Here is a 72,089-nt window from a genome sequence, read left to right as displayed (position 1 = left end):
CACTGCGCCAACGCTACGATAGTGATGTGATGAATCGCCGCGACCTATCAATGGGACAGAATATGCGTAATTGCACGGTCGTAACTAGAATAAATCCAGAATCGGAATAGATTGTTTAGCAAATGCAATGGACTGAGAACTGAAATAGAATGTTAATTAGAAGCGATTGTGAAGTGAAAGAAGAATTCCACCGCAATTCCTCGGCATAGGTTTTATTGATCGCCCATTACTTTATAAAGCAGCCTACGGAGCATAGCTCAGCCAAGAAAACGTCAAACACAATGGCAAAAATTATTCCGGGACCTCGTCCTAGAATTCTTCCGACACTTCAAGCGCTAGGGCGCATCTTCAGGAGAGAGGCAACCCCCCACGTTTAACTTCCTCATTCGCAGCTCGGTCTGTTGGGTGAACCCAAGACACCATATATAAGGGCTCAAAACATATTTAAAATGAAAAAAAAAATGTATCATCAAGTGAACAGCTCACAGCGTTGTGGTCATTCTGTGCCTGTATGCCTACGTAAAGGCTCAGCACTTTCTGTCTTCAGAACGACAGGATGTGCAGAGCCCAGAACAACAGAAGGTGCGAGATCACACCTTGCCAGATTCATAAATTTGTTGGTCACAAATCATACAGAGATGCTTGACATCGTCTTGAAGCTAGTTTTGGATGCATCAAAACCAACGAAATACCGAAATACGCGCACTTACTGGTTTTTCGCACTCACAGAGTGCTACTCAACATGGGTCTATCTAATGGGTACGCTCATTAGCGAGCATACATGTGCACAGTTGTCTGTTGTGAAAAGCAATAAAAAAATGGAAAATGCTGCAGAATACCGCCTCTCTTTTTGTACGTGCTTACCCCAGCATAACGCGTCTGATTTTACTGCCACTTCATATATCCGTTGCACCGCTGTCAAAGCAAGCGCGATCCTCTCTCTCCTCTTTCACTCCCACCTTCATTTCCTAACAGAGCTGTTGGGGTGTCTACTGAGTAGTGAGACAGTTATTGCACCTTTGCGTTCTTCAAAACCAATATTGAAGTACACAGCACGCAGTAAGCCTGCTCTTCCTGGAAATAAATGGGCTAAGCAATCAGGCTTGGCGCTCGACTGTTTTGTGCATTCAAAACAAGAAATGTTTACAGCGAGCATGTCTTCACTAGTTTCGCATAGTTTTCAGTCTTCTTTCTTCATTATGAACTAGCGTGCAATGTCCATCTGTCTAGTGCGAATGCCGCGCAAAACTGTTCCGAATAACTTTAAGCGTCTTGAAGTCTCAGTGACTTCCATTCTTCTAAAGGGGATTTTACAGAGTGTAGCTTGTTTTCTGCGTTTTGTTCCACATAGCCTGCCCTTTAAAATTAAATACATTGTGCAGTTATTTTGTGAATTCTCTTGAGGCGATGCTTCTTTCCACGAATACACTTATTGACCTTGTGCAGTACATGCGGCAGCTCTAGCAGAATCTTGCCGTCAGTTGATCACTCGTTATATCCTACACCACGTCTCTCCCATTTCTGATTTCCCACCAATAAGACGAATGAAACGTCAGCGCTCACAATAACGAAAGCAGAAGGCATATGGAATGCCCATCACCTGCAAAAGCTCCCTCTCGGCCCGACCTTGCCGTGATTTCCAATCAACAGTCATTGGTTCGCTGCCGGTGGCGTGTTTGGACCTATGTGACGAAAGCACAACCAAGGTTATTTATCCAGTGGTGCTTCTTTTTCTTTGAGCAAAAAAAGAGACAGCGAGCAATCTCCTACAAAACCCGCCTGACTTCAGAAGAAACGGGCGCCGATATAAACCACCGATTTTTATTTATTTATTTGTAACATTCTTTTATACACAGACGGTTTAGGATGACAGAGCAAAAGGCAAATGCTCTCTGCCTGACGAGGGCCCTGTCACCCGTACAGTGCACAGAAATGTACAAAAGATTACAACTTTATACAAGTGCTAATGCAATAAGAAAAATAACATCCAACATAAAGTTAGTTGGTTTTCAATACATGTATGTTTAAAGCTTTGAGTTGGACAGTATGCACGTTTTGAAGGCATTTTTGAACGTTTTGAGTGCTCCACATTGCGGGGATATGTCTAGAAGAGATTTTTGAGAAGATGGCTCAGAAAAATTTCACAATCGAGCATTACAGTCAACTCCTGTTCTATCACAAAAGAACTTCCAATAATCCCTGTCCTTCTCAACGTCTCCTCACCCCTGGATAAAAGGGATGGATGAGAATTCCGCGGATTACTGAGAGAATGGGGCTCCGAGAGAAGTGGTACTTCTGACTATACACACTTTCAGCTTTCGTGAGTAGCAAGAAGCGTATTACCCAATATGCATTACAACACGTATGGACGTTATTCGGACATTGAGGACATGCAAATGAAGTTCACCGAAGTTCAGTGGCCATTGGGTTATTTCACTGAAGCAGGGCTTTGCTCCACAGACTAGAACTTCATTCAAAGACCAGGCTAAAGCGTTATAAAGCGCAGTCATATACTACGAACCAGCTCAAGCAATGAATGCGTGAGCTTGACTGGAGACAGCTGCATATTCCTGCAGTGCATAGCGGCGTGACAACCAGTGATGCCTCAGGCGGCATAGGCAAGATTATGCTTGTGCTCCTTGCATCATTGTTGCAGGATTCGGGTTGCTTTTTTTTCGGGCGGTTCATAAGGGACTGTTGCATCCATCGCACTACATTCTCGGAAGCGAGGGGAAGTTCGCAACTGCGTTTCCTTATGGCTTACTTAGCATCGAAAGGGAACCGAAAGGTCAAGTTTGCTCAGCCTTTCAAGTCTCGCCACGTATTTGGCCACTGAGATTGTCATTTAACCTTCAGTAACGCGAGAAAAAAATCCAATGGGCAGCAGCAATCCTCGGGACGTCCCCTGGACGTCCAGTCCAGTTTCAGTGTTCAGTGGGAAGGTGCTCCAAATTTCGTTTGTCGTTTGCGTCATGTTCGGCATTTTTCAAAACTTGTTCAAAAAGGGGCGAACTTCCACTTTTTTGTTTTGTTTCTCGCAGTATACGTGCATTCTGAATCGGATTCCTGCTAAGCTCTACTGAAGAGTTAACTCCGGCCATAATTCTCGCATTTTCTTCGACCATGCCTCCTCATTCGCAGCACATTTGATGCACAAAGTGCATTTGAATGAATTAGAACATTTCTGCCACGCAGAGACCAGAAGGGGCTTGCATAAAGGTCTTAATTGGGGACCTTTATGGGAAAGCATTTTCATGACTTTAAAATTTATCCCTTAAAAAATTCGAAAACGGTTAGAATATTGGACAGTTCTGCGAACACAGTTGGAATTTTTCTCGATATTAGTAAGACGCGTTTACTCTAATTAAATCTTTTACTTGGTGCCGAGGCTTCACACACCCTTTCGCAACTTTTTCCCAAGGTTTCTTTTAACTTCCCTTAAAAACTTCCGCATTAAGACATTTTTCATCAGAACTAAATTTTCACACATTTTTCACGCCCTCTTTTTCAAACCCTCTAAAAAACAGTACTTTAAGAAAGCTAGAAGTGCCGTTGAGTATCAAAGTTCAGGATAAGTTAATTTGTCTATACTGTTCAGGAAACCAGCTTCAACAAGTGGACACAGGCTGTGAAGAAAGCAGGAGGGTACACTCACATAAACTGCACAGAATAAGGGCTGAACTGTGCGGAAAATCATTCCTGGGTCGACAGAGTGGGACAGAGTGCAGGACAAGAATGGGCCACAGTCATCGCGCGAAGCGAAGGCAGAGGCATAGGATGCCTACAAAGAACAAAACTTAATATCCAAGCCTAAAATATACTCTAGATTACACTGTAATGGTTTTACAAACACCTAGGCTAAGATCGCCTTGACATCTCTTCTTCACTTCGGCATTCAGCCATTATTTCGTCACTCACGCTTTCTTGTCAAGGACATTAGCCTGCACTGGATGCTGCCCGGTATACGTCGCCCATGTCGAACCCCTCGGGCCACCCCGCCCCAAAAAGAAACATGGATGTATGCACAGGCATCTTTTATGTCTGGAGTCGGTCATCTCGGTTACTCACCACCTCGGCTCGGTCACTGCGCCAGAATCGCAACCATTGGAGCCAGAGAGGAGGACTTGAATCCGAGGCTCTTTCTTGGCAGGGCCCGATGCCGGACATGTTACTCGTGGTGCGCTCCATGCATGTTGACGGGGGCATCGTGGCACCGATGGCGTAGCAGCGATGACTGTAAGTTAAAGTAGTCTGAAATTAGAAGCTCTATGTTCTTTACACGCTTTCATTAAAAACGCTTATCAAAAACGCAATTTAAATTGTAACTTGTGGAATTTAGCTTGCCAAGACTAAACATGGACTATGAAGCACACCGTAGTTAAGGGTTACAGTCTTATTTTAGTCTTATGGAAGTAACGTCCCAAAAAGACTCAGACTACGAGGGACGCCGTAATAAAGGGTTCCGGAAATTTCAACCAACTAAGGTTCTTTAACGTACACTGAGACCGCACAATATACGAAACTCTAGCGTTTCTTCTTCATCGCTGTGCGACCGCCTCGGCAGGAATCAAACCTGCGTCCTTCAGATCAACAGTTGAACACCGTAACTACTGAGCCATCGCGGAGGCTTGATCAGGATAGAGCGAAACGCAGAGCCTAGCAGCGGTTAAGCAACGCTGCACTGCCATGGCACGTAGCTGTTACAAACACAGCCACTGGCGGAGCTTATCAGACACATCTTCCGTATCCTAAACTGCCGTAAGTCTTTTTGCACAGACAGTTCAGGCGGCTGTCGGTCTCTCGCTTAATGAACTGATCCGCTGCGACACGGTGGCCAGGTGGCAATTGCATTTATTTAGTGACGTGAACCGTTTTTAGGGGGGGACCTGGACGGGCGGACGGAAGATGGCTTTAATAGTGAACGGGAGCTCGAATGCTACGGCGTTAAACTCTCTTAACCGAAATATTTGATTCTGGAGTAATAGAGTGGTAACCATTCTGTGAGCGCTTTTTTTTTACAACTTTTCAATGTGCTGTGTACAACGAAGTGCCTGTTCACCTTCCGACTCCTTCTACAGCCAGCTATAACAACGTGCTCACTACGTTACGATTAAAATACCTACTACCCCTATTATTACATTACATATGAACCTGAGTTATTCTACACACATTCAATTATTTGGTTCTCACTTAAAAGGCGCCTGTGAAAGACGGCCTCTAAGACACCCTGGAACCTTCTTGATTTTAGTGTCAAGCTTTCTCAAAGCACGCACAGTGCTCCAGGACTTCCCTAGTTGTTTGAAAGCCACTCTTGGATGGGTAAAGAAATGTTTTAATCTACCAGCAGCCCATAGAACAGTTAAGGAATATCACCACCATATTAGATTCTCCTTTTGGTGCAAAAGCCACCTGTTTGCATTCGATTTTATGCTTCCTTCGAATGTAAACATCTAACGTCAGGTAAGGGCAAGGTAACTTCTCATTTGAATATATTGCCTGGGGCAAGTAAAACGCTCTGGCGGGCAGAAAACACTTGGCTCACGAACTTACCGACTTCCCAGCAGCCGCAAGGATAGAAGGAGCGCTTAAAGCTCAGAGCAGTCAAGCCGACGGCTCAACCACAGGTCCGATGTGCTGAAGCAAAGTAGAGAAGTTCAGAATTAGTTGGTGGTGTTCAGGGCACCAGCTTCAACGAGTCGGCACAGACAGGGCATAAAGCAGGAGGGTACACTCACAAAATGTAAGCTGATTGAGAGCTGAATTGTGCGGAAAATCATTCCTGAGTCGACAGAAGTAGCGGAGTCTACTCTGCCTGACTAGAATGGGCCACAGTCATAATGCGAAACGAAGCAGGGGCGTAGGGTGCCCACAAAGAACAAAGCCTAATATCAAACACTTAAGTATACTCTAGAGTACACTGTAACGCTTTTTCAAACACCAAAGTGAAGATCCCCTCGATAACTCTTCTTCATTTCGGCATCCACATAATATTTCGTCATTCATGCTTTCTTGTCAAGGCCATTAGCCTGCTCTGGATGCTGCCAGCTATATATCGCCTACGTCGAACCCTTCGGGCTGCCCCGCCCCAAAAAGAAGCAGAGATGTATGCACAAGCGCCATTTATGTCTGGAGTCGGTCGTCTCGGTTACTCACCACCTAGGCTCGGTCACTGCGCCAGAATCGCGACCATTGGAGCCAGAGAGGAGGACTTGACTCCGAGGCTCTTTCTTGGCAGGGCCCGATGCCGGACATGTTACTCGTGGTGCGCTCTATGCATCTAGACTGGGGCATCGTTGCACTCATTGCGTAGTAGCGAGGACTGCAAGTTAAAGTAGTCTCCAATTAGAAGATCTATGTTCGTTACGCGCTGCAATTTTTGTAATCAAAAATGAGGCGAAATCGCTTCAACAAAGGGCCATTGAAGATTTAAAATGCAATTTAAATTGTAAATTGTGGAATTTAGCTTGCCGACACTAAACATTGACTATGAAGCACACCGTAGTTAAGGGCTACGGTCTCATTTTAGTCTTATGGGAGTAACGTCCCAAAAAGACTCAGACTACGAGGGACGCCGTAATAAAGGGTTCGGGAAATATCGACCACCTGGGCTTCTTTAACGTGCACTGAGACCGCACAATATACCGGCCCTCTAGCGTTTCTCCTTCATCGCAGTGAGACCGCCTCGGCAGGAATCAAATCCGCGTCCTTCAGGTCAACAGCCGAACACCATAACCACTGAGCCATCGCGGAGGCTTGATTAGGCTACAGCGAAATGCAGAGCCGAGCAGCGGTTAAGCTATGCGACGCTGCCATCGCACATAGCTGTTACAAACACAGCCACTGGCAGAGCTTATCAGACACATCTTGCGTATCCCAAGCTCCCGTAAGGCATTTATGCACAGACAGTTCTTCAAGCGGTTGTTGGTCTCTCGTCCAATGAATTGATCCCCAGCGACATGAAGGCCAGATGGAAATTGCATTCATCTAGTGACGCAAACTACCTTTTTGGGTACCTGGGCGGGCGGACGGAAGATGGCTTTAATAGTGAACGGGAGCTGGAATGCTACGGCGTTAAAATATCCTAACAGTAGTAGTTGATTATGGAGTGATAGAGTGGTTTCTGTGAGCGCTTTTTTTTTACTTTTCAATGCGCTATGCGCAACAAAGTGCGTTTTCACCTTCCGGCTCCTAGAGCAAGCTGTTACAACGTGCTCACTACGTTACGATTAAAATACCTACTATCCCTATATGCACATTACAGATGAACCTTAGTTATGACCGCAGCGGTGGCCAAGTGGTTGAGCATCCGCCTCGTATGCGGGAGGTGCGGGGTTCGATCCCCAGTGCCGCCGGGTACCCACCGGTGATACAATGGGTACAAGCTTTCCCCTGGTCTGGTGCTCGGCTTATTTAAGGTGAAATGCTTGGGAAATTGGTCTCTGACCCCACCTTGAGAAAAAGAAAAAATACCTTGTGACATGGCGCTCTTTGGCCATAGCTGCCCTTGCGCCATAAAAATCCATAATCATCATCATCAACCTTAGTTATTTTAAGCACATTCGATTATTTGGTATTCACTTAAAAGACACCTGTGAAAGACAGCCTCTAAAACACTCTGGAACACTCTCGATTTTAGTGTCAAACTTTCTCATCGCATGCAATGTGCTCCAGGACATGCCTAGTTGTTGCAACGCCACTCTTTGGTGAGTAAAGAAATGTTTTAATCTGCCAGTTGCCCATAGACCCGTTAAGGAATATCACCACCATGTTTGATACTGATTTGGGGGCAAAAGCCCTCTGTGTGCATACGTTGTTATGCTTCTTCCGAAACTCAAGATCACACGTCCGATAGAGGCAAGGTAACTTCTCCTTTGTCTGTATTGCATTGTGCAAATAAAAACCTCCGCCGGGCAGAAAACTATTGGCTCCAGAACTTACCGACTCCCTGGCAGCCGCGACGATTGGAACAACGCTTGAAGCTCAGAACAGACAAGCCGATGGCTGAACCACAGGTTCGATGTGCTGAAGCAAAGTGGAGTAGTTCGGGATTAGTTTTTAGTGGTGTTGAGGATATCAGATTCAACTAGTGGACACGGACAGCGCATGCAGAAAGCAGGAAGGCACACATATAAAGTGCAATGATTAAAGGCTGAACTAAGCGGAAATTCATTGCGGTGTCGACAGAAACAGCGGAGGATAATTGGCATGACGAGAAGAAGCGACACTCATCGAGCGAAGGCAGAGGCAAAAGGTGCCTACAAGAAAGAAATCTAAATATTAAAACCTTTAACATATGCTGCGACCACTGTACCGTTATTACAGACACCACGACGAAGATAGCCTTGATATTTCCTCTTCACTTCTGCATCCACCCATTATTTCGTCTCTCAAAATTTCTTGTCAAAGATATTAGCCTGCGCAGGTTGCTGCCCGCTATAAGGCGCCTATGTCCAATTGTTCCGGCTGCCCCCTCCCAAAAAGAAGCAAGGATGTATGCACAAGCGCATTTTATGCCTGGTGTAGTTTGTCTCGGTTACTCACCATGTCAGCTCGGTTACTGCGCCAGAATCGCGACCATTGATGCCAGAGAGGTGGACCTAACTCCGAGGCCTTTTCTTTTCAGGCCCCGATGAAGGACATGTTACTCGTGCTGTGCACCAAGGATTTTGACGGAGCATCGCTGCACCGATGGCGTAGCAGCGGTGACTGCATATTAAAATAGTCTCCAATTAATTGCTCTATGTTCGTGACACGCTGGGATTGTTGTCATCAAAGTTGAGGGGAAAGGCGATTCAACAAAAGGGGCACTGAAAATTATAAATGCAATTTGAATTGCAAATTGCGGAAATTTACTTGCCGAAACTAAACATAGACTTTGAAGGACACCGTAGTTAAGGGCTATGCTATCTTTTTTGTCTTATGGGGGTTGAGTCCAAAAAGACTCAGACTATGAGGGACGCCATTATAGAGGGCTTCGGAAATTTCGACCTCGTGGGGTTCATTAACACCCACGGAGAGCTCACAGAATACGGGCCTCTAGTGTTTCTCCTTCATCGAAATTCGACCGCCAAGGCCGGGTCGAACCCACGATTTTCGGGCCAGCAGCCGAGCACTATAACCACCCAGCCACCGCGGCGGCTCTTCACATCGACCTATGAATACAAAAAAATTGCACGTGACACTTAAGCTCTGCCGTAAAAATATAACGCGAAAGAGCACTGGGTTAATTCCTATATATCCAGCAGGTCCTTCACTACTTTACATTCATAGACCCAAGGGAGTCCTCATACCCCTCCTGGCGCAGTGATTAAGCAATGCGCCACTGACCTCCAATGGCAGGTGATCCCAGCTGTGGGCCTTGTGCGACCCATGTTGCTCCTCCCGACTGAGCAATCCTTATTTAGATGCCACTTGCCACGGTGAGAAATTTGCTCACTATTCGGTCTGAAAGTTGTGATAAAGCTGCAAGGTCACAAGGCCTAGGTGGCCAATCTGCCTCCAAGAGGTTGTTCTCGAGGCACCACCTGCCGGAGCCATGCTCGTGAGTGTTCGCTCACAACGTCGACGCCGAAAACGCCGTCGCCACATTTTCAGTACAACGGTGCGTTACAGACCGTGCGAGCGGGTGGCGTAGATCCAGCCAATTAATGGCCGTGAGAGACACAGTACGCGTGCTCAACTCTTGGGATCTGATACAGTAATCGCAGAGAGATACGCCGTGCCTCCGCTCCACTCTTCCTACCATTCGACTCTCATTGGCGGACGCAGTGTCTCCCTTCCCAACTATCGCCTAACACCCTCCCTTCGCTCTCCCACTTTCCATGTCCATGCTTCCTCTTCTTCTCAAAGTGCAGAGAGAAATTCCGCTGTCTGCCTTTTTCCTGGTAACCGACGATTCACACGCCAAGGCCAGTAGCCGACAGTGTTAGCGTTAAAGGCTGGCGGCCACTGGCATTGGCGTGTGAACCATTGGTCACCAGGCAAAAGGCAGACAGCGCATCTTCTCTTGGAGCCCCTGTTACCCAGAAAATCCGACGTCGGCGTTGTCCGCGTAGAGAGCGAAAACTAGGGTGGAAGAGGGTGGCCCACGTGGCAGCACGCCGGTGTGTCACCTAGGTTAGATGACGCTGTGGCGTCCTCACAGCCTGCCCACCGGATTTTGAGCAAACTGGCCACCGTGGCAGGTGGCAGTTAAATTAATGGTTGATCGCGAGAGGTTGCTTGGGATGAGCTACTTGGGTCGCACAAGCTCCAACTGTGGCTGTAGAGAATCACTTAACCGCTGCACCAATGCGGAAAGATTAGTGTGTGGACTCTCAGTGTCCTTGTCGAAATCGAGAGGAAGGAATGAGAATGAGCAATCATGTAACGCGAAATCAAGATAACCGATGGTCCCGGATGGCATAGAGGTACAGAGATGGCCCATAAGGAATAAAACGGAGCATCTTTGAGCTACTTTTAGCGCATTTTTTTTTCACATGAAAACTACTGCTAACAAAGTCTCGGTTTTAAGCCAAGCTTTCAGAACGGCGCCTACGCTGCTCCCCCTGATATCAAAATGGTGACATTTACTTCACTTGTTGTGCATGAGAGCGTTAAAAACAGCTATGGCGTTTCTTTTTTTGTCCGAATATGCACTACACCACTGTTTTGCTCACGTGACTCACGTATTATTCCTAATGAAATTAACTACTTCGTTTTGCATTTCCGCCTTCCTCCCTATATAATTTCTTTGCCAACCTAGACATTTGGGAAGAACGCAACAGCAAAAAAAATAACCAAGCTTTGGTTTGGAAAAAAAGGCTGGAAAACAGAGTTAGTTCTATATGCCCAAAAAGTACCACAGGACATGTAAAACTTAGCAAAATGAGGATTCTTAATATTAATTTCGCGCAGAGTTTTTCGTTGTTTTAGTGAATGCATGCTGTGTTGAAATGAAAATCAATATGCATGATTTATTGCATGGTATATTTTAATTGTTCATGAGGACGCACTGTGCCCTTCATTTTAAATTTGTCGGTCAGAAAGATAACTGGGGGACAGAGGGAGCTCCAGATGCAGGAATATTTGGGACCTGTAATGCCAAGTGGGACGGAACTTAGAACAACCAGACAAATCTTTTGTTAACTATTTTTTTCCAAGCAGTAATTTGTAATTTGATCGGCTTTGGCTAAAATTAGGAGAGTAATAGAATGCGGACCGATTGTTGTGTTCGCGGTGACACTGACACAAGTTTTAATGCTCCTGATCTTTACACTAATATTAAAGTACTTGTGGCAGACGTGCGACATTGCTCAGTGTTAATGTCACGTCCACGGCTTGAAAACACATTGCCAGACTCAGTTCATAGCACTAGAACTGACAACATTCAAACGTCCTTACTGAGTCATGAGCAGAAATTGGAGCTGCACTTCCCCGAAAACATTCACATCAGCTATGATTACTGTGTATGCCGTCACTGTAGTATGCCTCTTTCTAGGCAGACACTGCGTACCGATTTGGAGACAACTATGGTATTCAAACTCGTAATCGTAATCAGTACCATCATGAAGACGGTTCAAGCGTCTCTGTGGTTTCATGTACGTTTCGTAGAGTGATCCAGAAAAGCAAAAAGGAAGCTGGAAGGCGCACTTAAGCTCCGCGTTAAATATATGATGCGACGATGTTTATGGGGAAATGGCCATATATTTGGAACCAGACATTCTTCCCTTGCATTCATAGATGGCTGGAAGTGCTGATACCGCTTCTGGCGCCGTGGTGCAGCGGTTAAACAACGCGCCACTGCCCCTGCAAGCGGCTATTTAAAACAGCTACCGATAGGGCTTGTGACCGCGAATCCTCTCGCGACCAATCATGAACTTGAATGTCACCTGCCAAGATGGGAAGTTTGTTTATAATAATGTGGGGAGGATGCCACCTGCCACGAAGCGCAGGTTGTGGTGCCATCACAAGTTCTCGTGACTTAGGTGGCAGGTGAATCATATGCTTCTGTGTGGATTATTAGCTTACGTCGCCACGCTGGAACTCACTCAGACGTCCACAGGACGTCCAAGTGAGTTTCAGTGTACATTGGGTAAAAGCGCGCCTTTAATGTTTCGGCTTTGTTTTGTGCGCACGCATTCCATACTTCCAGCAAACTGTACCGGGGCAAACCAGTGCGGCAACTGCGACAGGCAAGAAGGTGGCGCTGCCAGAAGTTTAGCGCAAACTCGATTCGCAAACAGGCGAGTCCTCACCCCCGCTCGCATGACTTTCCCCTTTGAACACTGGTGCTGAGACGGTGTGGATGGCGGCGTCGCATCTGCACCCACGAGACGAAGGGACTGCCGACCATGTAAAGGGTCGACCCTGTAAAATGGTGGAGAGAGTAGCTGAGTAAGCCGCTTTGAAAAACGCTCTTCGTCAGCGCAATAACAACGTACTTCTGCAAATGCGAAATCCATTACTAGAAGTCAACTGGCCGAATTGCTAATACCCAGCGATGGACACAACTCGTCCGAACTTGCAGGACGTACCCCAGAAACGATCTACATCTCCACCGCCTCCTTCCTCTGCGTTCCTTTCTTTGTGCCCCCATACGGGTGCAAAATGCAGATAGAATAAGAGGAGAGAATATTTCGAAAAGGTGTGAATTAAAGGGCACTAATCATGTTTCCTTTCAATGCCACTAATAGAGAAGCGCACACCTTTCACAGTCTGCCACGTCAGAGATGTAGGCGGTGCCGGTGCTTACAGCTGTCACATGCAGCACGAACACCAGCTGGGACGCCTAATGCGCGAGCCTGACCGGAGTAACGGGCAGCTACCCGCATTGGACAGCACTGTGATAAAATACGTTATATATGACGACGGGAAAGTAACGGTCGCGTTCCCCTTTGTTTACGTACATCGTTTTTTTTTTCTGGCAAGGTTACTTGCAGATTTTTGCTGCTTGCGCAGAATTTCTCCCGGCCTATATATTTTAATTCATAACCTTATCAGTGAGGAAATGTTGAGGTCGACCATCCTTCCTCTAGAAAATGATCATCGTTTGCCGCCTAGATTGGTACATAAGCTTTATATTATAAGCCCTGCTTTCCCCTGAAGAAGTGAGTTTTGTGCAACACTCGCGGGAGGTCGTAACCATGTACGCTGGCATGCAAACGCAAAACTCAATATGTTCAGTCCTCTCTCTCTTTCATTGTGTTTGTTGGGTATTATGGCGTATAAGCAGCTCCCAAACTCTCCCAAAGGCAGAATTCATGCAGGATGCCTATGCATTGCCCGTATTGCTCTGGTGCCTAAAGGAGCTGGCCTTATCACAATCACTAGATATGTCACATTAGTGAAACCAAATACGAGCTGCCCACACTGACCTAGAGTAGGTCGCGGTAGGAAATGCGGGCTTCCTGCTTTTGCCTTGCATATCACAAATTGCAGATCATGCAGCGCTTCAGAGGGTCTGGAGTGCGTAACTTTGGCTTGGCAGACCGTAAAATGACTATATCGATGCCTTCTCGAGAACGTGTGGCCAAGGCCACATAGGACATGTCCTTGTGGAACCCGTATGTGTCATACCTTGCTTATTCAAAAGCCTAAATGACATGCAAAATACGACGTTCATCCTCATGGGCGGCCCAATTCGATCCAATGCACGGCCGCATGGGGAGCCTGGCTGGCCGCCCTCGTATGGCCAATTTCGGGTGGAGCTCACATTTAAGCCATTCCTGTTAGGTCATTCCTGTACCTAGCGAAGCCAATTGGCGCCACTTGTACGAAAATGTTGTCGGTTGCATTTGTTTAAAAAGATTCGCAGCTTCTCTATGCTGGCAACAATGCATTTGGCGACGAATATTTCATAAGGTCGAAGCTCATTTTGTTTTGCGCCCACAAAAATCGTTGCCTTTTACCTCTACGTAATGGGCTGCTATCTATACATATCGGCCAAGTATCGATTGGCTACCATGTTTTAAAAACTCGTCACTTGCCATGAAACCAGAGCACTTTTAGCTAGAAAGGGCCACAAAAAACATAATGTACTGACTTGAACCCATTTGTTTGAATGGCAGTGCCTCAACCAAAACTTTATACTTTTCGAATCACAATCATGGAGTCTATAACTAGCTCTTGTCATTAGCGTCATGGTTTTGCATATTCCGGCGAGAAGAAAAATAACGTTCCACAGCGTAGTTTTTTGGCGACATCTTAGACGCAAAAAAATACTGCCTACAGAAACTGTCATTTGCAAGAGAGCAAGAGAAACGCACTTAGCAGTGCACAAGCAATGCAAGTCCATGTGTAGCTGTTGCCGCTACTTGCGACTTCATGGCGCACACCAGGGGCCCCGTCCATGTCTCAGAGCGTATCGCTGATTGAAAAGAAAAAAAATTGAAGGGAACACTTAAGCTCCACCTGAACGGCGTGACTTCATAGCGTAATGGATTAATTTCTATATATGCAGAACGTGATTCTCTAATTTACATTCATAGATTCCTTGAAGTCCTCGTACCTCTCCTAGCGTAGTGGGGCAGTGGTTAAACGATGCGCCACTGCCCTGCGATGGCAGCTAGGTGCTCCCAGCGGTGGACCTTGCGCGGCCCAGGTCGATCTTTTCAAGCGACCAAATTATTAATTTAATTGCCACCTGCAATAGTGGGCAGTCTTCTCACTATCTGGTGGTCAGGTTGTGATGACGCTCCGAGGTCACGTAACCTAAGCGGCCCACCTGCCTCCCAGGTTGCTCTCTGTGCGCCACCTGCCAGAGTCATGCTCGCGATTTTTCGCTCACAACAGCAACGCCGGATTTTCTCGGTAACAGGGCCTCTAATTATAACGCTATCACGTGAAAAGCATTTTTAGACTCGTCACAAACACTTACAAGAATGCTATCTAGGCGTTTTCGTAAGCAGTTTTGCGAGGAAAGCACCAGAATCTCATCATAGCATGAATGAGCTTAATGCAAATGCATAGTATCCAATTACATTGATGATTTTGTCTCGCTGATAGTCACCCTCTTTTTAGCAAACTGTATTTGCTGTCTCGGCTGACATGCCCCATGTGGAGAGTGTAGTGAAACATCGTTTTTGAGAAAATGCCTCAAAGAAAATCTGATATCCTTAGCAATTGCTCACCAAGCAGCTGTCGCTAAAAACTTGTCCACACTAATGCACATACAATCGAATGGTTGCATCGTAGCTTCAGTAGGATATATTGTGACTGAGGAAGATTACCCGAGAGCAGTTGTTATTAATAGAGGTCATCCACTAAAGCCATTGAAAACTTGCTGTGCGATGAATGTCACGACTAAGTATTAGCTGGCAAGAATAAGCTTCAAGCATTCTGGTTTTAGCTAATCTTATCAAGACTAATAAAACCCGCTGCAGGCCAATTTGGTTCATTCCTAAAGGGACACTGAAGAGAAACTGAATTCAACCGGCGTCGATAGATATACTACGGCATTTTAACGTCAATCAGGCCACTCCCATCAAAAACAGGGCTTTATAAGCTAGTGACACCAAAGCAACAAAATACACGTGCCGCCATCACTGGCAGATTTTGGAAATAAACTGCATGAGTTGACACTGAACCTTTGTGGTGGATCACAGAGGCCATGCTACACCGCTATTGACTTCAAAACGGCGGCAACCATGTCCTCTCGCCGTAGACGTCAACTTCTATAAAATTTTTTAATTCAATTTTCGCAGTCGTAAATAGGTACCTTGATTCCTGACAAACAATGACATGCCTCTAAAGAGACAGGAAATCGATCTTTACAATAAACAACAATTGCGTGGATCAGTCCTCAACGATTTACTAATAAAAGAAACCTTCTACAGCGCTCCAACCAGTGGTGTTAGAATGAACAGGACGGGCGCTGCCAACAGCCCCTGTCTAACGCGCTCTATACGTGTGGTCTTTAACACTGTGCATCTTCTCGTTTATTAAGCGTCATGGCTCGAACAAGTGGCGCCTGCTGAATGCCACCCTGTAAAGCTAGACATGAAGAATTTTGACAGAACAAGGGGGGGGGGGGGAGGGGGGGGGGCAACAATAGCTGGTGGTGGACTTTATTCCCACGTGACATTTGCGGACTGGTCAGATTTATACATTGTTGGACGTTCAACTTAACGCTTGCAGTTTGAACATTTAGCCTAGCGCTATGAGAAACACTTCATTAGAACCAAGGAAAGTAATGCAGTTTTATACCTTCAGTAGTCGAGAGTTGGACGAAAGCTCGTCTGGTCGGGGATGATCATAATAAAACTTAAAAGGAGGACGCCGACCAAAAGTAAAAACAAAAACAACAAAATGACGTTTCGGCTCCCGTACGGGAGCCTTGTTCACAATGAGAAGGATTAGAAACTGCATCAGGATTAAATACGTTTGAAAAGAGGGCGCAGGGAGCGTGCGTATACAGGAGTTAGATTTCCAGTGTTGCGATTGAGGGTGCGATTAGTCGTTTGAATGAATAATGATTCGAGCTGAAGGCGACGGTACAGATTCTTTTCAGTTGCCAGCACGTGTGCCCTACCCCAGTCAATATCGTGGCCAGTTGATACGGAGTGTTCGGCGATAGCATTAGAGTTCACTTTTTTGTTTTTAACATCATTACAATGTTCTTTTAGGCATCTATTAAAATCACCAGTCTTGCCGATGTAGACGCTGTCACAATCAGAACACGGGACACTGTAAACAACGCCAGGGTACTTTTCTTTGGGGAGAACGTCTTTGACGTCAACCAGCGCATGCCGAAGTTTCCTTGTGGGGACATGGGCAACGTGAACTTGGAATGTTCGCAGAATAAGTGCCAAGGCTTCGCTTATTCCAGTGTATAGGGAACAGCGGCACGTTTCAGAGGGGACAGCACGGGAGTTTCACGTGTCGTGAAACGTGAAACGTGTCGTGAAAAAAAAAAGAACATTGTAATGATGTTAAAAACAAAAAAGTGAACTCTAATGCTATCGCCGAACACTCGGTATCAACTGGCCACGATATTTACTTGGGTAGGGCACACGTGCTGGCAACTGAAAATAATCTGTACCATCGCCTTCACCTCAAATTATTATTAATTCAAACGACTAATCGCACCCTCAATCGCAACACTGGAAATCTAACTCCTGTATACGCACGCTCCCTGCGCCCTCTTTTCAAACGTATTTAATCCTGATGCACTTTCTAATCCTTCTCATTGTGAAAAAGGCTTCCGCACGGGAGCCGAAACGTCATTTCGTTGTTTTTGTTTTTTACTTTCGGTCGGCGTCCTCCTTTTAAGTTTTATTATACCTTCAGTACTTTCCTATCGCGTCCAAAAATAGAAGCTAATGTAAACGCTTCACCTCGGCTTTAGGACACCACGGCCTACATGAAAAAGAAAAGGGAATGGGTAAACTTCAGAGACCAAGAAGTAGGAGCTTAAATTAGAAAACAAATTCGAGTTAATGATGCCCCTGCAGAAATGGAAAGTGGACCCGGTCGGCACATTAAGTGCACCAAGCAGACTACAGACGATCTGACGTAGAAATGGTCTAGTTAGAAGGAATTGTTGGAAGCCATCCTTCTCATAGACATTCCTTACTTTTGTTTCGTGCTCAGGGGAAGAAAGAACGAACTTACCCATGAAGTTCAGATGAAATGCCAGCGTGTGTAGACCAGCAGAAATGAAGCGCTCTTCTGCGGCACATTAAAAAGGGCGCTTCCCTGCGAAGGAAAACAGACTTTAGGTTATATAGCAGACAGACGTTCAATATGTGCTTACTAGACGTGAACACCGCGGCGTTAAACAACATGCGAATAACAGCAAAGACAAAGTAGATAATCAACGTATCATCATCATCACTATCATCAAGCCAAACTGGTTTGGTATAGAAAAAAGTACACCCAATGACCGCCAAACAATTCCGTTGTGTTCCAGGTGCACACCATTTTAAATCCTCCCTGCCCTGCATTAACTCCAGATCCCATCATCACAGCTGATTCTCTTAGAGACCCTGCTACATCTGCTACCCTCTATACAGAGTGTTCAGTATTTATCTGCCGATGTTGTAAAAAATTTATTCAGCGCAATCTACTTGCCTGTTCGGAGTCAAACACAGGAAATTGGGTAGCTTATGATAGCCTACGTTTTTCAATAAATAATTTAAACATCAGAACTGGGCTGAATTTTCTGGATCGGCGAAAAACTGCAGTCGTCGGCGCGGAGAATTTTTGCCTAAGCGAACGGAGCAGCAATTTTTACAGCCTGCGCCATCTGGGAACTGCGAGCATACGCCAATACTGAGCAGGGATATTGGTAGAGTCGTACTTCACGAGATGGCGCAGGCGGCTTTAGTTTTTCACTGATTCCAGGAAGGTCAGGCAAGTTTCGATGTTAAATTATTCTTTGAAAAACGCAGACTATTACAAGCTACCGTGTGGTCTGTGCTTGAGTAGACATAGACCAGTTATTTGCGCAGGAGAATTTTTTAAACCCAGATAAATCAATATAGAACGCCTTGCATATAGAGCTTTATTCAAACGGAATATTATATTGTTTATTTCTCATCTCGTGCCCAGCTCACAATTGCTACTACATTTAGGCTAGGATACCATCTCTCATTGGTTCCCTGACCCACTTGTTTTGTGGGTTAGGGAACCATCAGTGAAGAGCTGCAGCGTTGGTGCGCATGCATTTGCTGTAGCTTCATTTATTTTCCCTCAGAATGTACTGGTGTATCGCCGCGCCGGCCTAAATGACTAATACGCACTGCGAAATAGTATGAAAGTCATTGGGGTGATGTGACACCAAAGCATTGAGGGCCTCAATCATTCTACGCGGGCTCACATAGCTTTCGCCCATAGAACGCGCCTTTTTAATGCAGTTTGGTTCTATTTGCAGCTTTTTTGCTATTTACTCGACATGCGTTAGCATTACAATGTTTCCACCTTGGCCAAATGGCGCTAGAAAAGAGCAGATAATTACAATCTGTGGATTATAGAGTTAATTAATGTTTCGAACGCAGAGATGAATAAAACATTTGAGGAAATCACGGTGTTAGACAAGAAACAACCTTCCTTCATATGTTTAATCTTCTGTGTGGATTTCTGTGTTTAGGTGCTAAGAAAGCCACCAAGAACTCACTATTTTACTTGGGGAGGGGAAGCGGGTGATTTCATGGGCAAAGCTTTAGTACATACTTGAGTTGCATGCTTATGTATACAGGAAAACCATTCATATAATCTAGTTCTTTGGAAAATGGGACGACGCTGCGCTTTTAAAAAATTGCTCGTGGTTTAGCTCCGGTTAAACCTAATGTGTATGCGATAGCAATCAACGGGTTAAACGGGGTCAGTTTAGTTTGGTCAACCTCTCATTTGGCTCCTTTTGCCGGACCATCCTCGCTTCCTGGGCTCGCTGCTGACCCGCCTTGTACTATGCTAGCAACTTCGCGATCCGTCGACGTGGCTTCGAGTAGCCTGTACTGCTGCAGTACTGAGTACGTGCGCTGACTTTTCGCCTATTCACGCATCGCGCATCTGACCAGAGAGCGCTATGCACACCCGGTTTTTATAGAGGCGAGCAACGGCGCGCGGCCCATACCCTACTGCGCATGCGCGGCTGTGACGTCACGCGCGGCTCCGGGGCAGCGATGCAGGCGGCGTCAGCGCACCTGCGACGCCACGCGCGGAGTTTCCGCAGTAGAGGGTTGTGCCAGGCACAACGAATCAGGCTGTACATGTCGTAGTGAAGCTATCGCTTCAATCAATATGCTCTCTGCCTCAAAGCTGTTAGAGGTTTTCTCGGCAATGGTCACTAACCTGGCCACTGAGGTGAAACCAACGCTGAGTGACAGATCCTCTTGCAGGCTTCCACACGCGATGCAGGTATGTCCCACGAAGACGAGGCTTGGATCGCACGGCGGCTCACCTGCGAAGGAAAAGTGCCACGTGAATTACAACGTTGGCACTGCGAAAGAGGCTCGCTCGAAAAGTCCGGAGGCTCAGAACTAAGTGGTCAAGGACGAAAGCAGAGCTGTCAAAAAGACTCCACTTGAGCCTCTGACGACAGCGCGTACTTTGATAAACAAACCTCGAACCAAACGGCAGTCCGCCGACATTCTAGGTCGGAGACGATGTGTCCCGACATTGACCAGAACCGAAATGAACTGTCGTTACAAATAAAATGAAAATTTCTCCCTCGTTACAACAAGCGAATAATGACCTAGAACCTGATGAAGCGGAGCATTCGAAGCTGTTGATGTAACCATGCGACCACGTATCATTCCTCTTATAAAGGCAGTGGCTCAGCTTGCAGTGCAATATTCCAGGTTTTGCAGTGAAGGTGAGTAAGAGGTTTTATAAATAGGCTTTTTGAGGTAGTAAGGTGGCTTTTGCTGCATAGTATTACCAATGTTGTTCGGACACCAGGAAACATATGACTCGTTTTAAATAATTAGCTGCAGAGATTTGTAGCCGATCTTTAGTAATAGCCATATCAGTTTTAGAATTTCGAAAACACGATTACCCTTGGCACTGCGGCCCAACATATTTTGCTAACATCGTGCCAAAATGCATGGCTATTTCTAACGACCGGCTACAAGTCTCCAACTGCAGCCAGTAGCCTAACTGTGATAGTTAAGAAGTTAATTATGAGAAATTAGTTACTGTTATGGCTAAAACAATAATTTTAAAAAGTAATTCGTGGCTGTTGCTGCTACATGTGACTTCATGGTGCACACCAGGGGCCCCGTCCACGTCTCTCCGCGTATCGCTGATTGAAAAGTAAAAATTGAAGGGAACATTTAAGCTCCACCTGACGGGTGTGACGTCATAGCATAATGGGTTAATTTCTATATATGCAGAATGTCCTTCTCTAATTTATATTCACAGATCCATGGAAGTCATCACACCTCTCCTGGCGCAGTGGTGCAGCGTTTAAGCGATGCGCCACTGCCCTGCGGAGGCATGTGCTCCTAGCGGTGGACCTTGTGCGGGCCAGGTTGATCTTCCCGAGCAACCAATGATTAATTTAACTGCCACTTGCAAAGGTGGGCACTATCCTCAATATCCGATGGGCAGGTTGTAATGACGCTGCGAGGTCACGTGACCTAGGTGGGCCACCTTCCTCCCAGGTTGCTCTCTGTGCACCACCTGCCAGAGTCATGCTCGCGATTTTTCGCTCACAACGCCGACACCGGATTTTCTGAGTAACGAGGCCTCTAATTATAACGCTATCGCGCGAAAATCATATTTCGGCTTGTCAAATACACTTACAAGAATGCTATCTACGCGTTGTCGCAAGTAGTTTTTCGAGGACAGCACCAGATGCTCGTCCTTGCTTGGATGAGCTAAATGCAACTGCATTCATGATTCGTCGGATGCAACTGCATTCTTGATTTCGTCTCGATGATGGTCGCCGTCTTATTAGCATAACTGTATTTTCTGTTTTGTCTGACATGGTCCATGTGGAGAATGCAGTCAAGCGTCGTTAAATAACTTTGGTTCACCTTCGCTAGCACAACTTGTAGGACAATGAAGTGTTGCGCATTAATTTCCAAATCTTAATGTTGAAATTCACGGGTTTTAATTACTGACAGTTTTTGTAATGACCGGAGTTTTTTATATTGGCTGAACACTAGCTCTGACTTCTTGTCGTAAACTGGAACGGTTGACTACAACGAACCTTCAAATTATCGAGGCCAGCGTCAGTTACCATACTCATATGCGTATAAATGAGCATATCCGTATAGATCAGCAGATAACTATTTCTTAATTGTGCTGAGCATGTGCGAGAACCAGCTTTCGGTTTTCTCTGGCTGACGCGTCTTATATTCCAGGTTTCCAGTTTGGCCGGCCTGCTAATGCTATTAGTGCGGGAAACCCTTTGCTTTCGTACCCCCTCCTCCTTTCACACTTTCTCCTGATCTTTTATTTTTCTTCGTTCTATGGTATTTCATTCGGCCTCAATTCTAAGCTAAGTTCTGGTTTATTCATCTCAGCCCAACTAGTCATACCAAGACACCTTTCGCAGCTCCCCACATGTGTACACACAAAGCCCTTCAAGCTCATGTTCGCTGTTTTCCCACCCTCCCCACCACTATGACTCCTTTCTACTGAACTGGCGTATTTCTTTCCACAGTTTTTAAGGTCAACTGGTTAATCCTGTTTAAGAGCCACCCAGCTGGGCAAGCTTCATGACAAAAATAATTCATATGCAAAAAATCCTTGCCCAGCAGGTGATCCCATACTTAGATAAAATTTCCCACGGGCTGAAAAGCACGTTCCAATAATTTCATGTCTAACACACAATAAACAATCATCTTCTTAACGCACTTTCAGAAAATCACTGTTTACTTTCCTGTTTCAATCATTGTTCTTTTTTTTTTTGTCGTTTTGGCTGTGCGATGCTGTTATGTATGTGTGTGTGTTCATCGACGGGAACTTCCAGCTTCTTGCATTACATATTTGTGTCTTACAACCCAACTGTTGAATAAAAACAAGAAGACAATGCGCTTTTAGCCCCCCCCCCCCCTTCCTAAGCTTTCTGGCTTTGTGTCTGCGTTTCTCGGCTGTGAAAGAGAACAAGCCTGCGAGACCAACCACCGCCAAGGTTCTTGTCCCTAAGAGACTCAGGCTATGAGGGACGCCGTAGTGAAAGGCTTTAGAAATTTCGACCGCCTGGGGTTCTTTAACGTGCACTGTAATCACGTAGTACACGAGCCTCGAGAGTTCAGACATTGGCTGCAAGGAACGTTCCTCTGTGTGATTCCTGCGTACGCTTCCCAAGCGTCCCTCAAGTCATGCATCAAAGATATGCATGGCATTGCGTTAGTACATGTGGGGTAGCAAAGGCTTTTGTCACGTAACAAATACCACTGCACAGACGTGCACAAAGTGCTCAGTTCTAACTGACCGCCGCAGAACAGCAGGCTACGTGAAGCGCAGTTTGCCGATCGCTGCGACCTCTACTTGTAGGCAGTCGAAACAAAGCTCTAATTTAACAGCTGTCACTTCACGCGCTGCGTCAGAATACCTGCATGGTATCAGTGCACTACACACACTACCTAAGTGAAGCGCCACGACAAATGCACGCTTGTCCCCATGTCGGGGCCAAATGCGAATAGTGCCAAGGTGCCCATTTCGCTACCGATTTGTGGTGGGGTGCATGGTGTGTTGTTACACGAAGACAGCTCAGACACCTCAGCAGCGGCCTAGTGGTGGAGAATCCGCCTCGCATGCGGGAGGTGCGGGTTTCGATCCCGTGCCGCCGGGTATCCATCGGGGGATGCAGTAGGTAGAAGCTTTCGCATAGCCTGGTGAGTGGCTCCTTTAGAGTTAAATGCTTGGGAAATGGGCCTTGGACCCCACATTAAGACGACGAAAATCGCTTCTTTTATCGCAATTTTTGGCCCCAGATGCCATAGCGCCATAGAAATACACAATCATCACGAAGACAGCCGAGACGCTTTCCTTAAAAAAACGATAACTACTGTGCTACAAGAACTGACCACATCGCGATACTTGAATGATAATAATAATAATAATAATAATAATAATAATAATAATAATATAAAATAATAATAATAATAATAATAATAATAATAATAATAATAATAATAATAATAATAATAATAATAATAATAATAATAATAATAATAATAATAATAATAATTGGTTTTTGGGGAAAGGAAATGGCGCAGAATCTGTCTCATATATCGTTGGACACCTGAACCGCGCCGAAAGGGAAGGGATAAGTGAGGGAGTGAAAGAAGAAAGGAAGAAAGAGGTGCCGTAGTGGAGGGCTCCGGAATAATTTCGACCACCTGGGGATCTTTAACGTGCGCTGACATCGCACAGCACACGGGCGCCTTAGCGTGTTTCCTCAATAAAAACGCAGCCGCCGCGGTCGGGTTCGAACCCGGGAACTCCGGCTCAGTAGTCGAGCGCCCTAACCACTGAGCCACCGCGGCGGGTGATACTTGAAGCGTTGTTTCCAGTTTCAGATCAGACTGCACCGAGTTGCGCGTTAATTGTTCAGTCGGGAGTAACATTAGCGCAGAGACGTGCATTCCTGAAGCGTGAGATTTTCGCAGATTAAATTTTGAAGCCGCGCTTCGCGACACAGATATCACGCCCAAATATCTGGGCTAATGGATACTAGCTAATGAGCGTCCAACCTATCCTACTTAAAGCCACCCAAGTATTTGATACACCACACGAATGGCCGTCTAAAAAGCATAGGTAGGATGATGCGTATTCCTTGCTAAACAGAAGAGCAAAGTAAATATCTCATCATGATGGTTTCGATTGGATACAATATGCTTGAAGGAGCGATTCGTGGATATGCAGTTATGTAGCACTTGCAGCTAGCGTTGCAGGTGTGAAAGCACTCATTTTTCATTGATCAGCAATATCAATGCAACGAATCCCGCAGGCCAGTTATGTGCGTAATGTTATGCGTCTGGTGTTAGTTCACAATAGAGAAAGCTCCCTTGCCCCTTCCTCGTGCCTGTTCACTGAGCGGGGAGCACCGACTTGATGACTGCGCTCAACCTGTTGTCGCATGCTTGAAATTCATTCCACACCGATGCCTGCTACGCGGTTATAAGTAGGAAAAGAAAAAAAAACAGGATAGCCTCTTAGCAAGTTCGAACATAGAAGCAAAGTCCTCTTGAACTCTTTTCGGGGCCATGCACATTCCTGATACATCAAGGAATGTCCGAGCTTGACGGGAACCAGGAGCGGCTCGCTGCGGTTGGAAATATAAAATAACAACCAATGCCGACTATGACGTCACTGCAAGGAAATGTCTGTATAGGGAGGACTACGCAGTGAGCGTTTTCGGTTTCTGCACTCAGGTCTTTTCAGTGTGGAAGCCGTAAGCCTCTTACCCCGCAAGGTAAAAAGGTGGACGGCGTGCAGCCTCTGAGGGCGCCAAGAACGGTAAGGCCCCGCCGCGGTGGCTCAGTGGTTAGGGCGCTCGACTACTGATCCGGAGTTCCCGGGTTCGAACCCGACCGCGGCGGCTGCGTTTTTATGGAGGAAAAACGCTCAGGTGCCCGTGTGCTGTGCGATGTCAGTGCACGTTAAAGATCCCCAGGTGGTCGAAATTATTCCGGAGCCCTCCACTACGGCACCTCTTCTTCCTTTCTTCTTTCACTCTCTCCTTTATCCCTTTCCTTACGGCGTGGTACAGGTGTCCAACGATATATGAGACAGATACTGCGCCATTTGCTTTCCCCCAAAACCAATTATTATTATTATTATTAAGAACGGTAAGGGCAGGCGCGTAGCGGCCTTCCTGAGTCAGTGGACACCTCAATCGAGCTTTGAGCGACGTGGCAGTAGTGACACAGATGTACGCTACTTGCGTTGGCAATGAGAAAGTTTCGGAAAGAAATGCGGCACTGGAGGAATAGGCCGCCGGCGTTCATCGGGTTCATTGGCGCTGAAGTTTTGAACTCCATTGATCTTTGAGGAAAGGAAATGCGCACAAGTGACTGCCTGGGCCAGTTGAGACCGAAATCGTACTTTGAAATTCCTAGCGGTTGTTCACTGCGAAAAACCGTGCTTTCGGACAATATTTAGCGCTCAATATTTATTAAAAATTGAAATTCAAAATTTTTTAGGGGCAAGGAAATGGTGCAGTATATGTCTTACATATCAGCGGACACCTGGGCCGCGCTGCAAGGGAAGGGATAAAGGAGGGACTAAGGGAAGAAAGGAAGAAGTGCCGTAGTGAAGGGCGCCGGAATAATTTCGACCACCTGGGGATCTTTAACCTTTACACGGTGCCTTTGCGTTTCGCCTTCACCGAAACGCGGCCGCTGCGGCCGGGTTCGCACCCGGGTACTCCAGATCAGTAGCCGAACACCTAACCTCTGCAATGCTAATCCGCAAATCATTTTTCTACATTACTATCTGTGTGGAAGCAGTCGCCACCACTGGGATTCAATTTTGCGTCCTCGCGCTCAGCAGCAGAATGCTGTAACCACTGAGCTAATATGATAGACCTCCTCTCAAAGGACGAGATTTCTATGTTTGGCTTGTGGGTTATGGGTGTTGAACGCCCCAAAGCGACTCTGGCTATGAGGGACGCAGTAGTGAAGGGCTCCGGAAATTTCGACTTGCTGGGGTTCTTTAACGTGCACTGACATCTAGTATACTGCCGCCATGCATACCCCTATCCTTTCAACTAATGCTCTCACATTTCTTTCCCTCACCTTGTCCTTTTTTTAGCGCTAGCCCCAGCTCAGGTGCTTCAGATTTTTATGACAGATGCCGCGGCTAGCGACACATTTTAAAGCGAAAGCTTTACTGGCCACGAACTTGCGATTTCGCCGTGGCGGTACTCCGAGGAGGCCCATGACGTCACAACGCGCGCCTCGCTGCGCATATTTCTCGCTCTCGCTACCTAGGCACTACTGCGCATGCGCCACTAGTAGCATCGAGCTGTTCACTGTAACCGAACCACAGGTATCACGCCGCTGCGCAGCGCCACGCCTTTTCTCAAAATCCAACTTTCAATTTTCAGTTTTCTCTTTCTTCTTTCCCTCCCTCCTTTATCGCTTCCTTTACGGCGCGGTTCGGGTGTCCACCGATATATGTCAGACGGTTACTGTGCCATTTCCTTTCCTCAAAAACCAAACAAAACAAGTGAACCGATGGCGTTCATAGAGTTCATTGGCGTCGACAACATTGCAAAGGTCGTTCATTTTCACAGAAGGAAAGGCGCACAACCGGCTCCGTGGGTCAGTGGAGACCTCAATCTCACTTTCATGTACGTGGCGTTAGTGTCCAACTGAAAAAGCCTGCTTTGATTGCGTTCCGCATAGCCCTCCCTTCCTGCCACCCTGGGAGGTGGCATGCAGTTAACGGTTGATCGCGAGAGATCACCAAATGAACTCTGCGGCCTAGCTATTGCTGCAGGGCCACATGTCAGCCACAACGCTGTCAGCGCTAATTCATTCAGGCCATCTCTCTCTCACAACCGCCACATGTATTAAGGCACGAATGAGGCGTTCGCATAACCAGGGAGCGAGTTATGCGCCCTTCTTTTGCTCAAAGCCATCGCCGTCTAGAATATTGTCAACGCCAACACCAATGAACACAGTAAACGCCGACATATTTCGCTTCGTATATATATCCTGGAAAAACTGAGCTAGTCCACATTATTTTTCCTTCGATTGTTTTTATTATAATTTGCCAATAACAGCAATGAGGAGTGATGGAAGCAAGGGCGTTGTTCGCGGGAAGTTGGAGACCCAATGAAGGCTGCGGCCTATTGCTGCAGTGACAATGCATGTAGCCCACATCTCTCAGACCTCTCCTGATCCATTAAAGTCCTTCTCCCCCACCTCCCACATCTCTCTCTCGCCACCGCCACGTACCTCAAAGCGCGTTTAAGGCGTCCATTTTCCCAGGGAGCCAGTTATGCACCATGAAAATGAAACTTGGCTTATGAGGAAAGGAAATGGCGCAGTTCCTCTCTCACATATCGACGGCCACCTGAACCGCGCCGCAAGGGAATCCTTCCGTTCCTTAAAATCATGGGAGTTCCATAAAATAATGTTGTCAACGCCAGAGGCAATAAACACAATAAACGCCGGCAGTCTATGCCTTCAGTGCCGCGTTTCTGCAGGAGCGTTGTGAATTCCAAAGCATGCAGCGCGCATCTGTCACTACCGCCACGTAGGTTACAGCGCGACTTAGGTGCCCATTGTCCCAGGGGGCCATTTACCTGCTTTTCATTTCCTTTCGAAGCAAGTTTTTAGATTAGTTTTGAAAATTGGTTTTGAGGAAAGGGAATGGCGCAGTGACTGCCTCACATACATCAGTAGACACCTGAACCGCGCCGGAAGGAAGGGATAAATATGGTTGGGCTGAAGGTCATTCACGTTCAATCTCCGACTTACGCAACGACTGCTTTACCTAGCATAGTAAAACGTTTGCTTCAAAAAATAGTTTTTGAGGAAGGACGCAGTGTGGGAGTGAACGAAGAGCCGCCGGACTGGAGGGCTCCGGAATAATTTAGCGAGACTGATATCACACCGCACACGGGCGCATTTGCGTTTAGCCTGAAGAGCGTCTGAAATGCCCGAGCCCCCAACAGCTGAGCAACCGTGATGAGTGTTCTACTGCCGCGTTTCGGCCACTACGTTGTCAACGCATGCAGCGCACGTCACGTACAGTACCTATAAGCGCTGTTGAGGGGTCCACTGACTCAGAGAGCCAGTTATCTGCCTCTGCTCAAAATCAATGGAGTCTACAGCATTGTCAACGCCAACGACACTGAACTTTGGCGGCCTATTGCTTCACTGCCGCGTTTCTGCCACAAGGTTATCAGCGCGACGCTTGCAGCACACATGTTTGTCATCACCGCCACGTACCACAAAGCGCGATTGGGGCGCCTACTTAACCAGGGCGAGAGTTACGTGGCTTTCGTTTCCTAAAAAGCAGGCCACACCGTTGTCAAGGCCAAAGCCAATGAACGAAATGAACGCCGGCGGCCTATTGCTCCGCTGCCGCATTTATGTCACAGCTTTGTCAACGCCAACGCATGCAGCGCATATATCTCAGTCACCACTGCCATGTGTACCGCAAAGCGCGACTGAACTGGACACTGACCCAGAAGCCGCAATTTAAATGAATGCGACACATGTCACCTAAACCCCACTCTTTGAGGAAAGCGCAAAAACGTCGAAAAAAGTAGAGGTCGAGCCACTCATCTTCTCAAAACCTGCCCTTTCCCTCAAAAACTGGACTGCAGTCGACTTGTGTCGCATTTTTGTAACTTCAACTTTGGAGGCAGTTATCCACGTTTCCCTTCGTGACTCTCTCAGTCTTCACACAGGAGTACGAGGCTAATAGTGATTTCACACCAAAAATCTCATCGCAGCAAGTTAAAAAGTTCTTTGCGTATTAGCCGTTAGCTGCTGTAAGCGTTAAAAAAATAGCCGAAAAACGCGGCCGATAAGAGGAAACACGCGAACGCTGCCTATCAACCAAGTTTTTAGTGAGCGTTTGTTTCTTCTCTTTCTACGATTTCCTAACTACGTTAGCTTTAAACACACGGCAGCAACAAACGCATATAGTGCAACGCACAATACGCTGCACAGAAAGGTTAGTAGTATGTGGCGGCGCGAAGAAAGAAGTCTACGTGCTTATAACTTACGCCACACTGGCCAATATCACTGCGAGGTTGAGTTCATAGAAATGATCATGATAGACGGTCGTCATGCCGCGGACGGGGCTTGAAACTAAAAGGAACACCGCGTACGCGTGGTGAAAGTGAAGGGTGCTTCGAAGGTAAGAGCGAGGATGCCATGATATCATTGACAACACAACGCCTTCCGGGACAGAAAACCGAAAAGAAAGAAGAAACTTCCGACCTTCTTAACCACATTCTAAAGAAAATGTGATGGCATCTGGCAGTTGGCGCACCCAAAAATATTTCGAAACCCCTCAAGTTCTGAAAGCAGGCGTACGACTGAAAAATGGATTAGCCGGATTGATGAGGATTAGTGCGTTGGTTTAGATGAATTGGTAAGATTTAGTTAGTGGGTTAACGTAATTATTGGTTTATACTTTATGGCGTCCCAAAGCGGCTCGAGCTATTATCAAGAACGCCGTAGTTAAGTATACTCCGGAAATTTCGATCACCTGGTGTTCTTAGTGAAAATTTGTGGGTGGATTAAGAAGGAAAACTGGCTAGAGTTAGTGTAATCATATATGATAATCCATTAAAAGCAACTCGAGCCTTTTAGTACTCAGATATTCATATTTGCATAATTGAACCCTCGTCCTCCGGCTCAGTAGCCGAGCTCCGTAATCACTGAACTCCCACAGCGGGTAAACATACGCTTTGGATCAAGTGTAAAATCATGCTGCACAACGGAGCACACCCGCCTAATTAATAGCCGCCTGCCTCTTCAACCTCGAGCCATGCTAAGTCCGACGTATACCCATCATTTCCGCTTAACAAACACAAATAGCTATGGATTTTACCTGCCTCTAAGCTCACAGGTGCCTCAGTGCCACTTAAGAATGGCAAAAATGACGGCCTCGTGACACGTATGCTCCGGGACGCCAGGCTAGAAAGGCAGCGACGCACGGCGAACGCTGCAGCCAATCCTGTCGACGCACCATATAACACATCGCTCTCTCCAGCGAATCATGAAAAAAAAACGCTTTGAACGGCGACCAGAAGCACCTTTAGCAAAGACACAGTCATGGCGGGGTTTTGTTATGGCTTATGGCTTATGGAACTTAACGTCCCAAAGCGACTCAGGCTATGACGGACGCAGTAGTAAACAGCTCCGGAAATTTCGACGACCTGGGGTTCTTTAACGTGCACTAACGTCGCACAGTACACTGACCTTTACAGTTTCGCCTTCATCGAAATTCGGCCGCCGTTTTTTAGACCTTCCGACTACCGTTATGGGCATATCTACAAACACTAAGTCTTCATGGGTAGATATTGTTTAAAATTTCTCGTGGTTCTCACCTTTCGTGATGCCTTGTCGCAGGGGCCATCCTTGTAAAACTGCAGTTGCAGGTTGCGTCCAATCCGAGGCACTGCTCAGGTCCTATGCCGCTGTCCCATCAATGCCTTCCAGGACACTCGTGCTAGACGGTCTGAAGTTCTGGCCTGCTCCTTGAGCAATGGCCTCCTTCCGAAGTGAGGCTGACGTGGGTGCTGGACAGCAGGTCACATGGGGCCGAGCGCCGGCCACTCAGGCGGTTCCGCGCTCGCATGTCACGTGTCACGTGCTCCGAACGGCGTCGTCGCCGTGTTCTGCTTCAGGCTACTGAAAAATTGGAAATGAGAAAGGAAATGGCGCAGTATCTGTCTCACATATCGGCAGACACTGAACCGCGCCGTAAGGGAAGGCATAAAGGAGGGAGTAAAGGAAGAAACAGGTGCCGTAGTGGAGGGCTCCGGAATAAGTTCGACTACCTGGGGATCGTTAACGTGCACTGAGAGGAAGGGACGCTGAGCGGACGCTGAGCGGACGTGTTCCGCATGAGCTCCCGCCTTGAGACCGTTTTTCGGTGGAACGCGCTGTGCCTTGGTCTTGCTTTTTGTGGAATCGTCTGCAGGAAGTTGCCCTGTACCTGTGGACACCATATTTTGGCAAGTGTTCCCCCTTTTAGGGGTTTTCTTCGCGATTTGTACTCGACCACGGTGCGGCAAAATTAGGCCTAATCTATAGGCCGAGCCGACGCCTACGGCGCCGGGCTCCAGGGCCGTGCCTTGTGGTAGTGGGCCTTTGCGAGGCTAAAGATGATGGAGTACTCCGTTGAGGGAGAATCTATAACGCCCGAAGAATTCGAGGCGGGAGAATGGGCCTGGGTTTTGAAGGCGCAAGATCGCTTCAAGAAGACTGTGTACGGGAACCACACCGAGAGTAGGCCTACCGAGAAACAGGCGGGCAGCGACGGGCGCCAGACGCACGGAGCAGCCCAAGTCAAGCGGGGGAAAGCGCCGGTGTGGAAGAAACGGGGACCGTTTCTTCAGATGCCAGCCGAGGATTTCAAGGTTGTGTGCCGGCCCAAGAATTAGAACTTGAGCATAGTGACGCCAAGGGAGCTCGGATGTGCCCTGAGAGCGGCAGCGAAGCTGACGAACGCGACTGCGGTGGAAGAAGACATGGTGCGGGTCAATGAGAGAAACAACACGATGACGGTGAGCACGCCGTGTATGAATCGTAGTGGGGCATATGCGAATGTCAAGACGCTCCAGCTGGGCGGTCGTGACCTTGCGGTTTCGGCGTCCGTGGCGGCGCCGGAGAATTCTGTGCGCGGAGTAATTTACAATGCGTACAACGGATGCCCACTGGCAGAAATTCGCGCAGGATTCTTGAAGAGGAATGAAGACATGGAAATTTTGGATGCCAGACCTTTGGGCAAGTCAAAGGCGATTCAGATCACGTTCGGGGGGAAGCGCGTTCCCCGACAAGTCATCTATTGGAACTGTCTGTACGCTGTGATCCCATATAGAGAGTTAGTCGAGACCTGCTATAACTGCAGACGAGTGGGACATCGGGCGGACGTTTGCTATCGTCCGAAGACTAACTTGTGTCGCAGCTGCGGGAAAGAACATCCTGCACCACCGGAGGGAGAGTCGCTGACCTGCACGCCGGACTGCATCGTGTGTCATGGGGCGCACAGCACGGGAAGTCGGAACTGCAAGTTTCGCCTAGCCCGTCAATAGCCGACGGGTATGCAGCAGAGCAACGAGGACAAGAGCCAGACGGGCAAGGAGGAGCGGCGTTCGAGTCCCAGGAAGCGGTCATCTAGCGGTGCGAGAAGCGATAGCAAGAGCAGGGCCCGGTCAGCTTCCTTCCCGCCACTGCCCGGACCCGAGCCTGGCAAAGGAGGAGGGCAAGGTTCCGGTCATGGAAGAAGCCCAAGTGCCACGAGGAAAAAGGTGAGCTGGCCCAACGCGGGCTCCCAAAATGAGACTGCTCGAGAGAAGGCGCTACAAAGGCAGGTGCTGCAGCAAGCCGAAACTATCAAAAAGATGGAAGCTAGGATAGCAGAGATGGAACGCGCGCTTAAACCCGGCAGAGTAGACAGGGTACAGACGCCGTTGGCCCAAGCCCCACAGCAAGCGGCGCAGGCGAACGCTTCTCGCGTGGACGATAACACAGCTATGGAAGTGGAGAAAGTGGAGAATCGGGGGACGGTCAAAAGGCCACCTCCGGCAGATGAGGGAGCTCGTGCAAAGAGAGTAGCAGAAACTTCGGCGGCGGACACGCCGCAGCCAGTATTTACAGTCACTTGTCTTAAGAGAGACATGCTTACCCTTGCGGAGAGAGCAGGAAAACTGGAAGAAAGACAGGATAGGCTGGATCGCCGGGTCGACAGGATAGAAGCTAGACTAGGCAACATTGAGGAGCGTCTTGACGCCTTCACCAATGACATGCGGGGTTTCCAGACCCAGGTAGTGGACATGTTTAAACAGCTAAATGCTATGCTAGAGGTTAGATTGCCTCCCGTAATCGGCCAAGAGCCGATGTTAGTGAACCTAGGGCTTCACCATGGCCCCTCGCCAGCAAATTGAGGTTTGGCAGTGGAACTGCAGGGGCTTCCGTCGCAAGCGGGGGAGCCTGCAGTTGCACATACAAAATCTGGATAGTAAGCCGGACATTATAGCTTCGCGCTAGCGGCTCGGTGAAATCACCGGGATTTAAGACATTTACACCACCAGAGATTGATCGAGGGGGCGTATTGAGCGTCTTCACGGCCGTGTTAGTCCATCGCAACACCACAGTGATTCAGCATACCATAGATAGCAGCAGGGAGGACTACGTCCTGCTGGAGATTTTGCCCAAAAGAAAGGACGATAAGAGTCTATTTGTTCTTAATGTATACTCTTCTCCAAAAGATAAGGGGGTGGGCCTGCCAGACCTTCTGATAAAGACGCAACGGCTAGCGGCTAGGTCTCAACTCATCGTGGTGGGAGATTTCAATGCGCCTCATCCGGAGTGGGGCTACATCCGAGCCAGCCCGAAGGGAAATAAGCTTTGGCAGGTTGCCCAGGACCTGCGATGGACGATCTTAAACAACCCGCTAGATCATACCAGGATAGGCAACAGCGTAAGCATAGACACCTCTCCAGACCTCACATTTGTTAATGGTATCAGGGATGCACAGTGGGTAAACACGGGACAGCCACTGGGAAGTGATCACTATATCCTTTCCACGATATTTAGTGCTGCTAAGCACAAAGACACGGTGAAAGGAACTCGAGTGACGGACTGGGACCGATTTCGGCAATACAGGAATGACATAGTGAACGGGGAAATCGAGGACTTAGGAGCCTGGATTGACACGCTCAAGTAGGCCGTGAAGAGTACCACAGAAGAGGTTCCGACGGAGGAGGAGGGCTTTACGGCTGACTCTAGACTGTTACACATGTGGGAAGCACATGCGAGTCTCCTTCGGAGGTGGAGGAAACAAAGGCATAATGGTGTCCTCCGTAGGAAGATGGCCAAGCTAGAACGAGAAATCGAAGCCTGCACATTGGAGTTGCAGTGTCAACAGTGGGGGCAGATTTGTGATCGGATGAATGGGCAATTCGGATGCAAAAAAACATGGCAGTTGTTGAGGCACCTTTTAGACCCGGCCGCAACCAAATCTGCGCAAAAGGGGCAAATGGCTAGGTTTGTGCATCGGTATCAAGGCACGATTGGGGAATTTATACATGAACTCCGAAGTCGTTACATAAACAGAGAGGCGGGCGGTTGCTTGCCGGATTACTCGGGAGAGGAAAACCTTGAATTGGATGCAGACTTTATGGTGGCGGAAGTGGAGTTTGCAATCGGCCAGCTTCGTACCACGTCAGCAGCGGGTCCGGACGGGGTTACTAATAAAATTCTGAGGAACCTGGATTTCAAGTCAGTGGGGGCACTCACGAATTTGATGAATAAATATTGGGCGGCCGGGGAGATTCCGCCAGAGTGGAAACATGCTAGGATTACATTTATTCCTAAACCAGGGAAGAAGCTCCGCATTGAGAATCTGCGTCCCATCTCGCTAACGTCGTGCTTGGCCAAATTGATGGAGCATGTGGTCTTCAACAGGCTTCGGGGTTATGTAAAGGACAATGAGTTGATACCTGAAACAATGATTGGCTTCAGGGCTAATTTATCGACGCAGGACGTCATGTTACAGCTCAAAAAAGACGTGGTTGATCCTGGGTACGGCACGGGCACCAAGGCTATCTTGGGGCTCGACCTCACTAAGGCCTTTGACAATGTTACCCATGAGGCAATATTGAGGAACCTATCGGACATAGGACCGGGGGGTAGAACCTTCCGGTACATCAGATCGTTTCTGGAGGGTGGGACTGCGGAGATTGTAGTCGGAGAAATGAAATCGGATCCCTTCCCATTGGGGGGCAGGGGGACACCGCAAGGGTCGGTATTATCGCCCTTCCTATTTAATCTCGCCTTGATCAAGATACCACCCAGGCTGCAAGGGATATCGGGACTTAAACATACATTTTATGCGGATGACATTACTCTATGGGTAACAAGAGGCAGTGACGCACAGTTGGAAGAAACTCTACAACAGGCGGTGGATATTGTGGAGGAGCTAGCAGGGGAAGCAGGACTCTCGTGCTCTCAGCCCAAGTCCGAGCTTTCTGTTCTGAGGGATAAACAAAGAGGGATACATGCGAGGCACTATACGCCACCACCACCTTTAGAGGTGAAAGTGGGGGGAGTACCGGTCGCTGAGGTCCAAACGATCAGGATCCTGGGTATGTATCTGCAGACTAACAGGAAGAATAGCGAGTCCTTGCAAAGGCTTAAAAATACGGTCAATGCTACCGTGCGGCTAATCAGGAGAATCGCCAATCGTAAGAGAGGTGTTAAGGAACAAGACTTGTGTAAGCTAGTGCAGGCATTTGTGCTCAGCAGAATAGTGTATGCGACGCCTTATTTGAAGTTGGACACGGCGGAAAAAGGAAAGGTGGAGGCTATAATTAGGCAGGCGTATAAAGCGGCCCTTGGGTTGCCTCAAAATGCGTCTACCGAAAGGCTGCTGGGATTAGGGGTTCACAACACCTTAGAAGAACTACGGGAGGCGCACTTGGTGATGCAGCTCGGTAGGCTTTCAAAAACAAAAGCAGGAAGGGACATATTGGAAAGGATCGGCATTGGAGTTGACGTTCCAGCCGGTGACACGAAAATTCAGATGAGGCGGGAAATGCACAAGGGCTTGTACATAAAACCTTTGCCCAAGAACATGCATCCAATACATCATGAGGACCGCAGGAAGGCAAGAGCCAAAGCTTTACATGCTAAGTACGGGAAGTACAATGGGGCAGTCTATGTAGATGTCGCCGAGTATAAGGACAAGGTTGCATTTGCAATTGCGGTGGTGGACGGGCGAGGACGCTTGATCGCCTCTGGATCAGTCAAAACCCGCTCCCCAGAAACTGCAGAGGAAGCGGCGATAGCACTAGCTATGACTAGTAGTAATGCTGACCTGATCTTCAGCGATTCAAAAACAGCCATCCGAAATTTGGCGAGGGGCAGAATATCTGTCACAGCGGCGCGGTTGCTGAATCGGGCCACGGAGCGAGGAATTACGGAGACGGAAATTGTCTGGGTACCTGCACACTCTGGGAACCCTGGGAACGAGACGGCTCACATGAATGCTCGAGGTTTCGTCAGCCGAGTAGGTGAGCTGGACGTCCCGGGAAGGTCCACGAGAGATGGGCTGGTATCCTTTCATGACATTACTAATCATTTCAGACTTGAGCGTAGGATTTACCCACCCCCGGACAAGCAATTGGTGAAGCCCAGGAATGCGTCTGGCGACTATTGCAGACTAGATGTTTCTTCAACCCATACGTATTGAGCAAAATCTACCCGGACATTCAGCCGGAGTGCCAATGGTGTCACGAATTGGCAACCTATGACCACATATTATGGAGCTGTAGCATAGCACCGCCACCGGCGGACATTATGCGTGATCCTTCCCTCGAGCAGTGGGAGGCCGTGTTGGCCAGCTCAGACCCGGTCGTCCAGACCAGGGCCGTGGAGTGGGCCACCCAGGTCGCCGTCAGCCATGGGTTGATGGCCATCTGACACGGAATCGTCCACACATGCTCTCTGACGAAAATAAAGTTTTTCCATCCATCCATCCATAACGTGCACTGACATCGCACAACACACGGGCGCCTTAGCGTTTCGCCTCCATCCAATGTAGTAAGTGGTTTTATTAAAATAATAATGAGGTCTCCCGTTGGTCTTTCGTCTTAATACCTCGTCCCTCCTGGGGGGCATGAGGACATTCCAATATTATGCGGTCCAAGGTGGCCCTAAGTTCTCAGTTTTCGAATTTCTCTGAAAATTGCCCTAGCTACATAAGACTCCAAAAGGCCGGGTTTGGAAAGGCGTTAGTTTGTAGCCGGCGCCAGTTTATGGCTTGGTATCTGGTCAAATATCCATCCGCTGGAGGAAGTCTAGCTCGTTGCAAACGATAGTGCTGTGTAATTTCTCTGTGTGGCACCATGCGATCCTCGGATGCGAAGACCACCACGCTAGGTTCTGACCGGAAGGAGAAGCCTCAGGCGAACTCGTGGGCCGTTTAAATACCAGGAAGGGATGCATGTGCTAAGGCGCCCGTGTGCTGTGCGAGTCAGTGCACTTTAAAGATCCCCACGTGGCCGAAATTACTCCGGGGCCCTCCACTACGGCACCTTTTTTTTCCTGTCTTCTTTCTCTCCCTCCTTTATTCGTTCTCTTAAGGCGCGGTTCAAGTGTGCGCAGAGAAGTGAGACAGATACTTCGCCATTTCCTTTCCCATTAAACCAATTTTAAATTTTCTAGAACATAGTGGTGGTGGTGGTAGTGGTTTTATTAAAAATAATAGTAAAAAGGAAGGAAAAGATTTTTGCTAGCCCCGGCATCTGCCATCGATACTGAAGCACCTGAGCTGGGGCAGCGGAAATAAAGGACAGTAGGCAGAATGGAGAAATGAAATGAAAGAGGTGAGGGGACAGGAATAGACGACAGGGGGAGAAGTAATATGTACAAACTATTTACACAATAAGTAATGTGTCCAGGTTGTGCGCGTAATTAGTTCAGTTTAGAGGAATTAAATCACACACGCGCACAGCACTGTGTAGGTTACAACTGGAGTGGGGCGTCCAGTTATTAATCGTTCAAGGTAGAACTCGCGGAGCGTTCGGTCACTGCGTTTAACTACCTGACGGAGAACAGACGGGACGTCAAGCCCGTGTGTTCGAGGAATGCACAGAGGCTCACCAAAGTTCGCTCACGAGTGCGCGCACTGCCCTGCGGCCACAATAGCGTCTTGATGGAGTCTGGTAGTATGCCCTGCGTCCTATAGGCCGCGAGCATATCGCGACGAGCATCGGCGAACGCGGAGCAGCGAAGGAGCAGATGTTCTAGTGTTTCCACTGCACCGCATCCGTCACACACATCACTCATCGCGATTCCGTGCCGCACCCGTCGTTCCCCGGGCCACACGCAGCCAATGCGCGCGCGGAGGATCATTGCACGTTGCGACCGTGTAAGTGCGCGACGGCCGGTGACACTGTCGATGCGCTCACCTCCCGCGATGCGTGGGTGGGGTGCTGCTTTCGGAGATGGTCGTGAATGGCCGCACGCACGTCCTCCAGCGCAAGGGACAGAACGCTGGCAGGTAGTTGGTGTGCAGCGGTCGCGAGGTCGTCAGCTTCTTCGTTGCCGGCGATGCCGCAGTGACCGGGCACCCACTGCGCACGCACGGCACAACCTCTCTGCGCGAGGCGCTCGATGCGCGAGCGAATTTCCCGCACTAGTGGGATACCGCGGCCGTTAGATTGCAGGCGGCTGAGGGCGGCGCGGGAGTCGCACAGCAGAGCACTCCTGGGCGGCGGAGGGCCTAGAACATAGTCAAAACCAACGCCACGGCACCTATTCTTCCTTTCTTCTTTCACTCCCTCCAATATCCCTTCCCTTACGGCGCGGTTCAGGTGTCCAAAGATATATGAGACAGATACTGCGCCATTTCCTTCCCCAAAAAACCAATTATTAATAATGAACCAAATAACGCTAGCGGCCTATTGCTGGTGGTGGAAGTGGTTTTATTAAAAATAATAGTAAAAAGGAAGGACAAGATTTTTGCTAGCCCCGGCATCTGCCATCGATTTTTGCTAGCCCCGGCATCTGCCATCGATACTGAAGCAGCTGAGCTGGGGCAGCGGAAATAAAGGACAGCAGGCAGAATGGAGAAATGAAATGAAAGAGGTGAGGGGACAGGAATAGAGGATAGAGGGAGAAGTAATATGTACAAACTATTTACACAATAAGAAATGTGTCCAGGTTGTGCGCGTGATTAGTTCGTTAAGGAATTAAATCACACACGCGCACAGCACTGTGTTGGTTACAACTGGAGCGGGGCGTCCAGTTATTAATCGTTCAAGGTAGAACTCGCGGAGCGTTCGGTCACTGCGTGTAACTACCTGACGGAGAACAGACGGGACGTCAAGGCCGTGTGTTCGAGGAATGCACAGAGGCTCACCAAAGTTCGCGCACGAGTGCGCGCACTGCCCTGCGGCCACAATAGCGTCTTACTATTAGTATGCCTTGCGCCCTATAGGCCGCGAGCATATCGCGACGAGCATCGGCGAACGCGGAACAGCGAAGGAGTAGGTGTTCTAGTGTTTCCACTGCACCGCATCCGTCACACACATCACTCGTCGCGATTCCGTGACGCACCCGTCGTTCCCCGGGCCACACGCAGCCAATGCGCGCGCGGAAGATCATTCCATTGCACGTTGTGACCGTGTAAGTGCGCGACAGTTGGAGACACTGTCGATGCGCTCACCTCCCGCGATGCGGTGGGCGGGGTGCTGCTTTCGGAGATGGTCGTGGATGGCCGCACGCACGTCCTCCTATTGCTCCAGTGTAGCGTTTCTGCCATAAAATTTTTAACGCGAACGCGCGTTCAGCGGTCGCTATCGCCACGCAAAAATGAAATGAAAACGAAAATTTGTTTTTGAGGAAAGGTAATATCTCAGTAATTGTTTCACATTTCTCGGTGCACACTCGAACCGCCCCGTAAGGGAAGGAATAAAGGAGGGACTGAGAGAAGAAAGGAATAAAAAGGTGCTTTAGCGGAGGTCTCCGCAATAATTTCGACCACCTGGGTGGGTACAGTGAACTAGACCCTTTACAGTTGCTCGAGCGGAGGCCCGACTCCTTGCTCGCTGCGTGCATCCTTCGGGGAGAAAGTAGTGGTGGCGCTGTCGTCGCCCGCACTTGAAGCGAGCGCGCTCGTCGTCTGCTACTGCACATCGCTTCGCATTGCTTTCGTCGCGGCACTTCGCCCCTTTCGTGCCGTCTCCTGCGTCAGCGTCTTGATGATGCCTCCCAAGCGGCTGTTAAACCGCTGATATGCTTTAGGCCGCACAGCTGGGAACGCAAGAACAGCCCAAGAGCGGAAGTTATCTCTTTTCAAGGCTCCCGAAGATGAAACCCAAAGGCTGGTTTGGCAGCAAAATCTGCACGGACTTGACAAGCCGCTTGGCCTCGATTGTGCAGTTTGCGCACTCCACTTTGAACCGCACCTCATTTTGAAAGATTATATCCACGTTATAGATGGAAAGGAAATCAGATACCCGAAGGAGACCACAAAATTAGCTCGTCCCTAATGCAGTTCCAACCCTTCTTTCGAACTTGCCCGCCAACTTGAGCAAGACAAGTACGACTCCAAGGCTCCAAAGAAAAAGACGGCAGCAAGAGGACCCATGCGATGCCAGATGTAAAGTTCACCGCTCGGACCGCGATCAAGAGAGAGATCATGGTGCGGACGCTGCAGTGGGCAACGAAGAATGCCAAGGTGTAGCCGCAACGGACAAACTTGTTAATGTCGCCGACCTGCGTGGACTCACACCTCCTTCGAAATCTTGGGCGCTGCATGAGTTCCCTGGACTTACCGCAGTGTGCTACGTGTGCTGTGCACTAAATGCTGCGACGCATGAAATTACTGTCGCAGGAGCAGTGTTTTTCGACACTGTGGCCGCAAGCACCGTGACGTGCAAGGTGCATCTTTTGGGCAATCTAGTAGAGCAAACTAATATTGTGTCATTTCAACAAGCTGAAGATGTTCTAAGGAGGGCAGCTAGCATTCCGATTTGTTGCGGAGCAGCAGAAGTGCCGTCGGTACCGTTCGAATGGACGATAGGTTTTTTGGCACAAACGGGAACTTATGGAGGCATCTACTTCAGCATGAACTGCTTTGGGAACGCACGAAAAGAAGGCGAGCACAAGCTGAACACAGGGGTTCTGCTAAAGTTTAGTTTCAGGGAGAAAAATTATTTTTAGCACAACACAGTGCTTGCCTAGACCTGTCTACCGAAGGCACTGTGTTCTGTATTGCACTAAAATTTTTCCACCCTCAAACATGAACGAATTAACTTGCCGTCAAATTTGCAGCATTAAACTTATTTTGTGGCATGATTTTAACAGATTCAGTGAAATACTAAGGCAATTCGTCATTGTAGCGAATAATTCTGATGCTGCGTAAATAAAAGTGCCTTGGTGGATATGGCAATTTTGTTGTTTATTGTTGTAGATATGATTCTTCCAATAACTTTTGTGTAATGATAGCAAAGATCTAAAAAGAAAGTAAAGAAAAAATACACCAGCTATTAAACAAGGAATGCATGCATTCAATATAGGGCATTCGAGCACATCGCGTCCGTAAAAAGCCGTCTCGCCGCAAATAACGCAGTGAATTTGAAAGTTGTTGCCAAGTGTGCTCCTATTAAGGAAAAACATATTACACCATTGCCTTTCACCTGCGACACGCTTCCTTTTTAACGCGTTTTCGTTTCGAGGGCAATGATTATTGCTGAACCTAGACTGTGGACGTTTTTCTATTACTTTGTCAATAGAGACGCTCAGAGGGAAGAACACAGGCGCAATTAGGCACGCATTTTCTGCGGAGTGCGCCATAATTCACAGATATAAGTTCGCCATATGTGCGACGCACAAGTATCCAGCTCGAACACGCGCGCGAAAACTATGATGTGCGATACTGTGCCGGTTTTCGGCCTGACAGCGCAACTACAACTTGTTCCCACGACAGTATCGGAGCCTTTCAATGAATAAAACGAAGCTGCAAGAAACAAAAAGCAAATACAAGAATGTGTGGCCCTGGCTCCTTTTACAACACCCCGTGGTAGTAAACTGAAGCCGCATCAAACGCTACACGAAGCGCTTATCCTAGCAGAACAGCGGCCCGAAGGCTGGCGCGCTTTCAAGTGCGGTTGACTGCAGCGTCGCCACAGCTTTCTACCGCTCAAGGCACTCTCTCCCTGTCTCTCCTCCGCTCCACCAAGGACCAACTCCGCCAGATCCAATCAATCTAGGTCCCTGCGCCCTCATCTTATCCAGGGAACGAGGCGGCCCACAATCATGTCCGAGGATTCGTTGACCGGGATGTGTTGTCGCCCGTCCTGCGGGCGGCGAGAGATCGTATGGTTACATTTCAGACATAACCATGCACTACCACTTAGATAGACTTCTATATCCCCCCGCACATATTTCTTTAAACAAACTCCAAGAGGTTTCGTGGAGGCAACTCCAAACAAACACCTTCACCAACCCCACGATATATGCCCGCATATACCCTGGGGTCTACTCTCCCTTCTGTCAACTATGTGGCCAACATGCCACTCTATCCCACATACTCTCGGCTTGCCCTCAGGACTCACCTCCGCGAGGTTTGCAGCTCTCGAATCCAGACCAGTCGGAGGCCCCATTGCTCTGTTCCGACTCGGACACACAGACCCGGATTGTTACAAGAGCCCTATAAGTGTCCGAATGCCACGTGCTCATGGCCGCTTGATGAGGCTATAACCCCACACCAACTGCTACCTTGGCCGATGAAAATAAAGTTTATCCTCCTCATCTCTGGCGGAGGCGGTTGCGCCACTGGAATATATTTCTAGTTCAATCTAACCTGGGGATCTATAACGTGCATGGACATCACAGAGCACACGGGCGCATTTTGCGCCATGCAGCTCGATGCGCGATTTAGGGGAAAGTTATGCGCGTTTCCTTTTGTGGCTCTCTCAGGTCTGAAAAAAAATAATAATGATAATAATTGGCTTTTTTGGGGAAAGAAAATGGCGCAGTATCTGTCTCATATATTGTTGGACACCTGAACCGCGCCGCACATGAAGGGATAAAGGAGGGGTGAAAGAAGAAGGGACGAAAGAGGTGCCGTAATGGAGGGCTCCGGAATAATTTCGACCACCTGGGGATCTTTAACGTGCACTGACATCGCATATCACACGGGCGTCTTAGCGTTTTGTCTCCATAAAAACGCAGCCGCCGCGGTTGGGTTCGAACCCGGGAACTCAGGATCAGTAGCCGAGTGCCCTAATCATTGAGCCACCGCGGCGGGTTTGAAAAAAAAATGAAACTTTTCTTTTGAGGAGAGGAAATAGAGCAGTAACTGTCTCAATCCTCGGTGGACACCTGAAACGTGCCGTAAGCGAAGGGACGAAAGTGGGAGTGAAAGAAGAAAGAGAAAACAGGAGCCGTGGTGGATTAATGCAAAACGCTTAGACTGCGCGCTGCGCATGTGCACAGAGGCACCCTACCCATGCGTCAACGCTCGTGCCAAGCTCTACAAAACAAAAAAAATGCGCAAAGGAACAAGTAAATTGCAGAATGTTCTCGAAAGCGTTGCCCCGCCGCGGTGGCTCAATGGTTAGGGCGCTCGACTACTGATCCGGAGTTCCCGGGCTCGAACCCGACCGCGGCGGCTGCGTTTTTATGGAGGAAAAAGGCTAAGGCGCCCGTGTGCTGTGCAATGTCAGTGCACGTTAAAGATCCCCAGGTGGTCGAAATTATTCCGGAGCCCTCCACTACGGCACCTATTCTTCCTTTCTTCATTCACTCCCCTCCTTTGTTCGAACCCGACCGCGGCGGCTGCGTTTTTATGGAGGAAAAACGCTAAGGCGCCCGTGTGCTGTGCGATGTCAGTGCACGTTAAAGATCACCAGGTGGTCGAAATTGTTCCGGAGCCCTCCAATACGACACCTCTCTCTTCCTTTCTTCTTTCACCCCCTCCTTTACCCTTCCCTTACTGCGCGGTTCAGGTGTCCAACGATATATGAGACAGTTACTGCGCCATTTCCTTTCCCCCTAAAACCAATTATTATTACGTTATTATTCCTCTTTTATCTCTTCCCTTACGGCGCGGTTCAGGTGTCCAAAGATATATTAGACAGATACTGCCCCATTTCCTTTCCCCAAGAACCAATTATTATTATTATTCTCGAAAGCGAAACCACGTGGTACTTTGCGGGCGTTGCAAACTGCGACGCGTCCAGCATTCGAGGGGTGGCATATGCCCTAAGCGGATGCCTTCAACGCTGTTCGGTGCAGGTGGCAAGCCCGGCGTCGATGTAGGAGTTGATTTGGATCTTCAACATCTATCCTCCACCTTTGCAGTGATTGCTGTACAATGTAAAAAAATTTTGACAGTTTTCATTTCCTATTGAAATCCGGTGTGCCGTTTTCAGAAATAGCTTGTCATAAGAATAAGTCGCACTACGTTTCGGTTATTAGCTTTTTATAACAACATTTATAGCCAGTCGAGTTTAATTAGCGATTAAAGTTAACCCAGGCATTTCTCTCGCTTTCTTTTCTTCCGCTCACGCGCACTTTTAGATCTCTCTCTTCTTCCAGTATGTGCATCTTGAGTTGCTCTTTGTTCTATGATAGAAGTCTTAAGCCAGTTTCAATACATGTACTGAGCGTGTTCGCCACGTATTCGCTTATTTACCCCAGCGCATTTTAAAACAAAATTTAATGAAGAGGACTTCATTCGACAATCCCATTCATCCGCGCATTATGTCCGCATTTTTTTTTCTTTCCTTGCAAGCGTTCTTGCATCGTTACTGATTCAGTGCAATGCATGTGTTCACTCTCTTTTTTTGCTGAGAAAACTGAGACTCGCTACATATAAGGCGGCATGCCGTGCATTCTTGTGACGCTTGCCGCGTTTACGTTAGTGTAGTACATTAGAGGCTCGTGAGAACAGAGGCGCGTTTCCACAGGTCAACTGAGCGCATTAACCAGAGGCGGGTCGAACGGCATGTGGAAAATTATTTACAAATCTGCTAAATAGCCTCTACAAAGACGTTTAGAACGCGGCTCAACCTCCCAAGCCGCCCTAACATGTATACTATAGGCGCTACTTTTTCCTTCTTTAACAACCCAGTTCTCCAACAAACAGCCTGGAAGCACTATGAACTCTTGGCTTTGCTCAGCATATCCAGTACTGGCCGGCATTTCTAAAAGCACTGGTATGCACAGCATCTGCACGAGGGAAGGCTACGCAGCGGTGGTTGCGCCACTACTTTTGGGGCCCACATGACCAGGGTAGCTGCTTTTCCTTGGGAGTGACGTCATAACACACCCCGGCGCTATGAAACCGGAATCGAAATAATTCAGTTGAAATAATGCGGTAATCAATTATTTACCGCGCATATATGAATCGCGTGGAACGTATTACGCGACCTGGGTCTGGGCACTTTTGAAACAGAGAACACACCAACCAAAAATTTCGTGCCTCCACACAGTAAGCTGTCTGAGTACACATAAGACTTGTTGTTTAAAATAAACATTTCATAAACCAACAGAGCTGAAAACAGGAAAACGAATGAGTAAAAACGTACCCATAATGTTGCTGAGGCAGCGGCCCGTCTCTTGAAGCATTAAATTAATCACAACAGCACCATCTGCCTCGAAGGATGGGGGTCTTGTGGGTAAGAAATATTTTTGCAGTAATGTGAATTGAATGCGGGGGCTGATTTAATAAACAACCAATTTAGTTGAGTGACAAAGATGATTAAATGGATATGGCAAAATGATTTTATGGGCTGGCCAGACTTTTTGTGGTGTCCGTCAATTCTTTTCTCTAAGGAGGCATCGGAAGGGGCTGTGCAGACAGTGCATAGGAAGCCATCTACCGGTAATAGCTGCCTCTTGTGCTTTGATAAAAATGAAAACGAAAATTGCTTTTTGGGGAAAGGAAATGACGCAGTATCTTTCTCACATCTCGGCGGACACCTGAACTGCGTCGTAAGGGAACGAATAAAGGAGGGAGTGAAAGAAGAAAGGAAGAAAGAGGTGCCGTAGTGGAGGCCTGCTGAATAATTTCGTCTACATGGGGTCTTTAACACGCACTGGCATCGCACAGCACACGCGCGCCCTTGAGTTTCGTTTTGATGCCACACAACCTATTTGAAGCACTGACATGTCACTTCTTTTTATACGGGCCAAGACTGCGCTAATTGGTGGGTAACACATCGCTGTATGTAACGTTCCTCCTGGTTTTTAGGAAAGGAAATAACGCAATAATAATGATAATAATAATAATAACTATTTCTCTGAATACGCCGCACGTGGCCAACTCGAGCTCGTGTACTTCGAGAAATAACTGATTTGAGAGCATTAAATATTGCTGTGATTCGCAGAAGCTGAAAACGCGCCTACAAGCCTTGAAACCGGCGATGCCACTCCCTGGCCTTTTCCATACCCAGGGCCCGCTAGCGATTGCAGCGATACCTCGTTCGTTTGTTTGCAAACATGCAGGTTTCCCATAGCAACGCGGAGTGCAGACAACAGTGGCAGCGATATCCGGATGAGATCTCAGCAGAAGGAGTTACTCCGGCGAAGGGAAAGGTTGTGTAGTCCTGTAGTTTGCTCCCCGCGTGCCTTCATTTTGTTAGCGGAGCGAATGGAGGGCCCAGAAAAAAATCAAAACGAACAAAGAATTAAAGAAGAGCTTCCCCGCCAATCAGAGAGGTACGTGGACTCCTTTAACGGCGCTATGTGACGGGGTGAGTGCATGGGCCCGCTCATTTTATTGCCGCCGCCACTATCCGAACTAATTCACCTGCAGAGGCGGAAGGAGCCGCCATCGCACTTGCGCTGGCCCACTCCACCATTAACAAAAACATAACCCAAATTTGCACAGATTCCTAGGCCACATACCGGCACTACCTAAAGGGCGTGGCGACACTGGCCTCACACCGTGTTCTTTCCACAGCCACCTCTCTCAACCGAACGGTTAACCACTCTGACGTGTATCCCTGGGCATGTCTCGATCCCCGGTAATGAGCGCGTTCATGCGCTGCTGGCCCGAGAACTCTCCTCCAGGACCCCGGACGATCAGGCACCCAACCCTACGCAAGAGGCCCCATCGGTCTTTTACGCATATCATCAAATCACCGCATTCTACAAACTCAGCCGTGGCATTACCACCACCCCACAGTACCTTGTCGCCCTTATCCAGCGCCACATGGCGACAATTACCGACGGACTGCGTTATTTCACCCTACCGTCTCTCGTGCTTTCACACCACCTTTCCCCATTATTGTAACACCTGTGGCGTGCCCAGATCCACACTTTTCCACTACCTTTGGGAATGTCCTCCCCCAGAGGCAGTACCCCCCATCCCCAATCCCACTCATTCTTCCTGGGAGGCCGCTTTACGGACCGCTCAGCCCGCCGGCCAGAAATGGCTGGTGGATCGGGCCTTATATGAGGCACAAGCCCGTGGACTCTTGGACCTGTAGGAGACCACCCGGGAAGATGTTTTCTTTCCTTTTTCTAATAAAAGTTGTTTCCATCCATCCAACTCGAGCTCCAGCACCGCAAGTCACTGCGCGTGCGCCTAGGCCTGCCCAAAACTCGCAGTGCGCTGCAATGTTGCCCGAGGCAGGAGCGTGGTCACTTGAGCTCCAAGCAGCGCGCAGGGCACTGAATCACATCGACCGGCTTCACCGCGCACCGGACGGCGGCTCGCTGCTGCAGCGTAAGCGCTCGCACCCGCGCTCACGAACTGGCGCGGCGCGGCTCGAGTATGAGCAATTGACTCATGGCCCAACCACCTCTGGCTCCTGCGCGCCCTGGCCTGCTGCCTCGGAGGTACAGCGACAGATCGTCGGCATCGCAAAAAAGCGGAGCACATCCCTCTGTGTTGTGCAGCAGCTGGGCAGAGCCGTCATACACGAGGAGCTCTAGGACCATCTCCTCGTGTACACCGACGGCTCACTGGCCCGCGACACCTGCTCCCTTGCAGCGGCGGCTACCATCCCCGCCCTGCGACTGCACAGCCAGCCACACGCAACCTTCCTGGGCTCCTCCACCACGGTAGAGTTGATGGGGATACGGCTCGGGCTGGACCTGCTGCTCACCCGCGGCCCTCCGTTGCCCAGGATTCCTCTGCTGTGCGACCCCCGCGCCGCCCTCAGCCGCCTGCAATCTAACGGCCGCGGTACCCCACTAGTGCGGGAAATTCGCTCGCGCATCGACCGCCTCGCGCAGAGAGGTTGTGCCGTGCGTGCACAGTGGGTGCCCGGTAACTGCGGCATCGCCGGCAACGCAGAAGCTGACGACCTCGCGACCGCTGCACACCAACTACCTGCCAGCGATCAGCCCCTTGCGCTGGAGGACGTGCGTGCTGCCATCCACGACCATCTCCGAAAGCAGCACCCCGACCCACGCATCGCGGGAGGTGAGCGCATCGACAGTGTCACCGGCTGTCGCGCACTTACACGATCAAAACGTGCAATGATCCTCCGCGCGCGCATTGGCTGCGTGTGGCCCGGGGAACGACGGGTGCGTCACGGAATCGCGACGAGTGATGTGTGTGACGGATGCGGTGCAGTGGAAACACTAGAACACCTGCTCCTTTACTGTGCCGCGTTCGCCGATGCTCGCCGCGATATGCTTGCGGCCTATAGGGCGCTGGGCATACTACCAGACTCCCTCAAGACGGTATTGTGGCCGCAGGGCAGTGCGCGCACTCGTGAGTGAACCTTGGTGAGCTTCTGTGCATTTCTCGAACACACGGACTTGACGTCCCGTCTCTTGTCCGTCAGGTAGTTACACGCAGTGACCGAACGCTCCGCGAGTTCTACCTTGAACGATTAATAACTGGACGCCCTACTCCAGTTGTAGCCAACACAGTGCTGTGCGCGAGTGGTTTAATTCCTCCAACATGAACTAATCACGCGCACAGCCTGGACACATTTCTTATTGTGTAAATAGTTTGTATATACTTCTTCTCCCCCTAAACACAATCTGGACACATTTCTTATTGTTTAAATAGTTTGTATATACTTCTCTCCCTATCCTCTCTTCCTGTCCCTTACCTATTTCATTTCATTTTTCCATTCTGCCTGCTATCCTTTATTTCCGCTGCCCCAGCTCAGGTGCTTTAGTTTCGATGGCAGATGCCGGGTTAGCAAAAATGTTTTCCTTCTTTTTTACTATTCGTGCTACCCTGCCAGCGAAGGGTTTTAATAAAAAACCACTACAACCGCCACATTTTGGGGGAAGGAAATGACGCAGTATCTGTCTCATATCGTTGCACACCTGAATCCCGCCGTATGGGAAATGATAAATGAGGTAGTGAAAGACGACAGGAAGAAAGAGGTGCCGTAGTGGAGGGCTCCGGAATAATTTCAACAACCTGGGCAACTTTAATGTGCACTGACATCGCACAGCACACGGGCCCCTTTGCGTTTCGCCCCCATTGAAACGCAGCCGCCGCGGTCGGGTTCGAACCCGGATTTCATGTAGCATAGCAGTTTTGCGGCGGGGATTGGAATTGCAACGCTGCGATAATCCCAACGCGTCCAAAGCAGCGTGCATGTTCGCGCAAGCTATGTCTGCGCCTAAAAAGTGGTTCGGCATAAAACCAAAGTGAACACAGTCATATGTAGTACATATTTCGTTGTGACAAATCTCAAGTATGCCTTGACTGGCGTCCTCCTGCGCTTTGTTTTACCTCTCGCCATATCTCCGTCCTGCGTTGGCTGTTATGTATGAAACGGAGTATAGTGACTGCTTGATTGCCGCGTCGGCCACGACGGCCACTTCTTTGTCGCGTTTTTCGGATGCAGCCCGAAAACTTCGTTTCTACGTGACGATTGCATTAAGGTTACTGCATGGTTTAATTGGCGACACGCCTTCTTGAAAAAATACCACTGCATTCATTCGTAACGCGATCAACTAGCAACAAACGTTTCAGCTCCTCACGACGTTAACCACGGTAATAGAGCCGGTACCCGTAATTAGTAAGTGCATCGTGAAGAGTTTCCATCTCCCGCAATGGCCATGCACCATTTTCTGTTTAATTAAGGACGACGGCGTCAAGTCTGAGGGTGAATAAGTGTATGAAGTAAGCCCCGGGTATGAATGAGCAAATGCGTTAGCCGCATCGTAAGTCTACCGATGAAGGGAGAGTGGTTACGAAGAATCGAGACATGGGAGCCTCTTTTTAGTGAACACTGATAATAAGGCACGGCACAGTTCCCTTTTGCCTACCTTATGGGCGCAGCTGCAGCCCGCTTCCCAATGAACGTTTCCAACGGTTTCCACCGTTATCTGGAGAGCATTGCGAGGAACATTTGCGGGAGAGTGCGAGCGATTAGACCACGTTTTGAAACCAAGCGGCTGGAAAATAGCAGACGGCCCTGTAGGGACGGAACGGAGCTTTCGAGGAGCTGGCGCCGCGAGCCCGCAACGCGACACCAACTCTTGAGCCTTGTCCGACCATGGTCACAAATGGCCCTCTATCTGTATCTCCTGACTACCAGGAACCAACCGCTGGGGATGCCTTCCTTGTTTTCCTTCCTACTGTTCCCTTTGTATTCTGCATGAGTTTTGTGTTTCCAGATATCTGGACAGCGTTGCGTCTGCTTCGCCTCGCGAGCAAAAATAGGCACCGCTTAAGTAATGAGCTGTACTGCTTGCGTTAACTGATGTGTTTACACGCCAACCGCCATCAACTCCGAGGCAATGTGCTGCCCACGCACTATGCCTAAATAGCCCATTCGTTCATTCGTGTATATCGTGGCCGTCATTTTCAGTCAGCTGGCGTTCCAAAACGCGTTCCGACGACTGGGATGAAATTTCCAAACGTTAGCGCATGGCTGCCGACCTGTAAGACGCGGGTTCGATCACGGCCGCGGCGGTGGAACTTCGAAGGATGTGATATTGCAGATCCCTATGTAGTGTCCGTTCACTGCACGTCAAAAAACCCCAGGCGAAAGTAAAAACAGCGCTAATTTTTACACAAACCACACAGAAAGGCTAGACAGGACGGGCGCTGTTCCAACTATGTTTATTGAAAGTCACATGTTCCATATATATAGCCCGAAGAAAATTAACGTATGCGCATTTCTTACATGGTCAAAAAAGAAAAAGAAGATAAAAAAGGAAAACAACACCAAAAAACACACACTCAAACCAAACCTACTCATTATCGCGTATTCTTCAGCAATCAATGCTCACTTTCTCGTAGGGAGATAGAAGTGATGCTGACGCACTTTCTTTGACATAAAAGGCTTCTCCCAATTCCCGAGCTAATCTATCTTCCCTGATAGCTAGAATTTTAATCTCGCCAAGTCGTGGTTCACACTTTTTTCGTTTTATCAATGCAGAAGCGGCAATGGGCGGCTAGGTTTTCGGACGAATTTGATGCGTTCCCTAACGACCTTTTATGTTCCCCTGCACGCTCGTTTACGCAGCGTCCAGCGTGGCCGACGTACACCTTGCCACATGCAAGGGGGATCTCGTAGACCACTCCCGTGGCACACCTTACGTAGGGTTTTGAGTGCTTCATTCCACACCCAGATTTAGCCTTGGCACCCCTGCTAACCTTAGGGCACATCTTGGCCAATTTGCAGGGGGCGGGAAGACCATGGGGACTCCGTACTTTTTGCCAACTCGTTTTAAATTGTGGGACACCTTATTAATTTGCGGTGTCACCACTGGTTTGGCTTCGCCGAAGTCTTCTGCCATCGCATTTTGCACCTGCAGAGCAAGATTCATCGCGTGTAGTCTCAAGAAAGGACTTGTACCAGCGGAAGTGAATGCCCTTTTTGTGTGTGTTCAACCTTCTTTAGGACACGCAAGGCGAGTTAGCAAAGTTTTAAAGGCGGAAATCTGGAGGAAAGTGCGATTGTTGCATGATTGGTTAAACTTGGTGTGCTTAAGTGAAGATGTGGAATGGATAACCAAGAAGAGGCTGCAATCCCTAGAAACCCATAGCGACCTGTTCATTGCTGTTCGACAGTGTATAGAAGCAAGCGGCAATATTTTATTTCAACACAAGGCAGGGGTAAACGTTGACAATTTTATGTCTCTTTTAGAGTCTTATATTAAGGCACCTTCATCCAGTTTGACAACCGCCGGTTCCCACAACACCAGAGCATTTGCATCGGTTCATGTGTCGCGCCAGTTTTATGTAACATTTTTCTCGCATCCATTGACATCATTTTCGCATCACTAACTGACGATGGAGCTGTCCTAAATTTTTTCAGATATGTTGACGATATTTTAGTGATTTTAAAGAGACATGACACAGGCCGCTATGAGGAGACTGCAATGAAAATTTTAGAAATGTTCACACAACATGGGAAGAGGCTCTCACATTTGAGCTTCCTGAATAGGACTGCCTCCTGTTTCTGGACCTTAACATTAAGCTGGGGGACGGAAGTCTTTGCTGGCGCTACCTTCCAAGGGCCAATAAAGATTTTTACCGTCATATTCGGATCAATCAAAAACTCTTAAAAGGGCTATTGCAACCCTTTTTATGGAATCAGCACACCTCAAGTCGTGCCCTCACATGATGCGGGCGAGCTTCCAGGGTGAGGTGAATAGACTGCGTAAAGAACGGTTCCTTAACCACGTCTTGGCTACCGTGAACAAGGCACTGCTGAAAAAACTTAAGGGTAAGCCAAAGGGGCAGCGCCGGAAAGAAGACTTCGGCGAAGCCAAACCAGTGGCGATACCGTACATTCACAAGGTGTCCCACAATTTAAAACGAGTTGGCAACAAGTACGGCGTCCCCATGGTCTTCTCCGCCCCTTGCAAATTGGCCAAGATGGCCCCAAGCTTAGCAGCGGTGCCAAGTGTAAATCTGGGTGTGGAAAGAAGCACACGAAGCCCTGCGTAAGATGTGCCACGGGAGTGATCTACGAGATCCCCCTTTCATGTGACAAGGTGTACGTTGGCCAGAGTGGACGCTGCGCAAACGAGCGTGCAGGGAAACATAAAAGGTCGTTAGGGAACACATCAAATTCGTTCGAAAACCTACCCGCCCATGCCACTCCTGCATTGATAAAAACAGAAAAACTGTGAACCACGACTTGGCGAGATTAAAATTCTAGCTAGACGCAAAGATAGATTTGCTCGGGAACTGGCAGGAGCCACTTTTTGTCAAAGAGACTTCGTCAGCACCATTTCTATCTCCCTACGGGAAAGTGAGCATAGATTGCTAAAGAATGCTCGATAATGAGTGGGCTTGGTTTGAGTGTTTTTTTGTGTTGTTTTTCTCCTTTTGCTTTTTTCCCTTTTTTTGGTTTTTTACCATGTATGAAATGCGCATGCGTTCACCTTCTTCGGGGTATATATATGAACATGTGGCTTTCAATAAACATATAAACATAGTTGGAGTCAGCGCCCGTCCTGTCTGGGTTTCTGTATTGTTTGTATAAAACTTTGCGCTGTTTTTACTTTTTTTACACAATGTTACACCAACTAGCCCAGCATGAGGTAGTGTTGAACCCCAGGCGGTCGAAATTTCGGGAGTCCTTCACTACGGCGTCCCTCATAGCCTGAATCGCTTTGGGACGTTATACCCCGGTAAACTAAAGTATCGTAACGGTTTTGTTAAGTGTTTTCGTGTGACTCATTGCTTATGCGGAATTCGCATTTGTTTTAAGAGCAGTAGGTCTTACTACTTACGTTTCTGAGGGACGCGTCTGTCTGCAATGGTCAAATTGACCAAAGTTACCACGCGACCATATCATATTACGTAAGCCACTTTTATATGCACGCGACAGAAGGCGACGGCAGTTCCCGTTGTGTGGGAAAGAGCACGCTTTGAGAAGGAAAGCCTTGACTCGCCCTCTGCTTCTCTCGCGATGTAGCGCCTGAATTGATACTCAATAGCTAGCTCAAATCGTCGAGCTTGCGCTGAAGTCGTCCAGATGGCTCCCTTTATCGTCGGGTTCTAATTTACACCAATACGGTCTGGCTAAGTATAGCGGCCATCGAATTGAGACCCACCGGCACCACCTTTCGCATAACATTTGGGGGCCACCCGTTTGACATAGAATGTTCGGAGGGGTCTCAAAGGATATGACTTGTTCCCGAGGATAAGATGACTAATTTTTATGAAACCTAAAATATGTGGTGCATTCGCAATGACGATCTCTTTGCCCCAAACCCGTGCATGCCGAGGACTTTGTGAACTGAAAATTGGTTTTGAGGAAAGGAAATGGCGCAATAACTTTCTAACGTATCTCGGCAGACGCCCCAACCGCGCTTTAGGGGAGGGAATAAAGGAGGGAGCGGAAGAAGAAAGAAAGGAGAGCCGTAGTTTCGGCCACCTGGGGATCTTTAGCGTGCACTGACATCGCACAGCACACTGGCGCCCTTGCGTTTTGCCTCCATCGAAACGCGGCCGCCGCAGTCGGGTTCTAACCCAGGCACTTCGGCTCAGTAGACAAGCGCCTTAACCCCTCAGTCATTGCGGTGGGTCGATTCAAAATTGGAATCAAGCTGGCTCTATCACCCAGCGGGCTAACATTGCTCGACATGCAGAAGCCATTCTATGGAGAAATAAATCAGACCGGGCCAAACGTGCGGCACTCAAAGTTATAGACGCCAAGCCGCGTGCACTTGTCCGATGCACCGCAGCAGTAGTTAAACCACAGCAAATTTTTTCCGCAGGCCGCCAGCGTTCATTACGCTATTGGCGTTGACAACGTTGTAGACCACTCATTTTAAAGAAAGTGAAGTAATAATATTAATAATTGGTTTTTGGGTGAAAGGAAAATGGCGCAGTATCTGTCTCATATATCGTTGGACACCTGAACTGCGCCGTCAAGGAAGGGATAAAGGAGGAATTGAAAGAAGAAAGGAAGAAGAGGTGCCGTAGTGCAGGGCTCCGGAATAATTTCGACCACCTGGGGATCTTTAACGTGCACTGACATCGCACAGCACACGGGCGCCTTAGCGTTTTTCCTCCATAAAAACGCAGCCGCCGCGGTCGGGTTCGAACCCGGGAACTCGGGATCAGTAGTCGAGCGCCCTAACCACTGAGCCACCACGGCGGGTGAAAGTGAAGGCGCATGACCAGTTTTTGTATCGAAATTTTAACACAACCGTTCGTCGTACACCTTTTCCGGCGGTGATGCAAGATTTCTCGGCCGCTGCATATTGCTTACGTCTCTGGCTCGAAGCTAGTTCGCGACAGGTATTCGAGTGTCCGAGCGTTTCGCTCGAAGTTTTTTGCATTGAGCATTTGTCGAATCAACGTTCGGAAGTGCGTCGTCGTTTCATTTCTCAGTGCACAAGCTGCGTCGAGGTCCAACACTCACGATGACAGTTTTGTGCTTCACAGCAGGTAAGCAGTTATAATTGCCTTCTGAAATTTTTTAAAGAGCGTTAGCTCTTACTTCATCAAGGACGCGTCTATCTGTAATTAAGGTCAAACTTACCAAACGAGCACACTCTAATACATAGCATCAGCCAGTGGGCGCGTAGCGAAGTAGCGAATCAGTTGATAGCTCTACTTTCGATCTGTTTTATGTTTCAGTATAGCGGCCATTGACGTGGAACCCCCCCCCCCCCCCACGGGACCAACATTTGCATAAAATTTGGGGACCACCAGTTTAACGCAGAATGTTCGAAGTGATTTTGAATGGTTTGGCATATATTCCTGAGGATAAAATTACTAACCGAAATGAAGAATAAAATATGTGTAGGATTCACACCAACGACCTTTCCGCCCCAAACCGTGCATTCTGAGGACCTTCAGGTGGCCATTACGGCAGAACCGTTCGCCGCCGGGGATTCCAAATGGTGTAAAGTGATTCGTCCTTTTATGATACACAAGTTTATGGTATTTATTAAATGATATAACGAGGAAGTGTACCGGATTTAGCGAAGGTAGCTGTAAATCGAAGAAGTACTGCAATACCCATAAGGTAGATGGCGCGCTGCTTGTGTCTTAGGGGAAGCTGTTTGTTGTTTGAGGCCAGGACAGGAGTTTTGCGGGTTAAGACATATAGAGTCAGGTACGACGAGATAGACACGTTTTTCGTTGCTTGCGGAGAGATTTGTAGGAGATTTGGTCTCCTACAAGATTTACGACCACACCGAGGTAAACACTTGAAGCTAACGTTCTTAAGTCGAACGCTAAGGCAGTGTTGGGGGAGAATTGTTTTTCTCAAACTGCTTCAATACATCTGTTCTTGTGTGACGCCCTCTTTGCTGACACGTCGTATCCACTGTTTTGCTCCTAGTAGCAAGTAATGCATTATTGCATCCTTGTTCGTGCGTGCTCCTTTCTCTATGTTAATTTTTCGCTCAAACTGACACCTAATGGCAGAGGACAATGCTGGCACACTGTGTTTTTTATTTGTTTTCCTTGGCTGTATTTATACTGTTCCGATGAGCCTTTGTTAATGCGTCGTGTGTTCCTTGTGCTCCGTTTTGCGAGGGGCGTTCCATTATTGCCTTCAATTATTCCATTGATGCTCACCCCTGCTTGGAGGCAAGCGACTGCGCAGTACGAAATAAATAAATTTTTGCGTTAACGATAACACGGGGTAGTGCAGCCATGTTTTATTCGCTAATTATGGCTTAATTCTATGAATTTTTGTGTTTTTCTAGTCAGTCTACGTTAAAGATCTCCAAAAGGTTGAAGTTATTCCGGAGCCCTCGTCTACGGCACCTCTTTTTCTGTTTTCTCTTTCACTGTCACCTTCTTTCCTTCTGTCACGGCGCGGTTGACGTGTCCAGTAAGAAGTGAGACAGTCACTGCTCCTTTCGTGTGCACGATCTTTCCTGAGTGCGAGCGCTGTTGCACTGCTGCTTCGATTTTTTTTTAGATATAGTGAGTGAGTGAAAACTTTATTGGATCTTTCAAGGGTTTCGCGGTTATGAACTCTCCGTCGTCTTCTCTGGCGCTGGCGACTTGAGGCTTCTCGTCAGCAAGGCTCCACTGAGTCGTGCTGCATCATTCGCGTGCTGCACTAAGGCCCTTTGGGTCGTGAGCTCGCCGCTGGTGAGCCGACTCTCCCATTGCTCCGCACTCGGGTGCTCGTGTTGGTGGAATGCTTTGTTGCCTTCGCACTCCCACGTGATATGGTAAAGTGTAGGTGTGGCATCGCACCAAGGGCAGGCGGCTCTGTATTGTGTCGGGAACATCTTATTAAGTATGTGTAGGTTAGGAAAGGAGTTGGTCTGTAATCTGCGGAAGCCGGTCGCTTCCTCCTTTGTTAGGGCTTTGTGTGGTAGTGGATATCTAATTCTAGCTCTCCTATGCAAGTTCAAGGTCTCTGCGTATCCCCCCTCGCAAGCCTGTACGCGGAGCTCCGGAGAATTTGACTGCCCTGCTCGGAATGCGTTACCTTGAGCTAGGCTGTCTGCCCTTTCGTTCCCCCCTATGCCCGCGAGGCCCGGGATCCAGATTAGGTTATGCCTGGGTTTCTCCTTGGCGGAGGTTACCCCGCTGAGTATTCTAAGGGCTGTTCTGCTGATCCTGCCCCTCGTGTAGTTCCTGCACGTCTCCTTCGAGTCCGTCAGTATGTTGAGAGATCGGCCCGTTCTGTAGCCTTCTGCTGCCGCCAGCGCAACGGCAATCTCTTCGGCCTACGCTGTGCCGGCGACCTTTACCGTGGCACACGTGATCATGTTTCCTTCCTTGTTTACCACTACCGTCGCGGCTACGCGTTCTTTCTCGCGCGGATATACGACAGCGTACGTGTATACGGTGTTGTCTAACTGGGGCTAGCGTTCTTTCTACGTACTCGGCCCTCGCTTTTCGTCTGTTTTCGTGAAGATTGGGGTCCATGTTTTTCGGCAATGGTCCCACCTTAATGGTTTTCCTAAGGTGGTCCGGTACGTCCGCGTATCTGTCTACTAGTCCGCTCGTGTCCCGACCCAACCTTCTTAGGAGCGCTCGTCCCGTAGGGGTGCCTCTGAGTCTCGTGGTTTGCGTTCCCAGCAGAGCTTCGGCGAGCTCGCTGAAGGTGTTGCTGATGCCTAGCTGGAGTAAGTTTTCGTTCGACGTGTTCTTGGGTAGGCGCAGAGCAGTCTTGTATGCCTTACTGAGAATGGTGTCGGCTTGCTCTCTTTCCGCCTTGGTCGTCGCGTAGTACGGCAGGGAGTACGTGACTCGGCTGACAAATAGGCTGTTGACTAGCTTGAGAGTGTCTTCTTCATCATTCGGTATCTCTTTTGGGAGACTCTGTTGATCATACGGCCCACCTGCTCTGCCGCTTTGCTCAGCAGGCTGATGGTGTGGCTGCATTTCCGGCTTCCTTGCAACCACATGCCCAGGATCCTTATCATGTTCTTTTCCGGGATGTTCTGTCCCTCGAGAACGACCTCCAGTGTCGCTTGGGTGGGATGCTTGCCGACCCTTAGGAGTACCGACTTCTCCGTCGAGCATCTTAGGCCCCTCTCTCTGGTGTAATTTTCTACGCAAGTTGCCACTTCCTGTAGTTTTTCTTGCTTCTCCCCAAGTGATCCTTGGGTGACCCATATCGTGACGTCGTCGGCGTACATCGCGTGTTGGATGCCCTGGATCTCCTGGAGCCGTCTTGCGAGTCCAATCATTGCCACGTTTAAGAGGACGGGCGATATGACGGATACTTGGGGTGTGCCTTTGCATGGCGTGGGGAAGACGTCGTTTCTCAGCTCGCCCAACCCCACAGTCGACGTTCTGTCGCTCAGGAAGGCTCTGACGTAATCGTGCGTTCTCCTCCCGCAGATGGTGTTGTTGATGCCTTCCATAATGGCCGCGTGGCTTACGTTGTCGAAAGCCCCCTTTATGTCGAGGGCCATGACGACATTTTCGCCCGCCTTCGGCATCGTCTCGAGCACTTCCTCCTTGAGTTGGAGCAGCACGTCTTGCGTAGAGAGGTTGGCTTTAAACCCGTACATGCTGTCCGGGTACCATTGTTCGTTCTCCAGGTGCGACTGGATTCTCTTCGTGATCACTTTCTCGTACAGCTTGCCCAGGCACGACGTTAGAGATATCGGCCTGAGGTTCTCGATCTGGAGCTTCTTGCCCGGCTTCGGAATAATCACGACGACGGCGTGTTTCCACTCCACCGGCTCTCTTCCCTCTTATCAGAGCTTGTTGAGGTAGATCGTAAGCTGATCTATCGCCTCGTCACTGAGGTTCCTTATTAGCGAGTTCCGGATCTTGCCCGCCCCCGCTGCCGTGTTCTTCGTGGCCGATCTTATCGCCTCGACGACCTCCTCTCTCGTGATGGGTCGGTCCATGGCCGGGTTATCCTCGCCACGGTATTCTTCTCGGTAGCTGTCGACCTGATCTTTGCCGTAGCACTGGATCCGGACCACTTCGAGTAGTTGTTCGTCCGTGCCTTCGTCTCGTCAGTTAGCAGCTCACATCCTATGTTCTCTGCCGCCGTGCAGATGCCGCGCCCCTTTTTGTCCTCTTTGTTATAGCCCCATCTCGGATTCTTGGCGTTAAAGTCGCCCGCTATGATTAAGGTGTTTTTCCCCGCCAAATTTTTCGCCTCCGCAAAGAGCCTAATATTTCTTTTTTTTTGCTTGGGTGGGCTGTATATATTTACGATATAGGTGCTTTTGGAATTTCTTTTCTTTTTGTGAATTATCTCCGTAATTACGTGTTCGATCTGGGTATCCTCTATTTCTTTGTGTGCTATGGCTACTAGTTGTTTGCTTATGAGGGTTGCAGTGCGGCCGCTTTCCTGACATGTGTAGCCCCTGAGTGTTGGGTTGTTGTTTGTTTCTTGTAACATAATTACGTCTGGTGGGGTTCCTCTGGTGTATATGAATTGCTGCAGGAGGCCTTGCTTACGCTTGTACCCCCTGCAGTTCTATTGCCAAATTTCTAGTTGTTGGTGCCGTTCTGACATGTTTGGTTATTGATGTTTGTGTTGGGGTTCTCTGCGCCGAACCTGCGTTCGTTGTATAGTCTGTCTCTGGCGTCGTTGGCGGTTCTTTGCGTGGTCTGGTTTTTTACATAGTTTCTAAAGCTCTGTTCGTGCAGGGCAAACTTTTGTTGTGTCTCTTGCATTTCACTTTGCATTCGCTGCATCTGACCCTGTAGATTCATTATGAGGTTTTTGATATCATCAATGGGGTTTCCCCCTTCGTTGTTTTGTTGCACCATCTCCATCGCCTGAGGTGGTGGAGTCGGCGTTCTAGCCGGCGAATAACCCGCCCTCATTTCTTGTTTTTCTCTGATAATCTCGTTTAGTTGTTTCTTTAGTTGCCTCGCTTCCTCGCGACTTTGCTCGAGTTCGCGCCTGAGGCTCGTAATCTCTTCTAATAGTTGTTTGCCTTGTGTGGTTTGTATGTTGTTTGTGTAGAGTGCGGAGCAAAAAGTGATTTGGGGGGCCGTCTCTCCAGCTCACCTTAACACCTCCGCAGCTCTTCTTCTTCTGTTGTTACGACTGCTGCTTTTGCTGCGGCTGTTGCTTGCCAGCGTTGCCCAGGGGTGGATAGGACCCGTCCCGGTTGGACCCTCGGCTCCGGCTCCGGCTCCTGCCGCGGCTGCGGCTCTCTGTTCTGCTCCAGCTCGGGTCCTGGCTCTTGTCCCGGAACCATTTTTGTCTTCTTCCCCGGCTGCGGCTTTAGCTGCGCCGCTGCTGCTGCTGGGGTCCCCACCGCAGCTCGCTCCCTGACATGAGGCGTTGTTTGCAGTCTCTCGTGCCCACGGCGTGGTCGCCGCCACACAGCAGGCACTTGGGTGTGCATTGGTGCACTTCCGCCGGATTCCGGCATCCGCACTGCCTGCAGGTCCTGGTTTCCGGGTTCGGGCAGACGTCCATTCGGTGCGCCTGTTGGCCGCAGGCGTAGCACACCTGCCTCGTGGGCCGGTACGGGTAGCACCACATCTCCCCGTCGTATTACAGCACCTGCTTCGGGAGAATAGGGCCGTCGAAAGTGATGACGGCCGTGCTGGATCTCCCGAGCATTCTGGCTGCCAGGATCTTCACGCCTTGCGTGCGGAGTCTGAGGTTGGTCTTCAGTTCTTCCGGTGCAGTTCCCGGGTCCACGCCGTGAATGACCCCGTGCAGCGTGCCTTCCGGTGCTGCCACGTGGGCGTTGACGGCGTAGCTCTTGCCCCCGAAGCTCAGCTGCGTGATGCGCCTAATCTTCTGGGCCGCTACTTCGTTGTCGGTGCTGATGATGATGATGTTCGATCCGTTGCGCAGTCGGATGATGAGGTCTTCCGCCTTACATCCTTCTTCGGTAGCCGCGACCACAGCCCGCGCCACTTGGTGCGTCTGCAGGCGTTTAACAGCGAGTCCCCTCAGCCGAAGGACTATTTTAAGGTCGTCTCTGGGGAGCGGTGCAGTCTCTTCCTCGGCGCTCTTCCTCTCTCTTTCCTCTCCGGCGCAGCTGGCGCTCCATCTGTGACCTTCGCTGCGCCTAGGGAAGACCCGATCTCTAGGCTCGTTCCTGCCAAAACTTGCTGCTTGTTATCGCTGCGTTGGCGACTCTTCTGCCTTCTCGACATGGCGATTTCCCAATCTGCGTCGGTTCCGCCATTGTTTTTTACCTGTGAGCTTTGCGCCGATAGGGTGCTGCTTCCTAGGGCTTGGCTGCCTGTCGCCGCGGGTCCGCCTCGGACCTCTTGCTCGGGAGTCGCTTCGGTGGTGTCCTGGAGGTCTCCCTCCATGATTTCTTGCGATTCGGCCGAAAATCTTGTCGGGCCTGTCGCTGAGGGTTGGTCGTAGCTGGGGTTGCTTGCTCGGGACATCGCTCCGGGTCTTCTCTACCTCGGGCCGAGGCCGGGGAGGCCGAGGACCCCCGCTCTCTTGCTAAGGCTCGTTAGGCTTAACGCCTAGTCGGCCACGTGGAAAATACAAATGCCGATAAAATCCAAAATATTGGACCCACCAGCTTGAATTTGGGGTCCTCGTGGTCCTCTTCACTTCCGGCGTCAATCCCAGCCAAGCTTTTTGTGGTCCAGTCGGGTTGAACGAGTCAAAAAGTCCAAAAACTTCGGAGCGCATATGACACGCGTCCGCTTGCCTCGGCTGCTTGCAGCGCCCCCCACTATTGTTGAACAAAATTTGTACTTCTAGAACAGAGAGGCAATTTAATTTAGGCGTTTAAATTGTATAGAATTTGAAATATTCGACAAAGAGGACCTTAGTTAGAAGTTAAAAAAAAACAATCTACCCGATTTGCTAAAAATTTCTCTGGAAAACCTTCAGTACCTAGAAACTCTAGATCAAGAACGAAGTGATGCATTATTTAGTTTCCAACTATGAAATTAATGATCTATCATAGCCTGTATTTCCTTCAGTTACCATTACTATATATCGTATGTTAGAAAGAGCAACGGTCCTGAATTTGTTCTGGAACTTAGCGCATATCGTGCCGTTTTAGTGAGGTAAATGACACAGCCTCGGTAAATACCCTATAAACATGTTTTAATTTGAGAGTTTTTTTTAATACGTTAAAACAATATTGCTTTTGTTCTTCACGTTTCTGCGATATGTGAGGCTAATAGGATTCACAATTTTCTCTTATTTCGTAAGTACTTCGTGGCAGTTGGGCTTGGAATAAGAGTCATAAAACCTCTATAACTTCCATTGAGTTTAGATCAACAATGATTCGGTTAATTAAACTATATGTGAGTGAAATATATAATTGTGTTTTGTGCTTCTGGTACTCCAAAATGGGCTGAGAAAGTACCTTTATCCCCAGAAAAGAGGAAGATTCAATGCATAAGTCGGCAAGCTATTGCCGACAGCGCCATCGATAAGGACAGGCGTCGCCGAAATGCCGTAACTTTCACAGCAAAAAAAAAATGCAAGTGAATTTTGTTATGAGCACGAAGACCAGAGGGTTACTTCTAGGTCGAATTAGACAGGTAAATAGCTTAAAATTTTTGTTGCTATCAAATAATTTGACATTTTAAGCAGGTAATCACCGCCGGTAGAGGATGGGCCCCGAAAGACGTCGTGCTTGCAACCACGTAACATTAATAGGAGAGTTGGTCATTCATTCAGAACACTTTTTTTTATTGGAAGCGTTTTGGTGAGTCAGTATTGTTGTTGATCGAAAAGAATTCCCCCTCCCCGCATTAGATCATAATATACAATCCAGTCGGAATAAAAATTATTAGAATGTCGGGTTTGCAAGAAAACTTACGTACAGTGCTCTAAATTTCAGTGTGGCTGAATATGCCGAAAACACAAAAACATCAATATTCACTACAGTTTTAAATCCAAAAGTTATCATTTGAAATTTCATTGCGCGAAACACAAAAACATGAGCATTTCGTACGCAATTAAATAGAAAATGTGCCCGAAAAGTGCATTCACAAGTATTAAAACACAAGCTGCTGGAGCCTCTGAAGGCTGCATATTAATATCTGCGCCACAAAACAACGCGTAGCTTTAAAGCGAAGTGTGTTCAAGGCATCCAATAAGTCTTTCGAAATACCAGCCGTACTGTTTAGCTTGATGTCCTCGAACGAAACGCGTGTGGTCTGGCGTGTCATCTTATACAAATGTAATGGCTCTATTTTCACAAAATGATTGCTCGGTCTTCTTTTTTTGCTCTTCTTGACCGCTTATTGTTTCTTCTAAATAAACACATGCACATATGATCAAAAGAATACCCCCCCCCCCCCCCGCCCCGCATTAGATCATAATACACAATGCAGTCGGAATAAAGATTACTAGAATGTCGGGTTTGCAAGAAAACTTACGTATAGTGCTCTAAAGTTCAGTGTGGTTAGTTCGTGAAATTTCCGGCACCGTCCAAAACAAATAAGAGTCGTCTGATGAGTTGCCCGTCGTCATCGTCAGCATCACGTCGTACGCCGTGTACACGAGCCCATCGGCGCGCTCATACGCGAAAGGGCAGAGTGCCGGTAAAGAGTCCAGCGAGTAGACGGCCATGCATGTCGGCAGCTCAGCCAACAGCATAGAGTGTAGGACTGGCCTAATTTTGCTCCACATGTGCAGCGTGTACTCGAAGCAGAAAAAGACACTTTCCGACCGGCCGTAAGCTGCCCGCGGTTCCTCCTTGCCGCTGACCGAGGGCAGCCTGCAGAATGACGTCAGCTTCTCCAGTGACCAGTGAGAGCACGGTGCGCCTAGAACTGCAGGATAGCCCTTGACCACGTGGAACACGAGAGCTCCAGCCGTCACGGAAACGCATCGCGCCAGGCTCGCCGGGTTGGCGTACCTGAGCGCGGGCTGCTCCAGGAAGGCGCGCGCACCGCGGAACGTAAAGCTGAGCTGCTGCTGGCCATCCACCGGCTCCAAGGCGGTCGAAAAGCTTGCCCGGCAGGGGTCGCCTGGAGCAGGCAGGTGCGTCTCCAGCATGAACACGCTGAGCGGAGCGACCGGCTGGTCTAGTAGCCAGCTGGGAAGCAACGGATGCCGTGCGGTCGTTCAGTCCTTGGAAGCTCGCGCCCAAGACCAGGAACATACCCGGATTCGCGTCGGCTAGCGTCTCCAGTACTGTGGCCAGATTGGGAACCTCACCTACGGTGATGAGAACGTTGAGGAACGCGAGCCCGACCATCCGCAGCTGGGTGAGTGCCTGGTTCAGCAAGCGTGCCTGGTGTACGCGGAGGCTGAAGTTCCCCCACTCGTGCGATGGCAGCAGTCGCGAGAGCTTGTACTGCGTCCGCAATCCAAGAAAGCACATCCACGATTTCAAGCTGGTTGGCACCAGGCTGCCGTTCAGGGCTTCGAAGCTGACGTGGGTGTAGATGGTCCAGTTGCACATGCCATCAGGAGGGTATACCTTGTGCTCCATGGCGTCACTCCCGACCGTGCACAGGAGGTATTCTCGGCTCTTTCGCCTGGCGTGTATTGGCGCCGCTTGTACCGTGGAATGTCGCGTCGGATACCGTGGTTGGACGAAGTTTAAGGCAGCTTGGTGTCAGCGGAGTTGAGGAGAATGACCGATAAAAGAACGCACACGCAAGTAATGGTAGTGAAGATTGCCGTGGTTTGGCTGCACGGTCGATCCTCGTGGTTGTCAGCGAAAGCCGGTGAGAGGACGTCGAGTTCTTCTTCGCTGGAATCAGAGCTGGAGTTTTTTTTTCAAGCAGGCCTGTGGGAGAATAGCGTCCTGAGCTGTTGTGGAAGCTGTGCCGCATCCTGAGCCGCTTTCTTCTGCTTCTTCTTTCTCGGCCTCTGCCTCTGGAACGCATCACACTTTTTTACTTCGGTTGCCGAAATGGTAGAGCGCCCTCTGGAAGAAAATTACAAGTAAGAAATAAAAAATAACTTTGGATACAGCATGCGTAGAGGGCACTGGTTTCGTAGCCACTACTATTTAACGATATGTAAAATGGGGCAATAAATCATGTGCTTCATAAAACCTTATTGCTTTATTATGTCCGCTAGCTTAGAGGAAACAAAAGTTACACAAACTGAAAGGTACTTTGTACTACCGCAAGACCTAATGTAGTATTGAAATAAACATAATTCATGAAGAGCTTAATTGGGCTCCGTTTTTATGGAGGAAAAACGCTAAGGCGCCCGTGTGCTGTGCGATGTCAGTGCACGTTAAAGATCCCCAGGTGGTCGAAATTATTCCGGAGCCCTCCACTACGGCACCTCTCCTTCCTCTCTACTTTCACTCCCTCCCTTATCCTTTCCCTTGCGGCGCGGTTCAGGTGTCCAACGATATATGAGACAGATACTGCGCCATTTCCTTTCCCCAAAAACCAATTATTATTATTATTATTATTATTATTATTATTATTATTATAATTGGGGACGTTGACCCGTTGGCACAATCAGAAAATGCTATTTTAAGTAGACAAGTTGGTAGCCTTGAAAGTGGGTGACGAGCGTGTCCTTCACTTTCAGCATCGGCTTTCTCCTGCATTGTAAGAGAACAATCCGCAGATGGTTCAAAAATCGCAGCAATTGATTCCATGCTGAAAATTTCTATGCCTTCCTTAAAAAGGAAAATATCCCCCTATTTTAGCGGAACCTCATTAAATAAAATGCTCTTATTTGCTTCCAAGAACAGCACTGCGTTACGGTGGCTCGCACTAATTTCTTAGTGTGGCATTGTACCAATTTTTTCTCTACTCCGCAACTGCAGTTCAGAGTTGACGGCTCTAGACGAGCTTCTGACTGAATACTGCTTTAGGATGATTTCCGAGCACCAGGAACGGTCTCATTATTTTGCCAGTGTTTTTTGCGCTATTACCCTAATCTGCATGTAGCTTAAATCTGAACACATCTGGTGCGTGATTCGAAGCCCCCATTGTGGGCGCTTGACTTCGACGGATTCGCCCTACACGATCCAAGCAGCCAGCTGCTGGTTGGCTGAACATGACTGTGGTCTGGGGTAAAATTTGTTCGCCGTTTAAAAGAAGGAGCCGGTCACTCATAGGATACAAAACTTTCATTAGCCGCTCTACATCATTTCTCGAGAGAACACGGCAGCTAAAGTCAGACGAAAGCCTTCTTGCGTCAGGAGAAACGCAGTTGAAGGCGTCTCTCGTGGTTGTTGTGCGAAATAATTGGAACAAAATTATGCAGACGTTTCTGCTTTCTTTTAATTAGCCTCTTCGATAGCGTTCGAGGATTAAGAGCCGTGATTTTCAAAATGTGGCAAAAATTTCGACTGGAGCTAAGTCTATTCAAGCTGCCAATTTTATTCGCTGTGGAATTGGGACACCAGAAAAAACGGGACGTTGCAGTATGGGTTCCTCCACTCAGAATGTTTCGGATTTTCTGACGTAATATTTACACTGCGGCTGTACTTGGCTTATCCTTTCAGCTTCCAATTGTGAAGAGATCTAAACGTAATCTTTTAAGCGACTATCCTAAAGCATGTAAAGCCTCTGCCTCTAAACTGGCAAGGGAAAGCCCCCTCCTTGACTTGCTCTTTTTATTTGCACGAGGTGTTGGCAGCGGAAAAATAAGAATTCGTCGCGAAGTGTGCGGCTCTGGATCTGATTAATGCCGCGAAGCTCACTACCCAGAACAGGACCACACTTGGAAAGAGGCTTGCCATGTCGCGGAGCAACCATCTTATAGCCGTAGTTGTAATATTTGACTTTGTGTCTCATATGTTATAATTTCAGAGTCTCCTGGTGAAAAAACACAAAACAATCTGCATTGATACAGAGAATTAAGCCGGCTACCATCATAGCAACTTACCTCACCCCACCATGGAAGATGGAGCGGGAAAAATGGAGGCAGCGGCTTCATATATCTTCCTTGAGTAAAAAATATTCATAAATTTAAGATTTTTTTAGCTGTGATATAAAAGGGGCTTTTTCCTTGGGAGGAAAGCCCTGGCAATCCTGGTAATCATATTTATTAGCATATAGATAATATAATCAACAAATATACCTTAGTAGCGATACCGATAAATTTTCTACCAGCTAGCCTAGTTTAAAACAACTCCTGTGAAGTGTAGTGCTTGAGGGGTCATTTGACAGGTTTTTGACATCAATAAGAGAGCATAAGCCTCTCCTGCAGGCAACTGTCTCGGGAGATGTATTATTCGCCCAGTAAATGTATTTCAAAAAGTAAAAAAAGAACGCCAAGCAAAGGTTCTTGAACAAAACTTATATAAGTTTCGGTTTCCAAACAGACGTCTTGAACAAGGATAACGATACTGCTGCTCCGGCGCAAAGCAGCCCCACCTGACCGACCCGGCTCCACAGTCCAAACTTTTTTTTTATAGAGGCCTTCCTGAACATAGGCAACCATTTTTAAAATCGGGTTTATCTTCTTTGTCTCCTATACATTATGCGCCACTTATGTGTAATTGCGCTTGTATGTGGCACACGAAGCTGTTGATACACGGCGATAAACAACACAGTGCGAAACTAGATTCTAATACACACGACCACTCTAAAAGCAGCCATGAAACAATCACCGTACCTTTATTCATTTACAAGGGGCGTAGAACAGCTGTTGCAATAAGAAGGCTAGAGCACGAAAAATGAAAAACGCACAATAGACAGGTTACTGTATAAGCTCAATACTTACAGGCCAAAAGACATCAGCAACGAAACGCCATCAGAGGTTTTACAACTGAAGTGCAGTAAAACAGTAAAATCTAAAAATTTTTTCAATGGGCAAAACCAACATATATAAATTCTTGAATTAAATAGTGCGGAACGTTTTCGACTCTATGATCCCCTGCTGATGTTTTCGTATGAATTCTTAATAAGTATTGCTAAACGTATTAATTCATGTAGTTTCCCCATAGTTTTTGTACACGCCAGCTGTGCGATACCTCTTGCCTTTCCCTGATTCCATCCCATTTTTCATTTTTCCTGTTTTAAACCTACTGCTCTCCTGCGGTACTTAATCTTTTAGCTAATCCCTCGTTCTCAACATTGTCGGCGTGTGCTCTGTGGCCCAGCTTACTCGCAAATTTTTAAAACACGCCCTCTAACTATTTCAAGAACACGGCAAAAAATAACTCAAAAAATGTCCTACCGCTCCTTAAAGACTGATTCTCCGCATCTGGTTCATCTGCATCTGCTTTTATACGGTACTGCTTCCCTGTATTTGTATCAATATTCTTGTCATACATCGAGTGTGTCTGCGAGTCTGTTGCATGTAACGGCAGCAGCAGGTTTCATTCGTTCTTCTGCGCAGTCCCTCAGCACGTGCCGGCAGGCAAGACAGGAATGCCATGAGACATAACAGTGCGCGTGGAAACCTAAAGTACAAGTAAACAAAGCCAAAGCTGCTCTTTAACTACAAAGCGCGTTAGCGAAATTCAAACTGTTAATTATACACATTGCGAATTCATTAATAAAAAATGATCGAAAATACAAATATCTCCACCATTATCAACAGACTAACAACCAATCGAGCTAGCTGGAAGTTTATACCACCGGGCAAGTGAGGACCCTCACGGGCAAGAGAGCGGTGAACGCTTGGCAAAATATTGGGAAATTACTCAATATTATAGATTGGAACGTAGTCTGGACCCACTAGACCCGTCTATAAATAATACGTAGGCAGTCGCGTGGAAACGACTCCAGGAATACACATACCCACACTCGATACTGGCGAATCATATGTTCCCGGAGGTAAGATCAGACTGGTGTAAACACTACGGGTTTAGAGGGTCCCTCCGCCATATAATCTGGGAATGACCAAATTCTCATGGGCACAGAATATCATGTTCCAAGAATTCTGGTCTCAAATAAATCATTGAATCCTTTCTCCTTCCCCCCGAGCTCCAGCTCCGCCTCGTTCGACGACTGGCTGAACAGGCCGCCGGGACACAAAACCTCCCACTAGCTCTAAAGCGGTGCCTCCTGCCTCTCCAGCCGTGTGTCGAGGGAGGTGGTGATTGTCTTTCGGTGAGAAAATCTAGTTCTTTTCTCCTCTTTATCCCTCTCCTGTAACTGCTGTGGCACTATCCCTCAAACTTCCTAATCCCCGCCGCCTACCTGTCTGTAAACTGAATTTCATACTTAGTCATACTGAATGTCTGAGAAATGCAAATCGTTAGAACCAAAAGTATTAAGTGAATCAACAGTGTTGTGACATTTCCGCAGCAACTTGTTCCCTTCATCTTTAGTGCCTGAAAAAAATGGTATTAATATGGCCTAATTTCAGTGACTGGCCATGACGATTCAGTGTTAGACGCGTGGTAACAGGTGCAAGTATGGCTTCTGGACTCATAGAAAAACCCTCAAATTTTTATCAAGAAAAGTTGTTTGAATCCCAAGTCAGAAGAGAAAGGTGTCTAAATCACAGCTTACTTCTTTTGAGCACAATGAAAGCGACAAATGTTCGTCCACGCCTCTCTTTGCGTAGTTTTCCTTCGGCGATATTTTACCTTTGTAACGACTCTTGTAAGAACTGCAGAAGAAAGGTGAGCGAATAGTTTGCAGCGATGTAATTTTGCAGGAAAACGAATGATTGTACGCGTCACGTCTAGATAGAGGTTGGTGTAGTTATAGTCTATTTTATCTTTTTTTTATGCGTCAGGTCGAAGAACTAGTTTAAGTGTAATTTTAGTAACTGTATGAAATAAAATTGATGTAATGCCATTTTGTTTTGTGAGCAAGAAATGATAGAGTAACTTATTAAGTTTGCACCAATTTTGAAAAATAAAATTGATGTCATTGATTACTTTCGCAAACTAATCGTTCAAGTATGCTGTATATTATAAACACTGAAATGTGAAAGACCAAAACGCGTGGACTTAAATTTAGTTAGAGCAGGCGTAGTTATGTCAAATGTGGATGAAAAGCTCCAACCTAGGTGGTGCACTTTTGGCTGCCAACGAATCACATCTGCCAACCGTTTTTATGAGGGGTGGCATTCAGCTCGCGTTGCGGAATAAACAATTGTTTGCTTTACTCAAATTTTCTTATTCGGTGACAGTGTCGCTTAGTATTTTTCTTCGCATTAATCAAAAATCATTTTTTAAATTCCTCTTAGAGAGGAACACATTTTAACTCGCGAAATATTCAGGCAGAGTGAGTTTTGTTTTTCTCAACAAAATCACTTTCTAGATTTTGCACCGTGATGATGAAGCATTTGATAGCTTTTCGAAAAGATTTATCATTTCAGCATTCACGACATGAGATGCTTTATTTCCTGTTCATAGTCGAACAGAAAAGTAGAATTTCAACAGGATTTACCCGCCGCGGTGGCTCAGTGGTTAGGGCGCTCGACTGCTGATCCGGAGTTCCCGGGTTCGAACCCGACCGCGGCGGCTGCGTTTTTATGGAGGAAAAACGCTAAGGCGCCCTTGTGCTGTGCGATGTCAGTGCACGTTAAAGATCCCCAGGTGGTCGAAATTATTCCGGAGCCCTCCACTACGGCACCTCTTCTTGCTTTCTTCTTTCACTCCCTCCTTTATCCCTTCCCTTACGGCGCGGTTCAGGTGTCCAACGATATATGAGACAGATACTGCGCCATTTCCTTTCTCCAAAAACCAATTATTATTATTATTATTAACATGATTTGTTTTCATTTTCACACCGCAGTACGTTTTAGAATTTGATGTTTTGCAATCATCTCAAAGAGCATTTATTTACCTTTTATAAATATATTACACTCGGTTAATTGCAATTTCACAAATGCTTTTATCATTTTTTGTGGTCAAGTCGAGCGGACAGCTGCGCGTTTTGTTATGTTTACCTGCATTGTTTTTCGGAAGAGTATTTTTTTGAAGTTTATGCACTTTTTCTGAGATTATTAGGAGTAACCAAACAAAACTTTTCCCATATTTCAACCCATAGCTTTTACGTGACCGGCACTGGGGCCATAATCCCAAGTTTATCTCTACTTTTATAACTAACAAAAGCCATTCATTACTGGCAGTAGTATTGCTCTAACAAAAAACCATTATCTTATTTTTCCTTAGCGCGCATAGTTTTGTTAGAAATATTGTGAGACAACTAATTGCACTCTGTTTCAAAATTTGAACACTGCGCGCAGTACATAATAAAATAAAAAATGCAAATATTTCCATTTTATATTTAACGCTATTACCAGAGGCATTTGAATTATAAGATTGCCAGCGATTATTATTATCATAGCTTTCATTAAATGGGTTCTACACATAACTTTTGATATTAATTTTCGTAATCCAATCCCAACTTAAAAACAGTACGAAAAAATACCAATACAAAAATACAAAATAAAATACGTGACCACCGCTTTTATTTAAATTTTTTGCTAGTTATTTGCTTATTGTGGGATGGTTGCAACGTGCTCGAGTTTCCGTCTTCGTCGTCAGAATACTGTCATCGATCAACTAATGCTCATGGCGGTATTGCAGTTTTATATTAATCGAATATTATCATTAAGTGAAGAAAGAATTTTGATATATGCGTCGGAAGCTGTGTATCTGTTTACATTGACCTACGTGGATACCCTTTGTTGGCAAATCGCAATTACACAATTATCGACTGCATTGTCTCGTTCAACATCGTCTCCAATTCCCGAGCTTTCCTGCTCTCTTTTTTTGTGTATTAGGCATTTGGTCTCTAAGAATAAAATTAAAAACTGGTAAAATGGGTACTTATAACCAAAATGAGAACTTATAAAATAGCAACTTATACCAGTTCCTAATTGTCGTTTCCGGGGAGGTTCATGTAAACTAATTCTTCACGACCTCTCGAACTTTGTTCCCATAGAAATCGTCCGCGTGCTGGAAATAAAAAACACACATCATTATTCAGTTTTATTTTGTTAAGGAAACTGCGCAGCTAAGTAAGGCCACTCGTTCCAGAGACACAAGTATCCAAAGAAAATTCTCATGCACTAAGCTTTCCAAGACATGACTAATTTACCTTACTACTAGACTGCGGAGTTCTAGAAGTAGATGTCACAGAGAGCTATCAAGTTTTTTTTTCAGAGCACTGTGAGCTAAGCTTGACCACTCGTGCCTTAAGACACTAATCACCGAAAAACAATTTATTATGGGCACACGTAGCGCAGACTGGTTTTAACTGATAACCGTTGCAATATCTAACTGATCTTACTTTTGATCTTTTTCATCCTCAGCAAGAAATTATCGGTGCCAGTCCAATAAAATTAAGGCATTAGAGCTGAG

This window comes from Amblyomma americanum, chromosome 8, assembly GCF_052857255.1.
Source record: "Amblyomma americanum isolate KBUSLIRL-KWMA chromosome 8, ASM5285725v1, whole genome shotgun sequence".
NCBI classification, from domain to species: Eukaryota; Metazoa; Arthropoda; class Arachnida; order Ixodida; family Ixodidae; genus Amblyomma; species Amblyomma americanum.
The sequence above is the reverse complement of the archived record's forward strand: the minus strand, read 5'-3'. Positions refer to the sequence as shown.